This window comes from Cricetulus griseus, chromosome 7, assembly GCF_003668045.3.
Source record: "Cricetulus griseus strain 17A/GY chromosome 7, alternate assembly CriGri-PICRH-1.0, whole genome shotgun sequence".
Lineage (NCBI taxonomy): Eukaryota > Metazoa > Chordata > Mammalia > Rodentia > Cricetidae > Cricetulus > Cricetulus griseus.
The window spans coordinates 71,550,297-71,621,818 of record NC_048600.1 but is presented as its reverse complement, the minus strand read 5'-3'; the positions used below and the strand labels follow the sequence as shown (position 1 = coordinate 71,621,818).

The 71,522-nt window shown below is 42.7% G+C and overlaps 2 protein-coding genes across 8 annotated transcripts; one reads left to right on the top strand and one right to left on the bottom strand.

Moving 5' to 3' along the window:
• Positions 1-11,737: 11,737 nt before the first annotated feature.
• Mfap3 (microfibril associated protein 3) lies at positions 11,738-32,022 on the bottom strand. The gene is made up of 3 exons (XM_027427445.2): positions 31,906-32,022; positions 18,408-18,845; positions 11,738-16,123 (listed from the first exon to the last, which is right to left on the bottom strand). Exons 2-3 carry the CDS (start codon positions 18,679-18,681, stop codon positions 15,339-15,341), a joined length of 1,059 nt encoding a protein of 352 aa, XP_027283246.1. The 5' UTR covers positions 18,682-18,845; positions 31,906-32,022; the 3' UTR covers positions 11,738-15,338.
• Positions 31,979-68,522, top strand: Fam114a2 (family with sequence similarity 114 member A2). Of its 7 annotated transcripts, none has more exons than XM_027427439.2 (15): positions 32,129-32,351; positions 32,459-32,519; positions 36,415-36,608; positions 37,023-37,122; positions 37,415-37,507; positions 40,375-40,463; positions 41,908-42,039; positions 42,524-42,682; positions 43,926-44,049; positions 50,472-50,551; positions 57,438-57,560; positions 58,366-58,505; positions 61,701-61,773; positions 65,240-65,293; positions 67,257-68,522. In XM_027427439.2, the coding sequence occupies exons 2-15, from the start codon at positions 32,513-32,515 to the stop codon at positions 67,389-67,391; spliced, it is 1,503 nt and encodes a 500-aa protein (XP_027283240.1). In that variant the 5' UTR covers positions 32,129-32,351; positions 32,459-32,512; the 3' UTR covers positions 67,392-68,522. The 7 variants fall into 7 exon arrangements, with proteins under 7 accessions (XP_027283242.1, XP_027283241.1, XP_027283243.1 ...); XM_027427438.2 differs by having other exon boundaries at positions 36,412-36,608; XM_027427441.2 differs by lacking the exons at positions 32,129-32,351; positions 32,459-32,519 and adding an exon at positions 31,979-32,074.
• Positions 68,523-71,522: the final 3,000 nt, after the last annotated feature.

The following is a 71,522-nucleotide window of genomic DNA, read 5'->3' as shown; positions in this document are numbered from 1 at the left end:
GGCCAACCATGCTGGAAGGAATGACAAGGTCATCGAGTCAGACTGATAACAGGCAGAGTTGGGAATCAGGATGTGGGGTGCTAAGGCTGACTTGGCCAATGGGGGCCTCCTGATATACAGCCCATGACATCTGTGACACAATCTTCCAAGCATGAGGCTTTACTGAAATTAAATGCTCACTAAGGCATTTTGCAGCTGGCATACCCAAAAGCCATTTTACTGTGTCACTAAGTGAGTCTTGCTGTGCCCAAGTAGGTAGCTTAGAGCTAAGAGGCTCTTGATTGGAGAGTGGGTATCCCCAGCCCATGATTCTCTCTCTCTCTCTCTCTCTCTCTCTCTCCACATTTGCCTTCTCTTCACTTTCTTAAATCTGGGGGGTGGGAGTAGAAAAGATGAACAAGAAGGGATGGTGGCTGGACAATGGCTGTCTTGGGTCCTTCCTCTTCAGGATCCCTCAGCTGTGGGGAGTGTGGATACAACTTTACCAAGAAAGAGCTGGGGGAAATCTAATTCTTCAAACCACCAGTCATAAGAGGACATTTTTGTTTAGAGATGGTCTGTGGGCTGGCTGTAAAGCCTGAGGGAACCCAATGGGAAGAAGGCCAGGTGGTCACCTCTCAGAGCTTTGGGACTCTCCTCCTCTTTTCTGTATAGCCCTGGCTGTCCTGGAACTCACTCTGTAGACCAGGCTGTCCTGGAATTCACAGAGACCTGCCTGTCTCTGCCTCCTGAGTGCTGGGATGAAAGACATGTGCCATCATTGCCAGGTGGGACTCTCGCCTTTAATGGGTGCTCAGGATAAATTACAGGACTTTTTTTTTTTTTTCCGAGACAGGATTTTTCTGTGTAACTTTGGAGCCTATCCTGGCACTCGCTCTGGAGACCAGGCTGGCCTCGAACTCACAGAGATCCGCGTGCCTCTGCCTCCCGAGTGCTGGGATTAAAGGTGTGCACCACCAACACCCTGCTTACCAGGACTTTTTGTTTGCTATTTATTTATTTATTTATTTATTTATTTATGTGTATGTATGCCACATGTGTGCAGTGTTCACAGGGCCAGAAGAGGGCATCAGATCCCCTTGAACAGGAGTTACAGGTGGTTGTAATATGTCCAGTGTGGGTGCTGGGAACCAACTGTGATACTCAGCAAAAGCAGTGAGTGCCTCTAACCTCTGAGCTATCTCTCCAGTTCAGGCCAAGCTACTGTTTAATGAGTCCACCAGGCTGAGTGCTTCAGGGTTCACACACTTTCAAAGGAAATGCTGAATTCATTTTATGGCAGGAAAATCAATAGCCCACAGAAGACAAACACATGTGGTAAAGCCAGGTGGCATTCGCTTTACTTGTCCTTCTGGCTCACTCCACAGTCCTCTGTGGTACCGAGGATGGGAGAGTAGCTGACTGCCTGGGCTTAGAAATCGCTTAGCCTGGCTTTGGGGGCAAGCTACTTAACAGAAGTGAGTTTCATTTCTTTTGTTGAGATAATAGGAGAGTAGAATAGGCCTCACCTCATTGATTTTTCAGGTGGATTAAATGAAATTAAGTTTGCAATGGGTTTCTGAGCCCATGGTGAAGGTTTCAGGATGTTTAGCTAATAGTCTTAGACTGTATGCAAATTGTATGCAAATGAACAGGTGGCCCCTTGAATTCTGCAGCCAGAAAAAAATGGTTCTGATAAGATCTAGTCTGGCTTTCAAGTGCATAAGTGAAAGCTAAAAAGTCATCCCCTATATCAGGACACTTAGATGCCTCCCAGAATGTTATCAACATCCCAATCACTTGATTAGCATAATCCATGAAGAGAGGTAGGTGTGCCGATCACATTTCAAGTAGTCAAGTCTTGAGTCAAGCAGCCAGAAGTGGGACAAAAGCTCGTCTGCTTGTTTTAAATTCCTGAGCCCAGAAAGGTTGTGTGCCATGTTGTCATAAAGAACAAAGGTGGGTGAGTTTTAAGGAGAACGGGAGCTGCAGAAGTTGGCATGTATTTGTGTGTGTGGAATCTAGAAGACAGGGATGGAGCCTTCAAGCTGGGTGTTGTGCCTGCCTGTGCCCTCTGTAATTCTTGGGAATCTGGTTTCTGGATGTCATCTCCACATGTTCACTCTAACTCCAAGCCTGGACTGTGTCTTCCTGGATCTGGCCAAATTCACTCTTTCCCCCTCCACTTTCCCCAGGAGCTGGTGTCTGTCCATGCATTGTGGATTTGTTGAAATGTCCTACCATGGTACCTCCCATGCAAAAAGTTTACTGGATACAGGTTGCAGCTGATCTCCAGGAATCTCCCCCCCCACAAGCTCTTGGAGATGATAATAAACACACATCCAAAGCCCAGCTGGGCCTGACTGGTGGCTATGCCACTGCCTGCTGTTTCCCACCCAGGAATAGGAAAGCTGGATTACTCAGAGCCATGTACCCCATGTAAGATCAGTGACACCACAGCAGCCTCTGCTGGCTGCCCCCAGAACTACAGGAAGTCTGGTCTGGGTTCCCTTTATTCCACTTGCTGTTGAGACTTGTGGACCAGGCACGGTTTGGGCATGCTGTGGATATAGCAGTGAGAACAAAAGTCCTGGCTTTCTTAAGTTTATGATTTAGCATGTGTGGGGCTGGAAACCAGATACATGTACGGCTCAACATGTGATGGATGGCAGGATCAATGGAAAAGGTAAAGAGGAAATGAGGGGTGCAGAGGGGAGCAATTGTGTGTGTGTCCAGTGGATGACATCAGGTATCCTGCTCTATAACCCTCTGCTATATTCCCTTGAGGCATGGTCTTTCTCTGGACCCAGAACTAAAACTAGTCCGGGAGCCATGAAGCCCAAGCAGTCCTCCAACCTTTCACTTCTACAGCACTGGGATTGCATGTTTGAGCCAGAGCAAGCCCAGTTTCCTAAGTGGATGCTAAGAACCTAACTCAGGTCCTCATGTTTACAACAGCAAGTGTTCTTACCACTGAGCCATCTTGACAGGCTGGAGAGTAGTGATTTTAAACAAGTTAAGAGCCTCACCTGATAAGGTGACTTTAGAGGTGGCAGGTGGGGATTGTGAGGCAGAAGAAATAGCAAAGGAAAAGTGTGAGGGTATCTGTCTTGATTTAGAGGAAACATCAGTGTATCTGGCATAAATTGAGCCAATGGAAGGTAGAAAAAGATTCTGAGAAGTGGTCAGCTGGCTGTGCCAGGAAGTGGGCCCCTACTGTGGTCCCCAGCCCAGTAACATTAGTGTCCCCAGGGGACTTGACAGAACACAAATGATCAGGCCCAGTGCAGACTTAGTGAGTCAGACATGCAGCCGTGGGGCAGAGCTGACGTTGGAGAACAGCTAGTTAAAGGGAGGTACCAGCACCGTGGCTTTTGTTCCAAGACAAGAAACAAACCATCTGAAGTTTCTGGGCAGGAGGATGAAGTGATTTGACTTTCAGAAGCAGACACATCCATGCTGGATTTTGATTGGTCTGGATTCTGCAATTTCTACAGCTCCCCAAGGGGTTCGAATGTGTAGTCAATGATGAGGTCATGCTGGCTTCTGGGTGGGGTGACTGAGGGGGTCATGGGAAGAAGCAAGGAGCTGAGACAGAAGACAGTGGTTGTCAGACAGGACAGCGCTGAGGTGGCTCCGTGGCAGTAGTGAGGAGACAAGGAAGAGTCTGTGGGGTTCTGGCTCTAATTGAGGCTAAACGAAACTTTAACAGCAGATCTGCACACGAGAGACCGAATTCTGAATCACTCCTGTGTTTACCCAGAGCAACTGGAAGGGCTTTTCCCATTCTAAAAGACGGTGATATGGGAGGGCCAGGAGTTTGATTTTAAACAAATTAAGCTTGAGATATTTTCTTTTGTTTTGATTTTGAGACAAGGTCTCACTATGTAGCTCAACTGTCCTGGAAATTACTCTGTAGACTAGGCTGGCCTTGAACTCACAGAGATCTGCCTGCCTCTGTCTCCCCAGTGATGGGATTAAAGGCATGAGCCACCATGCCACAACTGAAATGTCTTTTTGAGACACAACTGGAGATGCTGACTAGGCCTACCACAGGGGAGGTGACCAGGCTGGATGTGGAGCCTTAGGTGACAGATTGTGTTAAATGACTTAAAGTCAGATGAAGTGAGTTAGAAGGGAAAAACAGAACAAACAGACAAACTCCTGACATTTCTGAGGCAGCCCTTGGGGAATTCCACTAGAGGAAGGAAGTAGTTGCCTCAGGCACCCAAGAGAAAACTGTTGCACAGAAGAAAAGGGGTCACTGGTCAAAACTTGGTTAACAGATAGAGAACATGCCTCAGGGACCAGTGGCATGGAAGCACAGGGGACCACAGTGACAGAATGTCAGCAGATTGATGATGCAAGTGACAGAGGTCCCTCTAGAGTGGGAGGAGGGAAACTGGAGATAATCAGGTCATTGTAAAGTTTAGTTTTTAAAAATTATTCATTTATTCTTATTTTATGAGCATCAGTGTTTTGCCTGCATGTATGTCTGTGTGAGGGTGTCGGATCCCTTAGAACTGGAGTTACAGGCAGTTGTGAGTTGCCATGTGGGTACTGGGAGTTGAACCCAGGTCCTCTAGAAGAGCAGCCGATGCTCTAACCCCTGCGCCATCTCTCCAGCTCAAAAGTGTAGTTTCTTAATAAGAAAGAACCTAAGCTTTTCTCTTTGTTGGAAGAGCCTGCCATACTGGGAAATGAGTTGGCATTTTAATAAGAACAAATGTTTATTAAGCATATTTTTATACTCTTTGCACTGCATTTAATGCTGCACATGAATTATGTTCCTCTAAACACTTGTTTGTCTCTACAGTGCTCTGGAAAGTTCTGCTATTGTCTGTAATTTACCGACAAAGGAGTCTGAGCTCTGGTGAATGTGTTTTCATTCCTACAGACACAGCCAGAGAGATGGGAGAGCGGAAGTCACACTAGAACCCAGGGCACCAAGAGCAGAGATCCCTCTTGCTACCCAAAGAGCCAGAACCATAGCCCTTGTGCCAGCCTGGGGGTGCTTATACACACTTGGACTTTGACAGTCCCCCAGAAGGAACACAATAGTAGTCAACAATAGTTAAAGCGATTATGACCATGGCATGGTGTATAGATCCCCATGACTCACATAAGCTTCCCAAGTTACCCCACTCTGCTGTGTTACCCTGGCACTGTGTGGCGGTATGCAGGCCTGCTTACTGTCTGCATCACCCCCAGTGTTTCCATACAGCACTGCAGGGGGCAGATGCTGATTCCATGAAAAGACCTGGATGCTCACATGTCCCTCTTCTACCCCTGCCCATGAGTTGTCCCAGGCTGCAGGTCTTTGCAGGGTCTGTGGACACACTGTTGTGACAGTGTGTATCCTCAGTAGAAGCAAATGGAAATAGTATCTATATTGAGTTGAATTGTGTTGGGGGCAACTCATGTCCACTTGGAGCTTCAGCAAGTGACATTTAGAAACAGGGACTTTGCTAGTGTGAATGTTAAGATGAGGTCATCCTGGATAAGGGCGGGCCATATTCCAAGAACTGGTCCCCTCCCTTCCTCCCTTCTTCTTTTCTTTCTCCTTTTAATTTGAGATGGGAACTTGTTCCCTATGTAGCCTAGGCTGTTCATCCTTCCCCCGTTGAGTGCTGGGATTACTGGTATGTGACATCATGCCTGGTTCCCTTTTTATGAGAAAATGAGGACAAGGCCACATGATGGGTGGAGGCAGAATTTACAGTGGTGCAGTTATAAGCTGGGAAACACAAAGGCTTGCTGGCAAATGTTGGAAGCTAGGGAGAGCAAGAAGGATCATTTCCCTGGACCACTTAGAGACAGCATGGCCTTGCCAAGGCCTGGATTTCATATGCCAAACTTCATATTTGTGAGAGAGGACATTTTTGTTGTATTAAGCCACCAAGTTCATGTTGATATTGTCCCCCAAACCCCGACAGGGTTTCTCTTTGTAGCTCTGGCTGTCCTGGAATTTCCTCTGTAGACCAGGCTAGTTAGTCTCAAACTCAGGTAGTGCTGTCTCTCCCTGAGTGCTGGAATTAAACGTACACACCACCACTGCCATCAACTAGCATTCCCCACATCCTGGCAGTAACCTGAGAAAGGTTTTGTGCCCCCCTTCGCCTCACCCCCCCATGTGAGTTAATCACTCCATTAAGGATACACCAAGGATGGGCCCTGCTGGGAGGCTCTCTGGAGATACGGTGATTCAGGGCTGATTTTATCTATCTATCTATCTATCTATCTATCTATCTATCTATCTATCTATCTATCTATTTTTTAAAGATTTTATTTATTATGTATACAATGTTCTGCTTGCATGTATGCTTGCAGGCAGGAAGAGGGCACTGGATCTCATAGATAGTTGTGAGCCACCATGTGGTTGCTGGGTATTGAACTCAGGACCTCTGGAAAAGCAGTCAGTGCTCTTAACCTCTGAGCCATCTCTCCAGCCCTAGTTATTTATTTTTTGAGACAGGGTTTCTCTGTGTCACAGCCCTAGCTGTCCTGGAACTAGCTTTGTAGGCCAGGCTGGCCTAGAACTCATAGAGATGCCCCTGTCTCTGCCCCCAAGTGCTAGGATTAAAGGCATGTGCCAGCACCACTACCAGCACCAGCACTGCCCAGCTTCGCAGCTGATTTTAAAGTCAAGCAAGAGCAAAGAGCCAATCAGAGGTCAGGAGGTGAAGTGGCCTTGAGGTAATTGCAGGCCTTGCACCTACTTTGGTTCACAGTCCTCTTGGTCTCCAGCATGTGATCAGCAAATATTTGTTCAGTGAATAACAATCACAATGCAAATGTTCAGCCTCTTTTCCAGAGTTCCTGGCTAGCAGGATAAAGGCCAGGGCTGCTTTGTTGATGTCAGAACCACTTTCCTTTAGAAGCTCTGGTTAACATCTCCTGGCCTAGTCAGCCCAGGGTTCCATGATTGTGTAGTCTGCACACAGGTACAAAGGACCCTTTAAAAGATAGACCCCTACCTACTTAAGATCCCTTTTCCAGCTCTCTTCCCGATGTTGCCCTGGGGCAGATAGGACTTTTTCTGTCTCCCTCTTCTCTTCCATCCTCTTTCTGTGTCTCTTTATCTCTTTTCTCTTTCCTTCCCCCCTTCTCTTTCTAATAAAACTTCTCACTTATGCTCTGTCTGCCTGGAATGTTTGTCCCCAACCTCAGTCACCCTTGCCTGCCATGGTGGACTTGCTTGGTGGCAAAGTCCCCCATAAGCTTTATCCTAACAGAGGGGAGCAGGGGGACAGGCAGGCAGGCAGGCAGGCAGGCATGGTGCTGGAGTAGAAGCTAAGAGTTATCCACAGGCAGCAGACAGAGAGACAAAGACTGGACCTGTCATGAGCTTTTGAAACTTTAAAGTCCACCCCCCAGTGACACCACACTTCCTCATCTTTCTCTAAGAGTTCCACCAACTAAGGTCCAAGCATTCAAATATATGCCTGGGAAGCCATTTTCAATTCAAACCTAGGCCCCAAGTGATTTTTTACTTTTTCAGGAAACTGTTTTCCTAATGCCAAAGAGCTCAGGCCCTTTGGTCAAGGTTCTCTCCATTTCCTTTCAGACATCTCCGTTTTTAACTTATTCACCCTCAGTGTGACTGTTTTTTTTTCTCTGTCTTCTCACAGCCTGGGAGAACAGAGGCGCTTCTGGTTTTGCTCATGGTCCTCCACCCAGTCAGTGTGTGTGCAAGCACCCATTGATAGAAGTGTTAGAAGCCACAACAGAGTGCTGCTCAGGTCACAACACTAGAAGCTGCCCCTGCTCTCTCCCTGGCCATATTGGCTCCATATTGAGAGAACTGTATGTGACCCTTTAGCTAACAGATCTCCAAGTGCCTTCATTTCCTCACTTGGGGAAGTACGTTTGCGGGCCCAGGTGTAACAGAGCCACTGCAGCTTCTAGTGTTCCTCTCTTTCCCTTCCCTGCTCCTTTCCCTGCCACCTGCTGGGGAATCAGAGAGCCTGGCTGCACGCTTGTGCAGAAAGCTCCTCTTTCCTCTGGGAGCTATGAGAAGGGACCCCAACTCTGCCATGTGGGCCTGATTCCTCTTCAGGGCTCCTGCCATGCTGTCTGCCTGTGGCACTGAGGCCTGAAATCTCAGAGCCCCTGACATGTTGTTCACTGTCTGTCCATTCATGGCCTTAGTTACCTTTACAGTAAGCTTATCTCCAACATTCTGTCTCAGGGTCCTTGAACATTTGAAAGACCACAAGTATAGCCCTAGATGTTCCAGATGTCAGGGGAGAGGAGCCTCGGGAATGGTTTGCTTGAGGTCTCTGAAAGAGTAATCGATTTCACACAGAAACCAACCACGCAGAGAGTTCTTCAGGTATTTCCAGTCTCTTAGGGACAAGCTGTTTCCCAGAGGGGACCCCCTAAAGGCTGATTCATTGGTACTTAGGACACTTAAGTGCTCCTTCCAGAACGGCTGAGCTGGAAGTGAAGCAGTGTGCCTAACTGTCAGAAATGATAAGCAGCCAGCAGCACCACAGGTTCTCTGGCATATGGGTGACATATGTGTATTTACATATATACATTGCCTGATAGTACCAGTGACAACATGAAAACTCAGAGACATGGCTGGAATTTAAGGGGCTCCGGTGGAGTTTCATTCTGTAAAGAAAATCAGTGAAAGTGTCTGTAAGCTGCAGAGGACTTCAAGAAAACCCAAACTAATAATACTATTGAATATCCACCCCCTTCTAGAAATGTGTAGGCCTCCTTTTCCAGATCAGCTGTTTTTAGCATCTCTTCTGGAAACAGATGAGCTGGAAGAGCTTGGGAATCTATTTGCATTCATGGCCCTTGCTCCCCTGTAACCTGATGACCCAAGGGCCTATTCCTTCTCAACCAGGGCCCCTTGATGTGCCTTTCTTCTTCCTTCATGCATATGTTCAGGAGGCATGGTGAGAGAACTTAGCCACCACCCCATATTTTCATTGATGGGAAGGTGATCTTGCTGCACACTACCTGTGGCCTATAGATTTCATTCTTCTATCCCTAAGAAGTTCACCAGGCTTTGGGTAATATAGCCAGCCAAAAGTACACTAATCTCAGGATTTATTTCTCCATTTATTTGGTGTGTGTGTGTGTGTGTGTGTGTGTGTGTGTGTGTGTGTACATGTGCACTTGTGCGCATGCACGTGGAGGTTGAAGGGCACCATGTGGGAGTCTTTTGTCTCCTCCCATGTGGGTTCCAGTGATTGAACTCAGGTTCTGCTTGGCAGCAAGCACACTCACCTGTTTAAATGCTAGGTTTTACCCACTGAGCAATCCTGCTGGCCTTCATCTCTGACTTACAAATGCAGTGGTAACCATTTGTGGTGGTTTACCTTGACTGCTTAGCTGGATTTAGAATCACTCAGATTGGTGCAGCAGACCTCTGTAATGGTGTCTCCAGAGAGGATTAACTGATTCTTAGTTAGACTCACCCTTGATGTGGGTGGCAGCATCTCATAGGCTGGGTGCTTGGATGGGATAAAAGAAGGAAATGGAGAAAGCTAGCTTGGAACTACCATCCATCTCTGTTTCCATGATCTGCTCAGGTGAGCAAGCTCCTGCCTCCACGCCTTCCCACCATGGACTGTACCTTCACAAGAGCCCAAACAACCCTTCCTCCCTTAGGTTGCTTTTGCCAGGTATTTGGTCACAGCAACAAGATAGGTGACACACCCTAACCCAGTTCTGGGTGCTGCTGGGTAGCACATGGATACAGGCTATTGCTTTCTTGATAAAAAAGAACAGACTCAGTTGCTGTCTTTTGCCCTTTGACTGTCTGCCCTTTTCTCTGCCCTGAGTGCAAAGCCACACTGGTAGCAGAAGGGTTGCACTATTAGCAGGTGCAAATATATACCCTGCCTATAAATCTCTGCCACTCACTATCCCTTCAATCACCAGACTTCCTACTGCCACACTTGAGTCTTCCAGAGCACTCATCTGCTAAAGGATGCTAGAGCCCCTGGGAACAGCTTGTAACTAATAACAGATTATTTGGTGAGCAAATATCCAAGCTTGCTGGCCTTGGGTCAGACAACTCTAGATGTGAGTGGTCCCCAAGAAGACCGAACACCAGGTGCCCTTAGCAGTAACCCACTCCGGAATGTTATTGTATTGGCTTCCCTCTCCTTCCTGTCTTAACTTCCCTGCATTTCTAGAATCATCTCCAAAATAAATTGCTTAAAAAAAAAAGTCTCAGGAGCTCCTTCTAGAACTCAACTATGACATCTTGTGACCATAAGAATGAAATCCGCATACATGAATGGAGAGATGTCTAGGAGCCAAGTCCTCAACAGCAGGCCTGAGCCCTTGTGTCATCCTTGGACTGTCTGCTTTTGGTAGGCCACCATGCTCAGGTTGCCTCAGCACACAGCTAGATGCAATTCTGAGTGGTGTGAGGAACTTGTGGCTGTCTTGTGTATCATTTGGACATGGCTAACAGTCTGATGCAGCCTTTTCACTATACACCATGCTAAGCAAACCACATTTTGTTATGCTGTTTCTGCGAATCCTCATGTGGATTCTACCACCATTAGGCATCATCAACTCATCACCTAGCCCAGTGAATAAATGCTGAAGTGTGTGGTGGATTTAAATGTACTCCTTGTTATTGTTTTGTTTAAAAAGAAGAAAAGAGAAATTGCTGAGACAGACATATTGACTATAAGTTTATTATAAGGCTCGGCAGAATAGGTAGACTAAGAGGAGGAACAGGGGTAAATGGCTGACCGCCATGGCCGGTCGCCATAGAGAGACAGAGAGGGGAAACAGAGATGGGAGAGCAGAGAGAGAGAGAGAGAGAGAGAGAGAGAGAGAGAGAGCGTAAAGGGGCAGGGGCCTATCTTTTAAAGGGGTCCTCTGCACCTGCGTGCAGACTTCTTTCCCATGGAACCTTGGGCTGACCAGGGTATTGCCTGAGTGGATTCCACCAGGTAACAGGGGCAGGCCAGCATAATGCCTGAACCTTTCACTCCTCTTTGAAATAATTAACATCAAATTCCACACATCCACCTTGGACTCCAAAAGCCAGTGGTGGCATCAGGATCATGTCTTTTGCCACTGAAAGTCACAGCTAGATCTTTACTCCCCAGAGCCTGTGGCACCTGAGTAATGACTGTATGTCCCACCCTTGCTTTTCTCCTTTCCTGCTGGGTTCTGTCAGTAGTGCTAACACCACACTTCTCCCAGAGCCAGCGCTTCCAGCTGTTGAAGCTCATGAACATGACACACTAGGAACACACACCAGTCCTCTGACCCCCAGGCCTTGGTTGGATCTGCTTCCTAGTCATGGAGAACTTCACTTCCCAAGTAGGAAGCTGTGTTGTTTGGGTCCAGAGTGACAGTTATCTGCTGGCTTGCTGTGGGAAGGGTACTCACCAAAGTGTGGCTCATGGCACCACACAGATTAGGAGAATGCTGTATTGAAACAATCACACTGCATTCAAATACACTCTTGTTTGCAATCATCAAGATCAAACTTCAGGGGCTGGACAGAGGGCTAAGCAGGTTAGGGCACTTGCTGCTCTTATAGGGACCTGGGTTTAGTTGCCAACCTCCTACATGGTAGCTTCCAACCGTCCACAGCTCCAGTTTCCAGGGGATCTAACACTCTCTTCTGACCTCCTCAGGCACCAGGCATGCCAGTGATGTACAGACATACATGCAAGCAAATAGTCTTACACATAAAATATGTTTGAAAAGAGATCAAACTGGGTCATATAAGAAACCTAATCTGTGGACTCAAATAAACACTCTATTTGATGTACAACAGTCTGCTCTGAGTTTTTAATTCAAGTTTTTATAAAAATAATGGTTGAGACACAAGTACTATCAAACAACACTCATTTCCTTTTTCAAGACAAATCCATAAGCACCCAGAAGTATTCATGAGGCTGAGTGTTGTTAACGATCCTGCCCAGGTGAGAAGACCGTGGCTCTGGAAATAGGATGCATTAGTTCCAATCCCTGGTGTGGGGATGAGGCCAGGGCTGTGCTGAGTTGGGCTCTAGACAGCAAGCATGCAGCCTCCCGGGATGGTCAGGGACCAGCTTAGTCTGCTGTAGGGTGAAACCACATACAGGGTATAGAAAGCATTGGCCCAAGGGCTCTTGAGTTTCGGAGAGTGAAGAGGAAGTGGCACTCGGGTGGGGATTTGACCTTAAGCTCGTGGAAGGGAGGCAAAGTAGCAGGAGGGGCTTTCTCACAATTATCCCAGGGTCAGCAGTTCTGATAATGTTTCTATCAATGTGTAGTGGACAGGAAACAGACAAGCTTACTGGGCCTGACTCAAGAATCAAGCCTAAAAGTCAGGAACAGTGGCATATACTTGTAACCCCAGTGTTTGAGAGGCAAAAGCAAGAAGATTGCTTCAAGTTCAAGGCCAGCCTAAGCTATATAGGCAGATGAAGGCCAGCATGGCAGTCATGCTGTAATCCTAGTATTCAGGAGGCTAACACTGGAGGATCACAAATTTGAAGCCAGGCTGGAAAATATGGCAAGATCTGCTTTATAAAAAGATATTTAAACCATAATAGACACGACTTTGAGGACTGGGGTTACCAAACTGCTATAAACACAACAGGGCATCAACTCAAAAAGTGCATGTGTGGAAGGAGTGCATGAAGATGCTAAAATCGCAGCTTTTGGTAGATTTATGAGCCACTATTTAATTCTGTAAGGACACTGAAGTACATTAAATGACAATACAAAATTTACAATATGGCGACAGACCTATTTTAGACACATTTTGTTGCTTAAAGGTATTAAAAAAAAAAAAAACTAACCTATAAAATTCAGCAAGACAGAAAGATAATGACACCAGGTGGTAACAACAACTAAGGTGAAGGTTTACAAATGGATGAGCCTCTGAAGTCTATTTGGTTTGATTAGACACAGACCATACTGACAACTGCGCTCTTCACTTGAAAACAAGTTTTGCAAGCCTGCCCCTCCTCCACCAAGGGTAGTTTGACCTACCCTTGGTGATAGAACTCCGAAGGCTCAAAGCAGGGTGGTTGCTTTGACCTCCAGGTAGGATACCACTGGTGGAGGGTTCAAATCCAGGCTTAGTGCATGCAGGAAAACTGACCCCATCCCCAGCTACATGCCCAGAGGCTGGGATTTGCTAGATAGATCAGGCTGGTTTAGAATTTACAATCTAAATTGGGATTACAGGTGTGTTCTACCACACCCCGTGCCTGTCTTATGTTTTTGTGCTGAATGACCCAGGCTACACTGGAGTGGCCCAACTGTTCTGGTAGTTTCTATTTTTTAAAGTACTATTTTCTGAAGCTCTGGTCATTAAATATGTCTACCTTAAAGTTCAAGACATTAATGTCCCTTCTAGGAACATGTGGTGTAAAACTAGTATTTAAGGCAACAAACTTCATTGTAAGAAGTGACCCCAACCTTGCTTTATCAGGTGAGGGACTGCAGATCTGAGGGACAATCAGGAGACTGACCCCACAGAAGAGATTCTTAATTCTTAATTTTAATATGTCCAGAGAACAGTATAAAGAGGGGAAAACGTGTTCTATAATTTAGGATATGTTCAAGAGCCCTTGTTCTATAGCCAAATGTATGAAAACAGCTTTCCTTAAAGAAATACACATCTGAGCCAAGGCAGGCTTTTTGGTTAAATGATTGGTAGCTTTTGTTTGGCTCTGGAGGTTTCCATGGAAACAGCCTGAGAGAGAGAAAAGGCAGCATTACCATATTATCCTTATGCCACCTGATAAAGCTGCACACCGATTCGTTCACGCTGTCCAGAGCAGAGGCGTCGTATCTGATAAGCCTGGACAAAGGCAGGCACTGAGTTCACTGGTTACACTATGAATTTCCCATTGTCCTCTGTTTGTTTGATACTTCAAATTAAATTCCAATGAACACCTCCTCTGCACAGTTCCCTCAGGACCTTCTAGTTCAAGAAATGCTTCCACAACCAGAAGCCAAATGAAGCGAAGCATCGAATTGAGCTCCACGGCCATGATGTTAAAATTCTACAAGAGCTTCCTGCAGCTGAGGAGATGACTGTGAAGATTATTTATAATCTGTCATGTCACTCTTGGCTAGGCGGGAAGTGGCAGCTTCAGTGCTTACTGTACTCGGATGAGCCAGGTGGCACTACCTGCCATTTCCCTCCTTATATCTGGATTGTCTGTTTTAATACAATAACTCACTGAACACAGTGATCATATCTGATTTCAGGCAAGTGCTTCAGAAAGGCTGCAAATGCAGCCCTCACTCAAAAGGATGCCTCTGAAGAACAAAACTACCAGCAATGAAGAGTCTCAACAAGACAAGAAGAGGTGTATCACCTTTAGCACCAGAATAAGGACCACAGAGGGCAGTATGTTGCTGGGCTTGCTCTCAAGTGGATTCTGCAGTTCTGGACCCAAACAGAGCCTACCTGGGAATTCAGTACTTTCAAGAAGAGGAAGCCTGAGACATTATTAAAAAGTATCAAAACTGATGATTTGAAAGAGATGACTTGACATCATTCTTGCTCACAAAACACAGAAAACATTCTTTGGGGGTGTCAAGGCCAGCCTTGCTGGACTAAAGGTCTTGGTAAGCTAAAAAGACAGGATGTACTCCCAAGGACGACACATTTCTCACGGAGACTGGTTTTTCTTTTCTTCTTCTTTTTTTTTCCCTTGAGTTTTTCAAGACAGGGTTTTTCTGTGTAGCCCTAGCTGTACTGGAACTTGTTCCATAGGTCAGGCTGCTCTCGAACTCAGGGATCTGCTCGTTTCTGTCTCCCCATGTGCTGAGATTAAAGGCGCATGCTATCACACCCAGTGAGAGTGGTTTTCTTATGGCAATTTACTCTTTTGATCTGTGTAACACAGTGGTGCCTCAATGAAAAGATCTGCCTGCCACAGCACTTGTAGTCACATGTTCACTGTTCATTCTCCAGGGCAGAGCATCTCCCTGTGTGGCACTGGTGAAGACAACTAGAGTGCAGAATAAAGTCTCAAAAGAGGGACCAAAGGTCTAGTGAAAGGCTGACTTAGAGGTGAGACAGGTAAGAAGTGCTGGGCCAGATACAACTCACTGAGAACAAATCCCTCATTTCACTGATGGGGAAACCGGGGCTTCAAGGTGTCACACATGAGCCAAAGAAAAAAACTGTGACCAGAAAAGAAGTCTCACAGCTTAGGTGCTTTTCAATCTTAGCACACATCACACCAGCAACCTTAAAGAAAATGACCAAATATCAGAAAAATGTTGTCTTGTCACAAGGACTTTGGCAAATCATGGCCTGATGTGCTTAAGGTTAAACAGAAGACCCTGGCCATCTTGTAATAATCTTATGTCCTCATAGCAGGCTCTTTTCCTGAGCACTGGGCAGGCTGTCAATTGTCACAGGCTCGGTCTCTGTGGTGAGTGCTGCCCTCAGCTGGCGCAGGGTCATCAGATGTGCTGAAGTGACTGCTGTCTTGAGAATCTGTCCCAATACTTTTAGTCTCTGACTGAAGGTGGACGGACACCTGGACTGCTATCTCCTGGCCTTGCTCACTTAGAGAGCCATCATCCGAATCTCCACCAGGTGAGTTACTGCGGCCCAGCTCTGGGTTAATCACATAGATGCTACCTTGAGCATCCAAGGCAGGTCTCTCCTTAATTCTCTCTCCCAAGTCATCAGGGTCATCTACTCGCACAGCCTCAAACATTTCCTCAACAAAGGCCCGGCAGTTCAGAATAAGGGGTGGGAGAGGGATACTTCTGGCCAGTTCTTCAATGTAGCGGGCGAACTCCATAGTCTTAAACTGGGTGACCTTGGCAAGCTCCAGGGTTTTGGCTGAGGTGATGATGGGGATGCGCTTTGCTATCTCAAAGGCCTTCTGGAGTTTTTCAGCCCCCTCAGTCCTAAAGAACTCATTGATGGCCTTCTCCGTCTTTCGGAGATGGGTGCTCATCAGGCATAGCCGAGTGACATTCAGGATGAGTGTGATTGTGAAGGCGATCAGGCAGACAACCATATAGTAGACACTCATGTCTCCAGAGGTGAAGATCACTCGGAGGGTGACTGAGTAGGAGGCACGAGTTGGAGAAGTGACGATACACGTATAGAGCCCACGGTCATCAAAGGCTACATTGGTGATATTTAGGTGGTTATCAGAAACCAACCATTTTTCACCTAACAAATTCAACAGAAATGAAAAAAAATTACAAAAGAGATCAACTGCCTTGCCACTATTTCCATTTTCATAAAACTATTGTAGCTGGTCTGTTAGGCTCTACTGTTTCAATCATGCTAAAAATCAGAAAGTACTGCCATGCTTTACTAGGATTCTATTAGCAAAAAACAAGTAATGGGAATAGATCTTCCTGACCATCCTAAGGCCAGCAATTCCTTCTCACAGCCAGACACCAAGCATCCACATAGACCCCAAGGACCAATCTTTCAAAGACATCCTCACCCATGTGTGTGAGACTACACCATGCTGCTACCTACGCATTTCCATACCTGAGATGGACATGTCTCAAAAGTATAGAGAGTTTGTTTATGGGGCGATGGGCTATGTGCTCTTATCTTTATTGAAATGTTGCTTACTTTTTTTTTAATCATAAACTCGTATAACAATCTACCGAGGTTATTTTTAAAAAGCTGGAGATAGTTTAGTGGGTAAAGGCACTCCTCACTAAGCCTGATGACCTGTAGCAGTTGAGCTGAGCAGCAGCATGCTTTCATGTCTCTCTGCTTCTTGACTGTGGATGTAATACAACCAGCTGTTTTGAGCTACTGCCACTGGCTTCCCTGCAACAACAGATGTAACCTGGAACTGTGAACTATAACAAATCTTTTCTTCCCAAGCGCCTTTTGTCAGGGTATCTTACTACAGCACCTGGAAAGAGATAACTATACTTTCAGTGTATGGTGCTGGAGAACCAACCTGGGTTTGCTAGGAGAGGACTTAGCACTGACACATACTCCACCGCTTAGCAAATGGGTATTTGAGAAGGAAAGATCACCTGACTTTTAGTTTTAGGAATAAATACATTCTGTTTTAAGTGTTTCCTTAAGTTTAGTTTATGGGGGATTCTGGGACAACTTCATCATTTTGGCTTTCATGGTAACTTCTCTTTGAGGTGTTTTGTAACTCAAGTATTTATCACAAAGATCTTCCTTCTCTCTGTCTCTCTGAGACAGGGTTTCTTTATATAGTCCTGGCTGTCCGGGAACTCACTCTGTAGACCAGACTGGCCTTGAACTCAAAGATCTGCCTCCTGAATGCTGTGATTAAGGGTGTGCCCCATTACTACCTGGCTTGATCTTTCTTTTTCGTTGTTGTTGTTTTAAAGATTTACTTTTATTTTATGTATAAACATGTTTTGCTTGCATATATGTCTATGTACCACATGCATACCTCACACCTATAGAGGTCAGAAAAGGATATCTGGTCCCCTGAAACTGGAGTTACAGACAGTTGTGTGCTGCCAAATGGATGCTGAGTTCTCTGGAAGAGCAGCCAGTGCTCTTAACCACAGAGGTACCTACCTCTTCAGTTCCTCAAAGATCGGACAGAATACTAGTACAAGAATTAGTCTAGATTAAGATATGCATCAAAAAATCCACACGAAGAACAACAAAATAAACACCCAATGAAAAGTAAACCTTGACTAGACTATCAGTGTTCAATCCTTTAAAAAATTATATATATGTAAAAAATATAAGAATATATATATATATATATATATATATATGTTTAAGTGTGTGTGTGTGTGTGTGTGTGGTGTATGTATGGGTCCACATACTAGTGTATGTATGGACATCAGAAGACAACTTGTCGAAGTTGGTTTACTATCTCTATGATATGGGTACAAAGTTGCCAGGCTTGATGGCAAGTGCCTTTACTTCCTGAGCTATCTTGATGACCCATCATTGTGCAATTCTTACAACAGAAATAAAGATTAAAAGAAAAACTTTGTTTTTAAGCAAATGAAGGTTCAATTAGGAAAAAAAAAAGTTGAAGTTGGGCATGGTGGGGCATGCCAATAATCCCAGCACTTTGGAGGCAGGATGATCTGGAGTTCAAAGTCATTCATGGCTAGAGTTCCTGGTGAACCTGAACTATAATATTTTGCTCAAAACAAAACAAATGAATAACAACAACAACAAAAAGTAGAAGAAAAATTCAACAGGAAGAAAGTAGCTTACCTATTTATACCTATCCTTTTTTTGTTAAATAATTATAATTATTTTGTTCTTTTTGATAGGTATAATACTTCAGACATTACTCCCTCAACCCCCCACCCGGATCAAACCCAGGGCTTTGTGCATTCTTGGAAAGTGCTCAACCACTGAACTGTATTTCTAACTCCCTTTGAAGCTAGCCCATCTTAGAGAATTCTTGCTCAGTATGTTATAACCCCCCAAAGCAGGATTGAGTCACTTGGCTGACTACACCGTATAGAATTACCTCTGCCATGTAGCCGCCGTCCTTTTGAGTTGTACCAGTAGACATCTCCATACTGATCCATTGTGAGAAGACACTCCAGGGAAACATTTGTTCCCTCTTTGGCTATGATGACATCATCACCAGAGTAGGAACCTGCTGAGAGTTCAAAGCTTGGGAGAAATGATGCATTGTAGGAACTCTGATTTGTTCCCAACGGGGCCACATCTTCCAAAACCAGAACAGCTGGCACAAGAGTGACCACCAGTAAGATGGACAGACAATGATGCAGCTTCATGGGAAAACCAAAACCAGTTCTCTTTAGACTTGGAAAACTCAAATGTGGCTATGCTGAACAGGATCACAGCGAATGACTTGCTGCTGGTCTAAAAGGTTTCCGAAGAAGTGGTCCAAGAGTGTGCTGAGGATTTCACAATTAAAAGGATGAGTGTGGAGGCCAGCCTACAAGAAAGCCACATAGTGTTAACCTAACTGAAATTCATCATGGGGTAAAGAAATGAATAGACATGAAACCAATTAAGTAACCAGTGCTGACATCAGGCATGATTGCACCATGTCACAGAGATGGAGAAGCAGTGCTGAGCATGGCACCACCAGACTGAGTCCAATCAGACCTTGCTGCCAGTGCCCACATCTTGGCACGCAGCTTTCTCTGGGCTTCTGCTTTCTCATCTGCCCATTGAAGGAAGGATGAGAGACTCTCAAAGGATGCTGGTTCTAAATGCTGAGATTCCATTTCACTTGGACAATTTCTATGCAACAGGGAGACAATGAGAGCTGAAATATAGTTTAACAATCTTTTATTTCAATCTGTACCACTACCATATGCTGTATCAGTATGTAAAGAAATTGATATGTCTTATTCATTACCATAGAGATCAGAATCCATGTAATCCAACTATGTATGCAGATTAAACAAATAATTCAGGGACATCCAAGGTAGAACCTGGCTTTGTCAGGAAAAAACAAAAACAAAAACAAAAACCAGTATGACCTACATGACTATGACCAGACAGAGTTCTAACTGTACATCTCTTTCTCAGAATGCTATACAAAAATTAGCATCTTCTTTACAACTAAGAGACAAAAAAATATATTTTTTAAAGATTTTATTTATTTTGTATACAATGTTCTTCCTGCATGTCTGCCTGCAGGCCGGAAGAGGGCACCAGATCTTATAATGGATGGTTATGAGCCACCATGTGGTTGCTGGGAATTGAACTCAGGACCTCTGGAAGAGCAGTCAGTGCTCTTAACCTCTGAGCCATCTCACCAGCTCCCCCCCCCCAAAAAAAAGAATATTTAATGGTATGTAAAATTAACAAATTTTGCGACTGAAGTCTAACAAAATTGACATCTTAAGGGTGTAGTTGGCAGAAACAATATATAATTACAAGAAAATACTATTAGACTTGGTAGAAGAAACTACTACTAAAAAACAAAATAAAAATCTAGGTAGAGTCCAGTTTTTTTTTTTTTTTTCTCTTCTTCTTCTTGTTTTTTCGAGACAGGGTTTCTCTGAGTAGCTTTGTAGACCAGGCTGGCCTTGAACTCACACAGATTTGCCTGCCTCTACCTCCCAAGTTCTGGGACTAAAGGCGTGGCTACCACCGCCTGGCTGAGTCCAGGTGTTTATTATTTTCTTCTTGCTAATTTGATTCCCCACTTAAACCCACCAGCTTGCAAGGTAAATGTCAATTTACACTTCTATAAATATGTCGAGAGACTCTGCTTTATTTCTTGTCAAAGTCCAAGGTAATTAGCTTTGGAGATGATGCTTATCTACTTTTATACTCACAGGAAGGCTGCTTGATCACAGAACATAAAAACCAATGGGTCATTGTATTTTGTCATTACACCCTCAAAGTCTGAATTACAAGTTTTAAAATGTCATTTAATTTTCATTAAGCTCTTGAAGGACTGGATGAATAGTGACAATAAAAAAATCTCAAACTTTAAAATTTAAGGATAGACTATTTAGAATAAAACAAACTTCAGACTTTGTCTCTACAGGATAGATTAAATGTGTTCACATCCATTTCTTCTTAAAAACCCAGTAAAATGGCAAAGAAGGAAACAGCCTTGGGCACTAAATAAATGATTTAGCTTACTTTATAGACTCCACAGTGGTAACTTGTTAGTTAGGATTATGCCAGAAGTTAATGGGACAGTCTGATCTAATAACTGAGGTAACAGGCACAAACACTGATGAGGACCAGGAGCCAGGCTCTGTGCTAGTATAAGCTTCAAGCTCTTGGTCACTGAAGATGAGCTATATGTGACAGACATGACTTTGTCTTCTTTCTGTAATAGCAGTTCTCGTGATGAGTGTTCCAAGTTTTCCCTGGGACTTGGACAGGGAGTTCCCAGGTTCATCTGAATTAAACTTCGAAATGTTATTCACATCACTGCCATACTTTTTACTATTGACTAAAGCAAAACCTTTAAATCCACTCATTTTCTTTTTATGTATTTATTTTAAAAGGAAACTGCATACCACTTCTGTGTATAAAATCACCTACATGGTTGAATGTAAAAACTACTCACTCCAGAGTTTCTGCCACCTGCTTCAGGCTTAGCGATGGATACCCACTATCTTTGTAGCCTTGTGGTGTGAGGACTGCTGCCAGTCATTGCCTAATGTGTGTGTCAGAGGAAGGTCTGTCCCCATGCTGTGTTCTTCTCTCATTGCCTTGACCCTACAGTCATGCCCATTCCACAAGTGAGCCATGCCTCTTGACTCCTCCATTCTTTGACCTCGTGGATTCTTGTTGTTGGACAAGTATATCCCTTATGTACCCAGCATTACAATTCCTGAGGCTATCCCTGATTTCATGTCAGAACCAAGAATCCAACTCAGTATCTTTGCTTTCCGAATCAGAATCCAGCATTGTCTGCTTCCTGAGTTTTTTTTTTTTTTTTTTTTCCCGAGATGTACTTGTTATTACAGCTTGTGGCTCTTTCCTGTACACCTCTTGACCAGTAACCCCTCTGTCCTTTGCTTGTGCCTGGCCTTCTAAATGAGCAGTTCCATTCTTGATCTGTCCATCCCTTGTATCTACTGCATTGTTTACTTCTTGGGGAGGCTTTCTGCAGTGAGCATAGCTCCACATTCTGAGTCCTCCTGCATCTCCCCCTCGGGTAGCATCTGGTACAATGTATGTCCTCTGACAGGTTGGCACCTAGAATGTGCTCAGTAGAAACGTGAATAGATGAGAATGTGGGTCTCCACGCTAAAAACCAGGATTTTGCTTTCCCTATAAACATAATGGGTGTTTATTTCTGAGCTTGAACCAGGTGGCAGTACCTCTAGAGTAATACTGAATTGCTGCTTTTATTTTCAAGTGTACAGGCATTTTTCAAAGGGACTTGCAACTTCTTCATTACTTGGTACTAAAGGAAAAATGTGGAAGTAAACAAAACAAAACAAAACAAAACAAAACAAAAAACAACCACCAAATCCAGGAATTCAAACCCATCTACATATTACCATCATCCAGAGAGCTCTTAAAAATATGGATCTGGCCAGGTGGTGGTGGCATACACTTTTAATTCCAACACTTGGGAGGCAGAGGCAGGCGGATCTCTGTGAGTTTGAGGACAGCCTGGTCTTCAGAGCTAGTTCCAGAACAGTCAGAGCTGTTGCACAGAGAAACCCTGTATTGAAAAACAAAAACAAACAAACAAAGATCTGATTTGGGCTTAGATTAGCATCCTGGGTAATTCTGAGGCAAGGGTCCCTGGACTGACATCAGGCAGCTCCAAAAGCTCTTCTCCTCTCTGCTAGCCTTGCTAATGGTTCTCTAGACTGCTAAACACTTCCTTCCACAGAGCTGAGCTGTCACATTCCGTCTTGGCTCTGGCCTCCTCTGCACTGGTTCAACTGAATGCCTGCAATCTGATAAAGTCAGGGTGGCAGAGGTGCAGAGTGCAGACTTGAGCCTGGTTTCCTAGATGACCATTCAGGCCTGGATTCTAGCCAGCCCTGTGGTTTTTTACAAAGGACTTAAAATCTGTGTCTTGTTCCCTCATCTTTAAAGTAGGAAAAACAACAGTACCTATTCTTCCAGGAGAGTGGTAACTAGAGGTAATTCATGCAACAACACTCCCTAAGTGCACTCCAGTTGTTTCTGTTGATGGTTTTTTAGATGTGCTTACACGAACACCATCTGACAGTTACACCATTGAGCACTTTTACTCAGAATGCCACACAACTATGTAATACTCTGGGATGGGGAGGCACTGCTGGAATCTCAACTTTCAATTCAAAACATCACTTTTCTTACGGTCTCGCCACAAATCAGTATTTTGCAATAACATGAGTCATAAGGGGCACTATATGTCACATTACCTGTGCCCTGTATTTGTGGCAGACAAGCTTCCTTAGGATCCACTTATCCCGTGGGTCCCTTTTCAAGCCCCACCTCTGTTTGGGTCAACCCTGTAGTTAAGTAAGCTAACTGAAACCTTTGTTTTTGGGATTTAGGATGGAGACATTTAGGGTCATTTGAGAGGAACAGGCATTCAGGGGGTTGAGACAGTTTGGTTCAGCCTACCTACAATGGAAAGCTGAGGGACAGGACAAGAGGTATGAGGAGAAGAGAAAGCCATGAGAAGACAGAGCAGGAGGTGGTGAAAGAGGCCACCATACATGCTGCTTTGGCTTCTATAGAATTCAAGTGCCTGGGACCAATGACTTTTTCTTCCCCTTAAAGAAATAAACATCTTTATCTGATTTATTCAAAATTAAAACCAAAAATCATTAAGGCTTACCTTGCAAATAAGGAAGTAAATGGAGGGAAATGGTTAGGTAGGAGAATCATCCATCTCCAGTTATTCTCTTTACACTCTGGCAGCAGTTCTCAACTTGTGATCTCCATCCCTTTGGGCATCTGATGCCACTTTCACAGGGGTTGCATAACTGATATCCTGCATATCAGTTACATTATAATTCATAACAGTAGCAAAATTACCATTATGAAGTAGCAACAAAATTTTATGGATGGGATCACCCACAACTGTATTAAGTGTCAACGCATTAGGAAGTTTGAGAACCACTGCACTGTGGGGTGTTTTGAGCTAAGTGCCCTGTGGCCAACATGTGGTCAGTCTTTGTTTTATACTGACTCAGGCATTTGTGTGGGCTAGGGGTTCACAAACCCCTTCAAAACAGGGTCTAGAGAGACACTACAGCTGCCCTGAAGCTGGTCCTATGCCAAAGGGAGCAGAGCAGGCTGAACCTGACTTCATGCCAGGAGAAAACCAGATCTGACAACAGTCTCCAGTGGCCAGTCAGCACCAGCCACTTCAGAGCAGTAAGGCCTTGTGATGTCAGCCATAGAACCCACTTGCAGGTGGGAGGTGTTGAGCAGTTGGAGACAACAGTGACAAAGTCCAAGGTGACAGCAGAAGGGGAGTGAGGCTTCAGATACTCATGGTTTATTCCTCATATGAAATCTTAAGATAGCTTTGGTAGTTTCTGTAACCAAAACCTCATCCAGTGACCATTTCCTTTTCATCAGCAGTGATGATGGAGGTTAGCAACTGTCACTGCTCAATCATTGCCTGACTTTACATCAATTAATCAGGAACCCATCAAAGACAGAGTGAAGTACCAATGCTTCAAGTGCTGGTCATGTGGGTCAGACTCTGGTTCCATACACTCAGGAATTTACAAACTGGTTTAGAATCTGGGGGTAAAAACAGCTAACTACACACACACACACACACACACACACACACACACACACACACACACACACACACACACACGATGGCATGAGCAGTGCTGAAGGAAGTGCAACTGTGCTGTGAAAGCAAGAAAAAAGAAGGAGTCATGAATTTTAGGAGTGCGGCCCACTTTCAAACTTGGCACTTCCAACATCAAGCCTGTTATTCTCAGTGTAGCAGCTAACATGTTAGGATCACAAATAAGCAGAAATGTAGATGATTTACCCAAGAAAACCATTATGAATAATGACTATTAATTTAAAAGTCATGAAGAGAACAGCCTTCACTGTCATAGCAGACTGCTTGGCTGCTGTTCCTGCCAACTCTGAGTGAAGAAATATTTCCATTCGGCTCTGATTCTCAACAGAAGCAAACAAGGAAGCAGTGTGGCTGACTTCCTTCCGGGGGCTCAGTATTAAGTTGGCTGAGGAAACTGCCGCTTGTGGAAATCACTCTGGGATAAGTCAAGGGGGAGAACACTGGCGCCCAGATGGCAATGTTTTTCACTCCAATTACAGCAGGATACTAATGTCTTATTCTCCATAATTAACTGCTCCTTGCTGTATTTACAGCGCAGCCGCTCTGCTTTGCCTTCAGTCACATGTGCAAAGTAGAGGCGCTCGACAAACTGCCACACAGATGACAAAGTGGCATTCTGAGCTGGCAAGGAGGGAAGCAAATGGAGAGCAGCTTGTGTGTACCCTCCATCCACTGCAAAGAGCAAACACAGTTGTGCTGCTTACTGCCAGTGTTGCCATGGGGACCTGTGACATTACAAAGTTCTGGGGCCAAAGAGATGGCCTAGTGGGTATAGACACCAGTTGAGCAAGCCTGGGACCCACACAAAGATGGAAGGGGAGAACTGACCACAACGTTGTCCTCTGACCTCCACATATGCACCATGGCACACACACTGCTTGTTCCCATACACACACACTTACCTACCTACCTACACACACACACACACATTTAAAATTACTATTATTTGAATAATAATAATAATAATATAATTTGAATAATAATAATAATAATGAAGACATCATTTTGAGGGCTATTTACTTAAACATTTCTAGTCTATATTTCCAGTCATATTCTGGAGTCCACTAGACATATGGGCAATCTCAACTCAAATGTCAACATATTTTCTGGCACAATAAAAAACATTTTCTGTATTCATCCTTTTTGGAGATTTGTTTAAATCCCAGGATCATTCTAACTTTTATCCTTTTGCCCTAACAGTGACTGTGAGTGGATGTTAAGATATCTGTGAAACAGGCTTAGATTCAGGACTTCTCCATCCCCTTTTCTCCCCGCTGTAGTCTGAAACTGAGAAAGATCTCACTGTATTTTTTTTCTTTTTTTTCCATTCATTTATTTAGCTCATAAATAAAGTCATGCACAATTATGATACATAATACAGTATGTTCACAATGGCATGGCTAAATTAAACCAATTAACATGTTATATCACACATATTCATCATTTTTGTTTTGAGAACACTTAAAGTATACTATCTCACAACTTTTAAAGTATAGCATATTGTTATCAACCATATTTATCATGCTCTCAGTAGACCTCAAGACATCACAGAGTCCATGCCTCTTGTCCAACTGCAGTTTTATATCCTTAAACCAATCATTTCCCCATTGTTAAAAAGACCCACATTGAAGCCTAATAGCCACAATTCTGCTCTCTGCTCTCATAAGTTCATCATTTCTAGGTTACACATAAATTTGAAATTGTGTGCCATTTGTCTTCCAGTGTGTCACTTATTACTATTAGTATTTTTTTTGGCAAGCATGTAACTTTACTACTTACTAAAGATGAAATCAAATTTGCATGCACAGGTGAGCACTCACTGAAACACCTTGGATTCATCACATATTTGAGTTTCAAATATATATATATATATATATATATATATATATTATATATATATATTTATACTTATATAAAAAGACCAATAATGGCAATATGTTATGCATCAATAGCAGCAACAGCTTTTCCAGGTTCTGCAGTTATTTGAACAAAATTGTAGAGACATCCAGCACACTCCATTTAAAAAAAGAACAAAAAAACAAAGAAACAAAAACAAGAAAACAAACAACAACAACAAAAAAGTAAAAAACAAAATCCCAGAAAACAGCACAGTTCTGTTACTCTTGTGATACTTGGCACCATTTTTTTTTTTTTTTTAAATTAGCTTCTCAGTCATCATCTGGGAGGAAACCATTCTGAGCAACATCATTAAAAACAGCTCTGATAAAGCATGGTCACTACTATGTATCATAAAGCAGGTCCACATACAAGTGAGTACATATCATGTTTGTCTTTTTGTGATTGGGTTACCTCACTCAGAATGGTTTCTTTGAGTTCCATCCATTTTCCTGCAAATTTCAAGATTCCATTGTTTTTTTCTGCTGAGTAGTACTCCATTGTGTAAATGTACCACAATTTCTCTATCGATTCTTCGGTTGAGGGGCATCTAGGCTGCTTCCAGTTTCTGGCTATTACAAATAATGCTATGAACATGGTTGAACATATGTCCTTGTTATATGAATGTGCTTCATTTGGGTATATGCCTAGGAGTGGAATTGCTAGATCTTGTGGTAGACTCATTCCCATTTTCTTGAGGAGTTGCCATACTGATTTCCACAGTGGCTGTACAAGTTGGCACTTCCACCAGCAGTGGAGGAGTGTTCCTCTTTCTCCGTATCCTCTCCAGCATAAACTGTCATTGGTATTTTTGATTTTAGCCATTCTGACAGGAGTAAGATGGTATCTCAGAGTTGTTTTGATTTGCATTTCCCTAATGACTAAGGATGTTGAGCACTTTCTTATGTGCCTTTCAGCCATTTTAGATTCCTCTATTGAGAATTGTCTATTTAGTTCTGTACCCCATTTTTAATTGGATTGTTTGGTGTTTTCGAGAATAGCTTCTTGAGTTCTTTGTATATTTTGGAGATCAGCCCTCTGTCAGATGTGGGGTTGGTAAATATCTTTTCCCAGTCTGTGGGCTGTTGTTTTGTCTTGCTGACTATGTCCTTTGCCTTACAGAAGCTTCTCAGTTTCAGGAGGTCCCATTTATTAATTGTTGATCTCAGTGCCTGTGCTACTGGTGTTATGTTCAGGAAGCGGTCTCCTGTACCGATTAATTCAAAGGTATTTCCCACTTTATCTTCTAGTAGGTTCAGTGTGGCTGGGTTTATGTTGAGGTCTTTAATCCATTAGGACTTAAGTTTTGTGCAGGGTGAAAGGCTTGGGTCTATCTATAGTCTTCTACATGTTTGCATCCAGTTATGCCAGCACCATTTGTTGAAGATGTTCTCTTTGTTCCAGCATATATATTTGGATTGTTTGTCAAAAATCAGGTGTTCACAGGTGTGTGGGTTAATATCAGGGTTTTCAATTCTATTCCATTGGTCTACCTGTCTATTTTTGTGTCAATACCATGCTGTTTTCAGGACTATAGCTCTGTAATAGAGCTTAAAGTTAGGGATGGTGATGCCTCCAGAAGTTCCTCTATTGTACAGGTTGTTTGGCTTTTGTTTCTCCATATAAAGTTGAGAATTGTTTTTTCAAGGTCAGTGAAGAATTGTGTTGGGATTTTGATGGGGATTGCATTGAATCTGTAGATGGCTTTTGGTAAGATTGCCATTTTTACTATGTTGATCCTGCCTATCCAAGAGCATGGGAGATCTTTCCATTTTCGGGTATCTTCTTTAATTTCTTTCTTTAGAGACTCAAAATTCTGTCGGTACAGGTCTTTCACTTTTTTGGTTAGTGTTACTCCAAGGTATTTTATGTTGTTTGTGACAATTGTAAAGGGTGATGCTTCTCTGATTTCTTTCTCCACCAATGTGTCATCTGTATATAGTAGGGCTACAGATTTTTTTGAGTTAATCTTGTATGCTGCCACTTTGCTGAAGGTGTTTATCAGCTGTAGGAGTTCCCTTGTTGAGTTTTTCAGGTCACTTATGTAGACTATCATATCATCTGCAAATAGTGAGAGTTTGACTTCTTCCTTTCCGATTTGTATTCCCTTAATCTCCTTTTGTTGTCTTATTGCTCTAGCTAGAACTTCAAGGACAATATTGAAGAGGTATGGAGAGAGTGGACAGCCTTGCCTTGTTCCTGATTTTAGAGGAATTGCATTGAGTTTCTCACCATTTAATTTGATGTTGGCTGTTGGCTTGTTGTATATTGCTTTTATTATGTTGAGGTATGTTCCTGTTATCCCTGATTTCTCCAGGACCTTTATCATGAAGGGGTGTTGGATTTTGTTAAAGGCTTTTTTGGCATCTAGTGAGATAATCATGTGATTTTTTTCCTCAGTCTATTTATATGGTGGATTACATTGATGGATTTTCATATGTTGAACCATCCTTGCATCCCTGGGATGAAGCCTACTTGATCGGGATGGATGATTTTGCTGATGTGTTCTTGGATTCGATTTGCCAATATTTTATTGAGAATTTTTGCATCAATGTTCATGGACCTCACTGTATTTTTAACTCAGTGGATACAACCCCTCATGGTAATTCCAGACCTACCTGTCTACACAGCTTAGAGGGTATCCACATAATCTTTCCAGTTTTGTAATGCTAAAATGATAGGATTATGTAGGTTAGAGGCTAGGAGAATGGGTTCTGGAGTTGTAAGTACTCAGTCCTTGCTCTGGGTGAAGCCCAGGCTGGAAAAGCCTTTAAATGAGGTTATTAGCAGTAATGATCTTGGAATGTCTGAAAGTATGAATGTGGGGACATTATAAATACATGCTGTTGTCATTATTACACTTTTTAGATATTTTCCAGTTAGGTCAACTGTATCTACCCAAATCACAGTCCTTTTATCATCTGGGTACCACACTCTAAATTCAATCCAACTTCTTTGTGATATATCCAAATACTGTCTTTCAGAGAAAGACAAAATCTATTAGGGGACATTTCACTATCCAAGAGATAAGCTTAAAACTCTAGTTAGCAGCTGGAACTCTCCAGAAACTGCATATGTAGGCAGCAGTGCACACATGCATAAACTGCTTGAAGTAGGCACGCTTTATTTTTGGCACAATCTTTAGCTGCACCTCTATCACTTGCTGAGATGTGCTCTGGAAGTTTTAGTTTCCATATCTGGAGGCTGATTCCACCACCATACCTTTCTTTGACTAAAATCATACAATGTTTCCAGCCCGTAAGCTTCAATTATCTGTGTCTTAGTCTCTACTGTCTCTAAATAACTTTCAACTTAATGTTCTGGTTCTAGTTGCTCTTTTTGCTTATCATTTCCCTTCCCCAGCAATATCTTCCCATGAAGATTCTATTACTTGCAATTCTCATCTCCTGTTATTCAGGAAACCTACTTACCCAAATTCTCCCCCTGCCCTCTGTATTCAGGGGTTTCTTTGCTTGGTCAGGTCAGTAAGACCATTTCCTTCCAGCTATCTCTATTTAGAAGCCCGTTAGGGTAAGCATGTCAGCCTGAAAAACCTCAGCCTTTGACAGGGGCCACTTTCTGAGGAAGGGTGCAACATTTGGAATTTGGATGAGTATCAGTCTGAGAGGAGGAAAGGTGTTGGGTCAAAAACTTCAAACTAGTTTTTCATTTTTAGACTCTGGAAACTGTTTATAAGGAGATCAGAAGAGAAGGAAACAGCCTTTTGTTGTTGTTGACTTTTCTTCTTTAGAAATGGCACTCCAGAGAATTTGATCTATAAATGGCTTTGCAAACTCAACTTGGAGAAAATACCAATTAATCTATGGTGCTTACATTAAAGATGTTGAGTTCTGGCCTCTCTCAAATTATAGCTGTACTGATTTACAAATCAAGCTTACATTTCTGTTAACTGTCATGATAATACTGCAATTCAGCAATTCCCACATGTGGAACACGGAGTCCTAGGTGTCCCTGAAACAGTTTCACGTCCCTGCTCACATGTGACAACAAAATTTTTCTAAAGGTTACACAAGGATATTCATACTTCCAGAGAACACAGGAGAAACCAGAACCTAACTATTTTAGGAAGCCAAGCATTAGAGAAATTACACTTTTGTTGTTTTTGAGAAAATGTCTCATGTAGTTCAGACTGGCCCAAGATAAATTTGAACTCCTGCCTGTATTTCCATCTCCCAAGAGCTGGGATTACAGACACTCGACAGTACTTCCAACTGGAAAATATTCTTTATAGAAATCTCAGTTACCATTTAATGAACTTACTATTTTAAATTAAGCTAATTTTTTGAGTGATTTTGATTTCTTTCTTCTTATTTTTTTTTTTCCTTCAAGACAGGGTTTCTCTGTGTAGCCTTGGCTGTTCTGGAGCTCACTTTGTAGACCAGGCTGGCCTCTAACTCAGAGATCCTCCAGCCTCTACCTCCCGGGTGCTGGATTAAAGGCATGCACTACCACTGCCCAGCCGATTTTGATTTCTTACATGGAAATTATTGGTAGTTACAATCTATTTAAACACAACCATTTGAAATTCTTGGTAAATTTAAGTGCAATGGATTCCCAAGACCAAAATACCACAATTGTTGCTATATTAATAATGGCAATGTGTAAAAGATGGTTAGTAGCTGACCAAGATACACTCTTATTCTATACATTTTCCTTTACAAAAGAAAACCAGAAGAAATCCATTTTATACTTTTAGCTTATTTGTTGACTAGACACTTTTGTTTGAGATAGGATGTGATTATTTAGCTCTGGCTGGCCTAGAATTCACAATTTAGCCAAGGCTAGCCTTGCAATCCTACTTCAAAGAAACAGGCATTAGTAAGGAACCAGATAACATCAGTGTGCCAAAATTTAAGGAATTATCATCAAAAAATAAAGGAAAATAGTCAAAGGGTTTTAGAAAGTGGTAATTACATCCGGACACTGATATAAGGAGACTGAATAGGAGGAGGAAGCCTGGATCCTTTTTGTTTGTTTGTTTGTTTGTTCGTTTGATTGGTTTTAGGTGCTAGAGATTAAACCCAGGGCATTGTACACAACAGGCAAACGCACTATCACTGAGCTATACACCACACACGATCTGTACACTTGAAAGCAAATCTTTGCCTCTTTGGGCTTCAGGTGTTTCCCCCCTCCTTTTTTTTTTATTAACCAAATTGTGTTTAATGCCTTCTTGGCATTAAATGTCTGTTGGCGTTTTGTGCATTCAAACTGCTCAGGGGCAAATGGAGCGACACACTCAGTGAGCATCAGAGAACCCTAAAATTACAAATCAAAAGCACGTCACCTTCTTGCTTAGAAACCTTTAATTACTTTCCGACAAGTTCCAGATTAAAAGTCAAACTTCTTGGCACTGACCCGACAAAGACTAGTGCCCAGGTCTCTGTTCTCATCTCCCTCCTTGCGTGTGGTCTCCCTTTGCGATTCTCTCTCTTCTTGCAAAGCTCTACTCCTATTCCAGATAGGCAGAAGGCTTCCTCTTTTTCACTTCCTCACTCAGTTCCTTTTCCATCACCTCATTTAAACTTCGATAAAGCACTTAATTACCATCTCAGATACCGCTGTTTTGACCTATTTGTGGTCTCCCTTCCCCACCGCCTTAGCAGTGAGCTGAGAGCAGGGTCTTCAGTGGTTTCCCGGTGTGACCCGGGGCGTCGCTGGCCCTCTCTAGTATTCTGTAAACACTTCTCGGCGGGACCCCCACACCCACACCCACACCAGGCTTTCCCGAAGGGCGGACATCCCCGCACCCTCCGCGCCCAGCCCCAAGCAGCCGTATCTCTCAGGGAGCTACCTGAGCAGAGTATTTACTCACCGCACGGGAGTCAGGTCCTTCCGCCCCAGCTGATGGTTGACCCGGAAGCACTGCTTGAAGGAGACCCCGCCTCCGTACGGAGGTCAGGAGTACTTCCGTGACCGTCGGAGTGGCGAGCTGGCGGCCGTAGCCGCGGTGAGGGGCGGTGTCTGGACTGCGGGGCTTCCTGGTGAGGGCGGCGAGGGCTGGGGTTGCTGGGGTCACGGGTTGAAGGGCTGCTGCGCTTCCCGCTGTGTTTGGGGTTTTCGTCCCCCTAAGGGGCTGGGGAGCTTGTTTACCTCAGGCCTAGGGGTGGGACCTGCGTGTGGAGGTGCGGAGACCGGAGACTGGCCTCGTTAGCCCGGGAGCCGCAGCTGCCCGCTGTCCCGACTCCTTGTCGTGCGGAAGGGCTGCAGCGCTGACCCCGGGCCCGGCTCTGAGCTGGTCAGAGACGCCAGCCACGCTGGGTAATGCGGTGGGGACGCGTGTGCACTGAGTGTGTTTATGTCGCGACTGTGCTGTGAGGCACCTCGTTCGACTTCTCCAGTCATCTGGATCTTTCTCTTCCAATCAGGAAAACACAGTGACCACAGAATACCCCGGCAAACATTAAATAGTCCAATTCTGTATGTCTGGTATGTGTTTGATTTGGTTTACAGGGACGGTGGGAGTCGGTCATAAACTACACACAAAATCTCGTCGTCCTAAACTCCTGGCACGTCCTCGATGCTTATTAAAATCTTTGTTGTGCAAGTGAAAGAGTAGGGGCAACCAGAGTTTACTAATTTGGAATGTTCTAGTTTCATAAAATTAAGTGAGTTTTTGCAACATGTGTGTTTGCTTACATATAGCACAGCTATGGACTGTTACCATATGTTGAAACTTGGAGAAAGAAGAAAAAAGTAGTTTTAAAAGGTACATTTTTTATACTGCTCAAGAATATCTTCTGAACTTTGTCCAAGTGTGTTGGTGTCTTTTTATTAGATCAGCCTTTGGACTGAATGGGTCAAAAATCGCCTTACATTTCTTCTCTGTCCCCAGAGCTGGGTACATAGTGGGAATGCAAAAGATGTTTGCCATTAATGAGGGTTTTTTGTTTTTTGTTTTTGTTTGTTTTGTGTGTGGCGATTGTTACTTTTATATGGATTTTTTTCTTCATGAACTTTGGGTTATTAAATATATGCATATCATGTACCCACAAAGTTTAGGTCACAGTCTAATCCACCTTTCTAGCCTTGTGCCTCCCTTTGCTTCTTCCCTAATACAGTCATTACTCGAGGTGACCGTATCACGGATCACTGACCTTTCTCCTGTGTTGTTTCCATACCCTTTGTTTTAGTTACTTTCCTGTCACTGTGACAAAATACCCAGACAAAAACAAGGAAGGCTGGGCTTACCCTGAGTCACAGTTCACTTGGCCATAATGGCAGGAAGGCCACATAGGAAGCTGGTCATATTGCATCCATGGTCAAGAATGCTCTTGATCAGCCCCCTCTCTCTCCTGTTTATACAGTTCAGGATCCCAGCCCGTGAAATCATGCCACCCATAGTAGGTGGTCTTTCCACATCTGTTAACCCCCACAGGTGTGCCCATGGACTCTGGTGGTTTCAAAGCTTGTCAATTTGAGATTGACCACCACACCCTTGAATTCATTCTTTAATTGGCATTTTCATTTGTTAAAATCCCAGGTGTCTCGAAGGCAGGTGTTGTGAACACAAATGTGTACAGGGTCTGATCAGATTGCTATAAATGACTAATATACACCTGGGGATAGCAGAGAATGAGAGAATACCCTTCATTCAAAAGGGCTCAACAGCCATTTGGCACCAATTAGTTATTACCTGGTCAGATGGCCCCAGTTGCCTTATCTGTCACTTTCACAAGGGGTATTCTATTTTTTTTTCCTATGGAAGATGAAACTTTAAATGGTAGTAACTAATTGAAAAAAATCGTTTAGACAGTGTAGGCCAATTAAAAATATCTGTAGGCTATAGTTAGCTGACAAATTTCCAGTTTGTGACCACTGCTTTAGTTTTATTTTAGGTGCACTTTAAGAATCATTCTCTGCTTATAATGTCTTTTCTGTTCTTTAAGTTTTGTGGTGTGTGTGTGTGTGTGTTTGAGACAGGTTCTCACAATGTAGCTCTGTCTATCCTAAAACTCACTGTGTAGACCACTCTGACCTAGAACTCTCAGAAGTCTGCCTGCCTCTGCTTACCAAGTGCTGGGATTAAAGGCATGCACCACTGAGTTTTGTTTTGTTTTTGTTTTTTGTTTTTGTATATGCTTCAATTATTGTGCTATATCTTTCCTTGTTAATTTCTTTTTGTGCTTCATGGCTTCCATGTTTATTTCTTTTTTAGTGCATTAAAAGCATGATAGCATGAGTTGGATTTATCTTGAACTTAGTACATACCTGAATAAAACGTTTGTCAGCATACCTGGTGTGTGTGTTGTATGTGTGTATTCCTAGGTGATAACTGGTTATTCTGGGAACTAGTATTTCTCTTAGTTGAAGAACCAGTAACATGTTGGCTTTAATTGCCAAAGGGCTGTACTTTTGGAAGGAATTGAATTGGGTAACATTGCTATTCCAAAGCTGACCTGAGAGGCCAGTGGATGTATTTAGGGAGTAGAGGTCTTACTTAGCATGCATGAGGTCCTGGGTTTGATCCAAGCACAGCAGAATAAATGAAATAAAAAAGTGGAATTCAATTATACTTTGGTTACATCAGATGGTCTAACTATAAAAATGGTGTTTGGAATATTTATAAAGAATACTAAAAAATAGAAAGCTGATCCGGCATAGTGTTACTTGATGGTTTAAACAGTTTCTGAAAAAAAAAAAAAAACTGACGAATGCTTAATAAAAAAAAATTGAAGGACAAGGTAGTAAAAAGGAAGACCGATAATGACCTTTATCAAAATGAAAAAAAAATTCTTGGTGAAAGACCCTATGAAGATAATGAGGTATGGTGCCTCATGTCTGTTCCAGCACTTGGAAGTTTGAGGCAGGAGGATTGCCATAAGCTAGTGGCCAGCAAAGAGGGAGATCTGTCTGAAAAGGCAAAACAATGAAATGAAAATAAGCTTTAGAGTAGGATGATATTGAACCTAGATATTAAGTGCTTCAAAACGCAACAGAAAATGACAAAGCAACCTAACTAAAAATGTGCCAAAGATGTAACTAGATGTTTCTCTGAAGAGAATATTTAAATGGCAAATAAGCACCTGAAAAGATGCGTAGTATCTCGCCACTGGGGTAATGCAACATAGAAGCCACAGTGAGCTACCACTACATACTTATAAAAGTGGCTCACATTAGGGGAAAACATCTGATCAGAATGCAGAAATTTTTGGTTATTTGTACTACTCTGGAAAAGATGGCAGTTACATATAAAATGAAGCATGGTCTTACCATATAACCCATGTTTCATATAAAACGAAGCATGGACTTGCCATATGACCCATATTATTAATAAAGTAGTTGTCTTTTATTCCAGAGAAAAAGCTTATGTTCACATAAAATCCTGCATGTGAACTTTGAAAATTACTTGTGCAGTAATCTCATGTTGGAAACTGCAGATTACCTGGAATGGGCAAATTCATTTATATATATATATATATATATATATATATATTATATATATAGTGTACTAGAAAAAAATTATATATATATATATATATATATATATATAGAGAGAGAGAGAGAGAGAGAGAGGAGAGAGAGAGAGATACAACCACAGTGGGATGTAGGGACTTAGGCTGAGTGAAAAAATCACTGCAAAGTTAGTCTGAATGCTTCAATGTATATGACTTGAAAATTTCAGTGTCAGAACAGCAGTAGTTGGTTGCTATGGGTTGAAATAAATGTGGGAGGAGTCTGGCTACAGAAAGGATGGCACAGGGATTCTTAGGATTGAATTGTGCCTTACCTGGAGAGTTAAGCAGTTGGCCTGCTGTATCTGGGACTCAGCATTCATAGACTTAATGAATCATAAGTGGAAACAGTTGGAAAAGTTTCATCTGCACTAAACCTATATGGACTTATTATTGTTCTTAAGACAGTTTAAAGTCATTTACATAGCATTATATATGGTATTAGACATTACAAGTGAAGTAGAGGTGACGAAAGTATGAGGCTATGCCTTGGTCATCTGCAATTACTGTCCATTTTATGGAAGGGTTGTGATCATTGCAGATTTTGTTGTCTGTAGGGTTCTTGCAGACAGTTCCCTGCAGATACTGAGGGACAGGTGTGTATGTGGTAACATTTTATATAACCAATGTATACATATATGGGCATATGTAAAAAGTGTAAAATTGGTGAATTGTAACAATGTCAGTTTCTAATGGGGGAAGTGGGTGAGGGTATATAGGATCTCTTTGTAGTGTACTAGTATACTAATCTGAAAGTCTCAACATTAAGCAGATAGTTTATACTAAAGAAGTCAATATCAGTAGAAGCAGATAGTTCGTACAAAAGAAATCAATATCAGTAGATTCTCATTGGGCTTTTGTTTTAGCAGGTGATGTTCTAGTCATGTCCGATAAGGATGCTACAGAGACCTCAGTGGTAACCGAAGCAGCCCAGATTCTTAAAGATGGGAACTGTGAACCAGCTGAGAAGCCAGAGAATAAGTCTCAGCCTGTAGTATCCACTCGGAAAAGACCAGAGACCAATCCTTCCAGGGACTGTGAGGCTTCCCAGCTTCCTGCTCAGGTGTGACAGACTTTGTAGCCAAAGTAACAATCTATTAAAATTTTGGGATTTAAAAATGCAAGGTTTAAAAGGGACATGGTAGCAGTACTAATTTACAGTGGCGCGTCCTTCTTCTTCTTCTTCTTCTTTTTTTTTTTTTCAAGACAGGTTTCTTTGTGTGGCCATGTCCTTCTTTTTATAGCCATAAAGTAACAGCTTTTTGAGTTCTAGAAATACCTTCATCAGTAATTGCATTTGCTGTAGGGTATTTATGTGCTGATGGCATTCACCTGTTGGTCGGGCAGTATTTACTGAGGTCACAGATTTGCCCACCTGTGCTTGTCTAATGATTTGATACCTTGTTTGGGACTTCTGAGTCTCCTCTAATTTTCCTGTTTTCTTTTGTCTTGTTTTCTCTCTCACTGGAATAAATAGGAGACTGTTTCTAAAGATGCACCCCAGACTGGATGGGGTTACTGGGGCAGCTGGGGCAAGTCCCTGCTCTCCTCAGCCTCAGCTACGGTAGCCACAGTAGGTAAGACCATTGGTCATGTCCTTATTTTTTTGTGTACACTGGTGCTCATGCTATGTTCTACTAGGAAGTTGAAGTCTAGGGATTAGTTTAAGCCTACATTTTAGTGATGTTAAGTCAGTGGGATTTTTGTTTTTTGGTAAGGAGATAATGACAAGAATATAAATATCATTAAAATGTGCCTTTGGGAACCATGGTTTTAGAAATATTATAGATTTGGGTTTTTGTTTGTTTGATTGATTCTTCAGTTTTTGTAACAACACAGAGTACACAATGTTAATTATTTTTTCATTAGGACAAGGTATTTCAAATGTCATTGAGAAGGCAGAGACTTCTCTTGGAATTCCTAGCCCCACTGAAATTTCGACTGAAGTCAAGCAAGCAGCAGGTCAGTACATGTGCTTGGGGTTTTGGTAGATGTGGGCAGTTCAGTTCATTTTCAGCACTAACACTTAGTAATAATACTAATTCAGTACCTGACACCCAGGGTCTCTTGAGACTGTGAGGAAGAGGGTTTGGAATCTTGAACGACAGGTGTGTCTTCCAAAACCATTCATGTGTCTCTTTACTACACTTCTGCATGGATGGAGTTGTTATATTTTGTTTGTGATATAACAGATAAAGCTTCCCTGAAGATCAGAGTGCAGAGTTAATCTACTAGCTATCTATAGAGGCCAGGCAGTGGAAGCACATATCTTTAATCCCAGCACTTGGGAGGCAGATGCAGACGGATCTCTGTGAGTTCAAGGCCACCGTAGGCTACATGAGATTGATCCAGTCTAAAAGAGAAACAGCCAGGTTAGTGGTGGCTCACATCTTTAATCCCAGTACTTGGGAGTCGTATGACTTTAATCCCAGCATTAGGAAGATGGAGACAGGAGTGATATGGCTGGATGGAGAGAGGAATGTAAGGCAGGAGGAGACAGGAGCTCATTGCATCAGTCTGAAGATTCCTAGACAGGATCTCTCTTTGGCTAAGGATCCAGTAGAGGTAAGAACTAGTGGCTGGCTACTCTGCTTCTCTGATCTTTCAGCATTTACCTCTGTATCTGACTCAGGTTTTTATTATTAAGACCAATTAGAATTCTCACTATATCAAGTGATTCAGAGGATTGGTAAACATTCAACAGTAAGACATAGACTGAGTAAGTACTCTGTGTTTTGCTTGCCATAATTAGGTTTATCATTACTGAGAATTAGCTAAGTTTAAGTCATGGCAAGACAAAAAGATTTTGGTGTGTTAGCTTTTTTGTTCTTACTTGGATTTTTTATGAAGGTGAGGCTTTATTCTGGTTTGTCTGGTTCAAAGGGAAACCTTGGGTCACTCAGACCCAAGGAACACAATTATCACTAGGGAGTAGGAGGGTCATCGTTTTAAGACCAGGTTTACTTCTGTCTCTCAGGGGTCTTATTGTTTCTCACTGTTACTTTGCTTATTTCTTTCATTTTTCCCTTGAGGCCACCTGGCTCTCTTTGTTTTCTCCAGCTCCACCTTCTGGCATATATGACTAGCTGGCACCAGTTATTCCTTGAAGTAAGAATTAGATTGGCACTAAAATTAGGTCACTTGACTGCAGTTTAGTTATGGCCAGAAGACAAGTTCATGATACATATACACGGCCCCGCAGGCTTCTACGTGTGAATTTGAGGTGCTGTTCATAGTTAGCATGCTTGTTTTAACTGAGTCTGGAGTAGCCTCTACTTGAAGTTTTTGTTTCAGGCCTAGCTCTTCTGGGCCTCTATCACTTCCCAGGTGCTTAATGAGTCTGCGTGGTAGTCAGGTTTCTTAGCCTAGTGTGAACTATGGGGATTGTTTAGCTTACTGCTCCAAGGCAGGTTCTTTTTCCAGCCTTGGGGACTCTCCTTGTGCCTATATACTGAATGCTGAGCAGTGCAGTCTTCATGGAAAGGCACTCAGGCATGTGTGTGTAGGGGCTCAGAATTCTGGGATGTCTCTATACTCTCCAATCTTGCAGATTCCCCCCAATTCTTGCTGTCTCTTGTCTCTGCCTTTGCCTCCCTATGTGGTAGTTGGAAAGTTCTCCTGGATAGCAAGCCAATTCAGTCACAAGCATCACTTTATCTCTCTTTTCTGTTGGTTCAAAGTCTCCTTGTATGACTGAAGATTGTTTCTAATCTCTTGTGCAGTTTTGTAGCTGCCATGGTAGGAGGACAGGCCCAACAGCAGTTAATACATTGTAACTGGAAGCAAAAGCCCACAGATTACCTGGTAACCCAGTCTGTAAACTGCTTGCTATAGCATGAGGACCTGAGTTCCACTCCCAGAGCCTGTGTGAAAAAAGTTGTACTGCTACTGTTAAGAAGGCAGAGACAGGAAGCCATTTGGAGCTTGATGGCCAGCTAGCTTAATCAGTGAGCCCTGGATCCCAGTGAGAGGTACTGTCTCAGAAAAAATGCCTTCATAAAGAACAGTTAGGGCTTCCACATATATGCATACACACGTGTACTACACATTCATGAACACAAAATCAATAGCTCCCAAAGCTGATCTCTTACAGGAGTCTGTTACCCCCCCCCCCCCAAGGTTTCTCTATATAATAATCCTGGCTGTCCTGGAACTCGCTCTGTAGACCAGGCTGGCACAGAGATCCTCCTGCCTCTGCTTCTGGAGTACTGGGATTAATGGCGTGTGCCACTACTACCTGGCCTCTTACAGGATTTTGAAAGTTAATAAAACGGAACAGATTGTTTTTGAGACATGGCCACCTTTGTAATTCAGGCTACTAATGAGCATTGTTTCTAGGACAAAGTGAGTTGTAGTTTACTTTTAGTTGCATAGTTTTATGTTTGGATGTTTGGAGAGGCAGATATGTTATGTAATCAATAGAACACTGATGGGTACTTCCCTGAATCTGTATACTTGAAATATAAGAATATTTTATTACCAAAAAGATTCATGTAACTCTTTTCCCTGGTCAATCACATGTCTGTTTTCAAGTGCTGAATAGTTGTCCCTTGTCCAGAAGTTTGTGTCTCTGAGATCATTCAGTATGTAGTCTGATTTCATAATAACCTTTAGTTTCAAGACTTGACTTTATTTTTGAAATGAAATAAATGAAAAAAAGCTGCCTACTTTAGCTTTCATTTTAACATAGACAGATGTTTTAAAATAAATACAGAAAGGCCTGGAAGCTTTGTGTGGAGAAACAGGGTCTAATTAAAAAAACAACAACACATATTTGCTAGTAAAGCAATTAATGATTCTTTCATGTTTGCAAACCTTCCCTGTTTCAGGAGAAACAAATGCCAGTGAGAATGAAAGCTCACCAGTGGCTGGGCCTTTCGGGATGCTCTCGACCATCTCAACAGCAGTGCAGAGCACGGTGAGCAAGAAGTGCACGAGCCTGCCCTGTGTCAGTATGATGGACTGTATGCCTATCTCCCTGTCTCGGGATGCGTGAGTACTGTTGCTCCTAAGGAAGTCCAGATCACCGAGAGTCACTTACTTCTCAGGGCTAGAGTAAGAGCTGGAAAAGTGGAGTGTGAGTTGATTATTTTAGGGACTGGCAAGTCTTGATTTAGTGTCCTTAGGGAGTGTTTCTGCTTTGCAAAGATAGTTCTCTTATAACTTCATCTTTCTAAGTAGAAGAGACATTTGATCTTTTTGATGGACATTTGCTAAACTATAGATGATATGAATGTTTAAAAAAGGATAGCATGAGGCCTTTAATGTCTTTCCTACTTGAGGGTAGGTGGATAGTATTTTTTATTTTGTTTTTTACTTTAAACTTTTTTTTTTTGGAGACAGGGTCTTGCTTTGTAGCCCACACAACCTCCAGTATGCAGTCGCCCTGCTTTTGTTTTCCAGTATAGGGATTGCAGGCATGCCTTACCATGCTTAACCCCTCTGTAATTTTTTGAAATATGGCAGCACATAGATTGTGACATCATATGTGTCCAGTTTGAATTTTCATAGCATACTACTTTCAACCATACTAAGAAACCTGTAAGTCCGTTGCTTTTCCTTCTTGAGGCATGTGTTCTTCCCCCAACTCAGATAGCCACTGCCGGGACTTCCACTATGGTGAGTTAGTTTTGACCTGCTCTTCTGCTTTGTTTAAATGGAGCCATGGGTGTGCATCCAGTGTCTTTCATACATTGTGTTTGTAATACATCTGCGTTGCAGCTTTGTTGTATTTGTAGTATGACTCGGTCACATTTTATTGCTCCTACCTTTGGTAGACACCAAGCCAGGCTCCAGTAAGCTGTTACAGAGTGTTGCATTGCACACCCTTATACATATCTTCTAGTACATCTCTGCACACATTTCTCTTGGGTGTGTAACTATGAGTGGGTTGCTGGGTAATGAAGCTGCAGTAGATACTGACCCACAGTTTCCCAAAGTGGTTCTACCTGTGTGCATTTGTGTGAGTGGGGATGATTGCTTCAGCTGCTTCTCAGGCTGCCCAGTGCTTGATAGTGTTGGCTGCTGCTGCTGCTGCTTCTTTTTTTTTTTTTTTTTTCTCCTGGTACTGGGATTAAGCCTAGGGCCTCACACATGACAAATACTCCACCACTAAACTTGGTAATACATCCCTGGTTGCCTTTTTCTTTTTATTCTGAGGAGGGTTCTCATCATTTGTCCAGACTGGCCAGAGTTTACTGGATGTTCCTTTGCTGTATCTGAACATTCTGATCTTCTTCAGCCTCCTGAGTAGCTGGGACTGTGGGCCTGCATTGCCAGCTCCACACTGTTCAGCTATTACTGAATAGTCAAATCGTAAACATTCTCAGTGTTGTTGTAATGGAGTTTTACTGCCTTCTTAGGGCAAGAGTGTTATCAGTGGGGGTTTGGATGCCTTGGAATTCATTGGAAAGAAGACAATGGATGTCATAGCAGAAGGGGACCCTGGATTTAAAAGAACCAAGGGCCTGATGAACCGATCTACACTGTCACAGGTACTGTTTCCTTCACCTGTGTAATTCCTGTTTGTGTTTTGATTTGATTTTAGCTGATGCTAATGTGGGAACCTTGTTAGTTTTTTTTTTTTTTTCTTTTGAATCCCTTGAGGTTGGGTGGGCAGTGAGAGCTCCAGTACATAGAGGAGTTCCAGCTGTTTGTCCCTCCATTTCCCTTTTGCAGCAGCCTCCTGTCAGCAGAGTGGAATGCTAAACCCTGTCAGAGCTGTTAGATTAATTTTTAAACCACCTGCAGAACAGCACCTGGTATCTTGGGTGTTATTTAACTGTCTAGCATAAATAAGATTCTGTGTGATAACTTTATTCCTGCTGTTCCCCAGTGTCTTGGATTTGAACTGCAAAGCCAGGATTGAAGGGGCCGTGCTCTGAATGAAGGCCGAGCAGCTGTGCGCTCTTCTGGTCTGTAATCTCACTCTTGAGCTCTCATTACTTGGTGCAGTACAATGCTTCCATCTCTTTTTAGGTTTTACGAGAGGTGAAGGACAAAGAAGAGCAGTGGCCCTCCAATGAGGTAACCATGGAAACAGACAAGAAAACTCATTATGGGCTACTCTTTGATGAGTTTCAAGGCCTTTCACATCTAGAAGCTCTGGAGATGCTTTCCCGAGAAAGTGAAATAAAGGTAATTCCCAACCCTAAACCCCTCCTCACACAAGGGGATGCTGCAGATGCGTTTGTGTTGTACGTTTGGAAGGAGAGATGTTTTTGGTGGAGGCTTGAGACTTTGGGAGTGCCCACACAGCAAGCAGAAACTGTGTATGAACTAAGTGCTGGAAAGAATCAAGGGTGATTGCCCTACTTACACAGAAAGGACAGGGTTAAAAAAGAGCTCTTAACATATTTGTCATTTTCCATCATCTGTCTGTCTGTTTGTATTTATCTATTTTCTGCAGTCTCTTTGGCTTTAACTGCTAAAAAACTTATTGACTTAAGCCGCCAGTTTGTATATAGTTAACTATTGGATTTTAGTTTGTTCAAGGCTTTGTGTGTGTGTGTGTGTATGTGTGTGTTCGTAAACAGGACTTCACTGTGTAGCCCTAACCATCCTGAATTTGCTGTAGATTAGGCTGGCCTCAAACTCACTGAGATCTGATTGATTGTGCTTCCTGAGTGTTGGGATTAAAGGTGGACATCATCGTACCTAGATCAATATTTATTTTGTATTATTTGTGTATGTGTATGCCCTGTGTGGCATGGTGTGGGTGTTGGGATCTAAACTCAGGACCTCTGGAAGAGAAGCAAGCACTCTTAACTGCGGAGCCATCTCTCCAGCCCAGCTGAAGACCTTTATTTCTAAGCCCCTGTTAAACACTAATAGTTTTCAGATATCTCTAGCCCATGTTACTTTGGAAAGTACAGATTCTTCCAACCTTCCTTTCTACAGGAATTAGCTTTTTGAATTAAAATTCTTGCTTTTTTAAATGATTTATTTATTCTTATTTTATGTACTTTGGTGTTTTGCCTGCATGGGTGTCTGTGTGAGGGTGTCAGATTCCCTGGGACCAGAGTTACAGAAAATTGTGAACTGCCATGTGGGTGCTAGGAATTGAATCTGGGTCCTCTGGAAGAGCAGCTGGTGAACCACTGAGCCATCTCTCCAGCTCCGAGTTAAAATTGTTAAGGGATAGGAGTTTGCCACAGTAACACAAGCCTATAGTCCCAATTCTCAGGAGGCTGAGGCAGGAGACTTGAGAGTTCAGGACTAATCTGGGCTACATGGTGAGATGTTGTTCCCCCTTCCTCTCCAGAACAGCTTGCACTGACTGGTTAGTTTATAATTTAGATTTCATTTGGCCTGTGAACTCATCTCTATTTGAGATTCTTTTAGTTTTCCTACACATTTTCATTGTCTCATATCTATTTAGGTGAAATCTATCCTTAGTTCTCTTAGTGGAGAAGAATTACAGACCACAAGACTTGAGCTAGAGCAGCTCAAAGAAGCGTTTTCCCTGGCGGAGTTCTGTGAGGATGAGGAGGAGGAGAGACAAGGTAATTAGACTTCTGCACCCAAGTGGGTGGCTCCCTCTTGCCCCTGAAGTCAAAGTCAGTCCCTGGCTGGATCATACTTTTCTTTTTTTTTTTTTTTTGGATCATACTTTTCTTACAGAATCTCCGTGCCTTCCCCTCATCAGGGCTTGCCTACCCTCTGCTGCAGGGCCCTGCCGCTTCCCTGAGTCTCATCTGCCACACAGCTCTGTCTGTGCTCCTGTTGGAGAGATGCTCCTGTCAGATTCTTTTCCTGTTTTGACTGGTCACCACTGTGACACTTCATCCATGCCTTTCCCACTTCTCTAACCCCTGACCCCATCTTGAAGCAGGCAAGGCAGTTGTCACCCAGACTGTGGGTGATCTTTTGTCTTTTTCATGTTTGCAATTTAATATCTGTGTGCATTAGGGAATGTAAATGTTGAAACTACTCAGTTTTGCAAAATTAGAAGGAAATACTGTTTATTTATAGTTTAGTTTCTGGGCAAGTGCTTCTTAATCTCTGATCAGGACGGTTTTACTTGGATATTTCAGTTGAAAATATTTCCAAGATTAAGAAAGTAGAGTTTAATGGCTATTTTTGCCTTTTTTTTGATGAAGCAAGCAGATAGAAACATTGAAGTTGAATGTGAAGATCCCTTCAGGCACCATCCTTGCATACTGAGCCTGCTGCCTGTGTGGCAGGTTAAACTGGTTGTTTATGAAGTGTGGTGTGGAGATCCTATGTCCCTGTCACCCCTCAGGAAGTCAGTCCTGCATAGTACTGTCAAAATGGAATAGAACTTCCCTCTAAAGAGTATTAGTTTAGCTTTTCCTGTCTTAACACCTGGATGATGAAGAATAGCAACAGGCGAAACTGGTGCTGGCACAATGTGGCTCTGCAAAGTGGCAGCACTGGCTTGCACGGCTGTGTTGTATCTTTACTGCTGTTCATTCAGAGTTACAAGGAAAGGGCCCATTTCACTGACCCTTGAGTTGGGGGAGATGGTATAAATTATCAGTGTTGTCAGACTTTAAAGTGCGCTCCTGTATTCTGTGAAGGATGATTGTTGTCTCAGAAGAACATGTTGTGTTGAGTTTGAGCTGAACCCTCTTCTGACTGTTGTGAAAACAGAAGACTGTTTTCACTTAGAAGTATGAACAGCTGCATAGGCCATTCAGCATTGGAGTAGTTGGTGGAACATGCCTGTAACCCCAGTACTTGGGAGGCAAAGGCAAGAGGAATGCAATGAGTTCCAGGCCAGCCTGTCTCAAAAACCAACCTATCAAATAAAAAACAAAAAGTGTAATAACATGGCTGGAGAGATGGCTCAGTGATTAAGAGCTGCTCTTACAGAGGACCCAGATTTGCTTCCCAGCATCCATATCAGGTGACCTACAAGTTGCCTATAACTCCATTTCCAGGGGGCCCAGAGCCCTCTTTTTAGCCTCTATGCACATACCTCATCTTAGTCAGTGTTCTATTACTGTGAAGAGACACCATGACCACAGCAGCTCTTATAAGAGAAATCATTTAATTGGGGCTGGTTTACAGTTTCAGAGGTTTAGTTTATTTCATCATGACAGAGAGCATAGCAGCACCCAGGCAGACATGGTGCTGGGGAGGTAGCTAGAGTTCTACATCCAGATCCTCAGGCAGCAGGAAGAAAGCCACTGGGCCTGGCATGGGCTTTTGAAACCTCAAAGCTTACCTGCAGTGATACACTTCCTCCAAAAAAGCCACACTTACCCCAGTAAGGCTATACCCACTCCAACAAGCACATACCCCTACTCCTTTCAAATAGTGACACTCCTTAATCTAATTATTCAAATATATGAGCCCATGGGGCCATTCTTATTCAAACTATTAAACACACCCTGCAACACAAGTATAATTAAAATAAAATTAATCTTTAAAAAGCAAAACACAGTGAGTGAAATGGCCCTTGACTTGTTTAAGGCACTGATGATAGAAATTCAGAATAAGTGAAAGTTAGGATTTTGTGAAATATATTTATTGTTTTGATGAACTTGGCAGTTTCCAGTGCTATTTGCACACTCTTTTGAGGAATCCTGTGGTGATAGTAACAGTAACATTCACTTTGTGTGTTTTACAGTCAAACGTGTCAGCATTTTGGATATCTTCATAACAGAAATGAACTCTTTTCACTGACTGATGTGTGATATATAATATTACACTTGAGCAAAAGATAGCTTAGTAGGTTTTAAGACAACCATGTGTGTATTCAGGTTCATCGTAATATAGGTTATTGCAACTAACCTTTAAGAAATAACCACCTGTTGACTATTTCTGTAGTATTAAAGATTATTATGAGGGGGTTGGAGAGATGGCTCTGTGGGCAAAATCGCTTGCCATGTAAGTGTAGGAACTGACTTTGAATCTCCAGAACTCATGTGAAAGTTGGGCATGGTAGAGGGCTTCTGTAATCTTATCATTGTTACAGAGATTACAGGCATGGGCCACCATATCCCATTTTATGTGGTTATGGGATTGAACCTAGAGTTTCATGTATGCAGACAAACATTCTACCTACCCACTGAGCTACATTGCCAGCCCCAATAAAACACACTTTCAAAGAAAAATATATCTTCCAAAAAGGGAAAATTAATGAAAATAATGTCATTGTTTCATATCTTTGTTACATGTCTAACAGCTAACTTAATGAAAGAGAGCTAGACTCTCTTAAGCAGTTTTACACTTAGACTGTTAAGACAGGGCATTTTTTTTTTAGATTTTTTTTTATTTGAATTAGAAACAAGATTGTTTTACATGACAATCCCAGTTCCCTTCTCCCTCCCCTACCACTCCCCCCCCAACTAAAACCCTACCTATCACATATCCTTTCTGCTCCCCCTGGATGGTGAGGCCTTCCATAGGGGGTCATCAGAGTCTATCATATCCTTTGGGATAGGGCCTAGGCCCACCCCCGTGTAAGACAGGACATTTTAAGTATGTGGACGATATCCAACCTTACAAGATGCACTGTAGCAAAGGGAAGATGCATTTTAATGACTTTTCAGATACCAGTAACAGTTACTCTTGAATAATCTTGTGTGTGTATATGCCGAAGAGGAAAAAGGAGGGGAAGAAGTAGAGAGGAGATGAAGAGAGGAACAGGGGGATAAGGACAACCTTGGGTGTGAGTCCTTGCCTTTCTTTGTTTAAGACAGGGTCTCTTTGATGTTCACTGCAGTGTCTTCCAGGCTAACTGGCCTGCAAGCTCCTAGGGATTCTGCAGTCTCTTCTGCCTACCTCCCTGTAACAATGATAAGATCTCTCAATGAGTCTGGAGCTCCAGTTTCTGCTAGGCTGGCCGGCTAGTGAGCTCCCAGTGCCCTGGCTTCCAGCACTGGTATTACAGACATGAGCTGTCATGCCTGGCTTTTTATGTGCATGCTGCAGTTCTGAATGCAAGTCATCATCCTTGCACAGCAAGGTGGAGCCATCTTCCTAGTCTGTGTTTATTATTATTAATTTTTGCATTTTTATTGAAAATATATTCTTTTTTATACAATATATCCCAATTATAGTGTTTATTAATTAATGAATAAATACTTTAGACATTAGTTTTAATTTTTAGCATATTTAAATATGTATAATTTGCATTTAAAATAAAAGCTCCTAGGAGGCCATTGGGTTTTAATGTTTGAGAATTCTGGATTAATTATGCCTGACTGCAGCACTTTAAAAACCCTCTGCAATTGCTTTTTAGTACTGTGTGTCACTGTTAACCTTCTGTTGAGTATGGGAAGCTTGCCTTGGACAGCCCTCAGTCTCACTTTATTTTTTCATTTCTAATCTACTATGAGTGGGAAATCAAATAACTTATTCAGTTTATTGAGAGCAAAGCAGAGCTCCTCTGAGACAGAACTTTAGGCCTTTTCTGTGAGAGAACAGAGGCTGAGTGTGGACTTGACTTAAGACAGGGATGTTTTCTGTTCTCTTTGTGTACTGAGAAGTCAAGCTCCCTGTGTATGTAACGTCTTACTAAGTGACAACTTACGTAAAGTTTCAGCTATTGATTAGAAATGGCATTTGAATGTGTGTCTTAGAAATTCTCCAGAGATCTTGAGATGGCAGTTTAGTAACTCAAATTATACAATTGGAAGTTCAGCTTGGGTTCCAAATGAAGACCTGCCTCTCACAAAGCCATGTTCCCTCTACAAGTGTCTCAGCACAGAGCCTTCGTTTCATCTTGGTTAGAAGATGATCTTATTCCTCTCATGGTATCATGAGGAATAAATTAAATATATTTGTAGTCAGACACATAATAGGTATTTGCTACTATTTTCATAATTTAGAAAAACATAAGTAAATAGGTAAAAAATTTGCATTTTAAAACTCACAGGAAACCAATAAAGAAGTTTGGTTTAAGTTGTCCATTGTTCCTAACCAGATGAAGGAATGACAGTTCCCATTTATTTGTCAACCTAATTATTTGTACATAAGTTATTTGTAAATGGACCAGTTAGCAGTATTTGTTCAATTTAGTAAACATCTGGGCTTTGCACAGAAGTTAGAAATCTTAATTTTTCTTTCCTGTTCAAAGGGCCCCACGTTTTCTGAACAGAAGGAAGAGTCTGTGACATTTCTTCTTACCTTTGCTAGGAATGAATGAAATCTTTGAAAACACAGCAGTGGCTTCCAGCACAGTCCTCCTGCCTGTCCTGCCTCAGCTTTCCTCTGTGATTCTCCTGCCTGCCCTGTCCCAGTTCTCTGATTTCGGTGGAAAATGCTCAGTGACTTGGGAGTTAAGTGTATGCCACTGTTGCTGTTAATACAAAAATGTAGGGATAACAGGAGGAGACAGCTCTGGATGTTGGTTGCTTTTGTTCCCATGAGCCCTTATGTTTTCTAGACCTCATATCAGAGTCTTTCTGTATGGGCAACTCCAGCCTCTTCCTACTGTCCCTCTTAAGTAGTAGTACCCTGCTTCCTTCCCATCCACGCATCTAACCAAACACTCGGCCATTGATCCACATGCCCAGTCCAACAACTACTTCTCTTCTAATGCAGCAACTGCTTGTATACTCAGTTTTGTGCAGCAGGACTTGACAGCAATTACCACACATTTTTTTCATCACTGCTTTTTATAGTAACAGCTTTTTGATAACTCAGATAGTTTATTTGAATGCTTGTAAATTTAATATGTGCACCCTCGTAATGTTCTGTTACAAACAACCTAAAATATACCTCAGGATAGTATTGTTATGTGGGGCAAACATAGATTCCTGTTCTTTCTTCTGTGTAGTTGTTATCTTGTGAATTCCCTGGACCACGTGTGTTCAGAGTCCCTCTTATACCCAGTCACACTTGAAAACCAAATGACGATGGAAGCCAGGTTTTGTTTCCTTTCATGGTAGGATCTGACTTGGAATTGTTGACACGAGTTATATGTGAGTGAGGGCTGTATCAGTGACTAGCTTTTCCCAAAGCCTGTCATACTGGGGATTAGTAGATCATTTTTATTCTCTGCTTCAACTATCAAGAGAGAGGGCAAAAGTACAGTTGAGAGAAAAGAACCAAGATGACCCCTTGAAAATTTTCAGGGGGTTGTTTTTGGTGAAATATTAGGTATAAAGGAGAACTACGTTGTTCTTATGCACCATGAACTTATGATTAAGAAATACTCTTACATATGTCCGTGCAGAAAGATTTCTGTGTTTTAAGAGTTCTGTTCTGCACTGCATGAACTGGGCCTTAGCAGGGGCCAATGGACAGGGTTTAGATGAGAAGAGAGGAGAGTATTATTCTATAGTTGTCTCTTGTGTGCTGTGATCATGACCCCCATTTGCTTGCATGTTTTGTGTCTCCTTATCCTAGTGAGGGTCTTTATTGCTGTGATAAACACTATGACCAGAGCAACCAGGTAACAGTTCATTACTGGGAGAAGTCAGGGAAAGAACTTGAACAGGGAAGAAACCTGGAGTCAGGAGCTGATGCAGAGGTTATGGAGGGTGTTGCGTACCGGCTTGCTCATCATGGCTTGCTCAACCTGATTTTTTTTTTTATTAACTTATTTTTTACATTCCAATCGCAGTTCCCCCTCCCTCCTCTCCTCCGGCTCCCCCTGCTCCTCTATCCTTTCTGCTGTCTGATCCTCAGAGAGGGTAAGATCTCCCCTAGGAAGTCTGCTAAATCTGTCCCATCATCTCGTTGGGGCATCAACCCTGATTTCTTACAGAACCCAGGAGCACCAGCCCAGGTGTGATTCTGCCCACAATCAGCTGTGACCTCCCTGACCAGTCACTAATGAAGACAGCACTCTACAGGCTTTCCCACAGTCTGATCTTAGAGGGACATTTTCTCAGTCAAGGTTCCCTCCTCCCAGATGACTCCGCTTGTATCAAGTTGACTTAAATCTAGACAGCACAGCATCCTTAGCAGTCTTTCTCAAATATTTTATGTGGGTCTTGGTTTTTAGGGGATGAAGAGTTTACCAAGGAGATAACAGAACTGTTTGCTCAGCTTCATGTCTCATCCAGACCAGAGAAACTTGCAATGGTAAGTTACTTCATTTTGGGGATTTTCATTAGAGTAAGTTACTCTGTTTTGGGAATTTTCATTATCTTGTTCATAAGATTTCAATGGGTAGTCAGGTGTGGTGGCACATGCCTATATAGGATCCCACCACTTGGGAGGCTGAGACAGGGGGATTGTAAGTTCAAAGCCAACTTGGGCTACTTATCAAGCCCTTGTCTCAATGTCCTCAACACATACAGTATAGTGGATAATGAACATAAGATTGTAATTTCCTGGCAGTGAGATTGCCAGCATGGAGGATATATTCTTGTTTGTTGTTTTTTTTTTTTTTTTTTTTTTTTTTTTTTTTTTTAAGACAGTGTTTCTCTGTGTAACAGCCCTGGCTGTCCTGGAACTCACTCTGTAGACCAGTCTGGCTTCAAACTCATAGAGAACTGCCTACCTCTGCCTCTTGAGTGCTGGGATTAAAGGCATGTGCCACCAATGCCCAGCTGAGGATATATTCTTGATAGTTCTAGAAAAGGATTCTATGCATTTTCCCTGCCTTCCTATTCTCTAGATTCAGAGCCCATACCTACCTCCCTAGCACATGTTCCATCTAGACCTGTTTATATGGAATACTTCATTTGTTTGAATGTTTTATTGAGCCTGTAGAGTTGGTCATTTAAAGTTGACAGTGCTGACCAAACTTCATGGAACCAAATGTCAATTGTGTCCATCGAATGAGGTCTCTGATGAGAGATGATGAGGTGTGTGCCCTGCCTTTTGGATCTGGAACTCAACATTGCTGTGGCCACACAATGACTGACAGTGACTCTGCTAATGACCATTTAGAATGTAGGAATGAGGCTCATGTCTGAGCCTGGTCTTTGGTGGAGACTATGAACTTCCCTCTCGTGTTTGGGACCGAGTCTTATCAGAGCTTAGAGTAGGGAGCTCCCATGTATTTCACTGTCTACTTATGAGATACTGTTTGTTGTCATGTGCTGCTTCCTGCCTTTGCGTCCACCTCTCCCAACCCTGAACAATTCCAGCAGCAGTTAGCAACAGGCATGCATTGTTGCTTGGCTGCAGAGCTGCTGACTGTGTGGAGTCAACACAGCCATCTTTTATCCCTTCCCAGCAGGTGAGGAGAGGCTTTGTGTTGTGTCCCATGTGCTGGCCTGGGAAGATGACGCATTTCCCAGCATGTGCTCAGCAGCTACTTCTAGCATTTAAGCCTCTGACAGTTGTTATATCACTGCCACTGAAATTCCTGATGTCAACGGCTCAAGGGTGGAAAGACTTAGTCTATCTAGCTCATGTTTTCAGAGGATCTTAGTCTACCATAGTGAGGACGGCATGGCTGTTCAGCTCTGACCTGGTGCTGCCAGTTATGTGAGGTGATGGCTGTTCCTATGGCAGTAGAGAGTGGCCTGGACCATACCCTTCAGAGTCTTGACCCTAGGAACCTTCTAGGCCCCACCTCTGAAAGGCTTCACAGCCCTCCATTATAGTTCCACCAGCTGGGAACTGTGTTCCAAATATGAGCCCTTAGGGGACATTTCAGATTCTAAGCATGGCATTGCTTATAGCCTAGTGGAAACAATATCAAACTGAGAAAAAAGTTGCAAAACAGTACAGAAGCATTCCTGTGCATTCACTGTGTTGACACACTACTTCTGTGCTTAACCACATGTGCTTGCACATGAACTTTCTCTGTATTCACATGCACCTTATTGTTCTTGTAGCTGTTTGAGAATAGGTAGGAAGATGTGGCTGTCCCTTTGCATAACCATAGTACAGTTGTCACTTCAGCACATTTAACATTAACAACAGACTTTGATTTTTATCTCTTCTCCATATTTTTCAGCTGACTGTCTTAGTCACGTTCTATTGCTGTGAGGAGACACCATGACCATGTCAAATCTTATAAAAGAAAGCATTTAATTGGGGGCCTGCTTACTGTTTCAGAGACCATTATCATCATGGCAGGGAGCATGGTGGCACACATGGTGCTTCAGCAGTAGCTGAGAGCTACATCCTGACCCAAAGGCAGCAGACAGAGAAATTGGGCTTAGCATGGACTTTTGAATAATCAAAACCCACCCCAGTGACACCCTTTCTCCAACAAGGCCATACCTCCTAATTCTTCTAATCCCAGTGACTAAGCATTTAAATATATGAGCCTATGAGGGCCATTCTTCTTCTTTTTTTTTTTTTTTCTTGAGACTGGGTTTCAAGAAACCTAGTATAGTCCTGGCTGCCCTGGAACTTGCACTGAAGACTAGGCTGCTTTTGGACTCACAAAGATCCACCTGCCTTTGCCTCCTGAGTGCTGGGATTTAAGGTGTGTGCTGCCACCAGCCCCCAGGCTTTGTGGGGACCATTCTTATTCAAGCCATCACACTGACTTAATGGTGTTCTTCCTAGCTGGTGTTTTCTTCTCACCTGGAGCCAACCTGTGACTGAACTAGATTTAGTTGTCCTGTGTTTAAGACTCCTTTAGTATGTAGTAGTTCCTCAGCCGTTGTCTTTCATGATGCATATTATTTTTGAAAAACAGAACTTCCCCTCCCCATTCTAAAAGTAGAACATTTCCTGTCTGCTACCTGCCTTGAATGCTTGTCTGATGTTTTCTCTCTTTTGTTAGGCTGTACAGTTCTAGGGCCAAAATCCTGTGTAAGTGATGACTTGTTACATCTGCAGGAGGCACATGTTGGTTTGTTCCTTATTGGGGATATGTTGTGTAATTCTCTGTAGAGTTATGATTTATTTCCCTTTGCTGCTGGTAGGTTTCTGTGAAGAGACAGGCAAATACCCTACAACCATCTTACTCCTACTCATATTTTCCTTCATATTGTTTTTGTATGTGTGGTGCTGGGAATTCTTCCCTGAATTTAGCTTCTGTTATAATTCTCTTGAGACATATAGCCCAGGCTGACCTTGAACTCATCCTGTAGCTGTGGAAGACCTTGAACTTCTGATCCCCTTGCCTCCACTTCCCCAGTGTTAAGAATAGGGGCATATGTTACTATCCCTGGTTTGTGCAGTGCTAGAGATTGAACCCAGGGCCTCTTGCATACTAGTATTCCTGCCAACTGAACCCAATCTCAGCTGTTATGGTCTTGATTCTTGTACACTGGTCCTTACTGTGAAAATGATAAAACAGTGTTCTCTAACTTGTCTGTATTCTGTACTCTGGTCTTGATATATATTGCAGTTTGCTTAACATACTGAATATTCCTGCTTCTGTGCTTTGATATAATCCATTCTATTTGTTTTTGTGTGTGTACATATGCTTGTGCTCATGTGTTTGTACACGTGGAGGCCAGAGGCCAGTATCAGATGTCTTCCTCAGTCATTTCTCCATTTTACTTTTTGAGATAAGGTCTTTCACTGGACCCGAGGCTTACTGATTTGCCTAGCCTAGCTGGATAGAAGGCACTATGGGTCCTGTAGTCTCTGGCACACCAATGCTGGGATTACAGGCATAGATCATTGTGCCTGGCTTTTGTCAATTTAACCATCTCCCTAGTGTGTGCCCCCTCCCCATTCTTTTTTCTTCAGGAACAGAGAAGTTAATATATAAGTAATGGGAAGGGAAAGCTTATTTAGATCTAGATTGTATTATTCCTGCAAGTTCTTTGGGAGTAGTCCTCTTCTGAAGAGGAGGGAAAGAGCCCTGAAACAAATTGACACCAGGTTCTCTTCAGCTTGTTCATGTTGTAGCCTTGGTTGCAGCTCTATCCAGGACCCTTACAGGCCCAAGTCCAGTGACATATCTGTAGTTTAGTTGGAATGACCAAGGTCATTTGTGATCTTTCCTGCCTGGTGCAGCTTTCAGTGCATTCTTTATGTCTGTATAAAATTAATTAAGTGGATGCCTTTATTTAAAGGAAGTAACTTTTCTGTCACTGTGATAAACACCATGACCAAAAGCAACTCAGGAAATAAAGGGTATATTTCTTCTTACAACTGTTACTTTCCATCACTGAGGGAAGTCATGGCAGGAACCTGGAGGCAGACAGGTTTGGACTCCATGAAGGAATTTTGCTTACTGACTTATTCCCCCTCACCTGCTCAGCCTGCTTTATTACAGAACCTGGGACCACTGGCCCAAGGGGTGGTACCACCTACAGTGAGTTGGGCTCTTCCACATTAATTATTAATCAAGACAATACCTCAGACTACCATCGGTCAGTCTTACGGAGGCAATTTCTTAGTTAAGATTCCTTCTTTCCAGATATGTCTAGGTTTGTGTCTATCAATGTGCTTCCTCTCCAAATGATGAAAACCCAAGTTGGGTGGTATAAAAAGAGAGGACACAATGGCCAAGAAGCTAGACCATTGAGGAGCAGCAGTGCTTCAGATGTGGCTCTGGGAGGAGCCTGTCCCTCTGGGCTCTGCTCTGTTTCTCCTTGGCTTTGTTTTTAGGACACTTTTGTACATGGTATTAAGGGACCGTTAGTAGCTTTGGGTTGGTGGCTTTGCTTTCTTAGTAATTTTACTGATACTATTTGTTTTTTGTTTTTAAGATAGAGTTTCTCTGTGTAACAGCCCCGCTGACCTGGAACTCACTGTAGATTAGGCTGGTTTTGAACTCACAGAGATCTGCCTCTCCTCCTGAGTGCTGGGAATAAAGGCATGGACCACCACACCTGGCAATTTTACTGATACTGTATGAGTCCATTGACCCCACTGGATTATTTTCTTGTCCTCAAACCAGTCATTGAGGGGACAGAGAAATTAATGTTTCTTGTAGTTAATTAGAATTATTTGCTAACCCTTGGTGCTTGAGGATATAGGCAAGACTCATCCAGAATACATATCCGGGAAGAATCTACAACCGAAACCAGTATGCTACAAAAATAAAGGAGATACAGTGGTTCAGAAACATACTGCATATCAGGGACTAGATATGCAAACCAAATAGACATTCTACCACTGTCCTTTAGTATACATTCTAGTTAGGAGACTAATATAGTTGATTTCAGTGTCAGAAGACCAGAAGGTAAGCACTGGATTTAAGTGGTTTCCTGGGAGTGTGGAAATTCAGAGAAAGATTGCTTTTGTTCATTGTCTCCTGGAAAGTCTTTGGAAATTATGTGGAGGAGATGATGTTTGGGTGAAGGGCTGGGAGAAAACAGATGTAGTTTCAGGTCATCTTACTGGAAACACATTGAGAAATGAGATTGAAAAGCAGTTAGATCATGTGAAGGAATATCTAGTTGATGGGAGACCACTGACCAAAAGAGGTATGTTAGTTACTTTTCTGGTGTTGTGACAAAACACTACAACCAAGGCAACTATTCAAAGAAAGCATTTAATTAGGGGCTGGCTCACTCACAGTTGCAGAGGGTTAGTCCATGACCGTCATGGAGGAGAGCATGGTGGTAGGCAGGCAGGTATGGCACTGGAGTATAGTGGGAAATTACCAATACGGAGTCAGGTAGAAATATAAGGGTATTTAATAGGGAAAAGCCTTACTTACAGAGCGAACCAGCCAGCCGGTGGTAGCAGTCTGTACAGCAAGAAGCAAAGAGAAACCAAAACCGAAACACAGTCCCACTACGTCACTCTGACCACGCCCTCACAAGCCTGGTCAGGCACACCTGTAGCCAGCCCCTAAGAAGATGTGGCTACAGCTTCCCCTACACTGGAGGAACACACCCACCCACCCACCCACCATGGGCCTGGCGTGGGCTTTCGAAAGTCCACCCCTGGTGACATACCTCCAGCAAGGCTGGATCTCTTAATCTTCCCAAACAGTTCCACTAACTACTGACTAAGCGTTCAAACACATGCACCTATGGGGTTCATTCTCCTTCAAGCCACTACAAGGGAAATGGTCAGCTCTGTATGGTCGGCAGATCACCGACAACATTATGGCAGTGAAAATAAATTTAAGATGAGCTGCAGCAGAAGTAACAGACTAGTCATGTTGTGGCTCTGAGTGCAAATGATGGTAATAGAGGAGGAAGGTGGGAGCAGATTGAAGAAAATTCTTGTGCATATCAGACCATCGGAAAAATCCTAGTTGATTCTCACACTTTCGCTTGAGTCATTAGTATAGAACAGTACCTCTAAAGTTTGGCTAATGAAAGGGTAGAATAATTATAAAAATATTCCATTTCCTTTACAAGCTGTGGAGTAGTTGCAGAACATCAGTTAGTGTCCAGCAGGCATTTGGGACACTTTAATTTTCCAGAGAAAGACGTTAAGGTTGGAAATAATGATGTATGCAGAAGCAGTAGCAGGGTGAGTGGGGGGTGAGATCTGTAGAGTATAGGCAGGCCAGCAAGATCAGTTTTACACTGATCTTGCAGACTGAGAAGCAGTGATTGTAAGGGTGGGTGAAGAACCAGAAGATCATGTTAAAAACAAAACAGAGAAACTTGAGACAGGTTCATTATTGGAAGGAAAATGATGGAGTTTTATGGTGTGACCATCTTCACATGGTAAACCAGTGAATTAGTACATGTGATGTGCGTGTCTGATGTTGGCTGTGCTTTAAACATGCAGGCCAAATGAAAATGAACATAGGGCCCATTTTTGTAACTTTAAAGAATGGTTGAGGTTGTAGATGGTGAGCCGAAGTCTGGTGTGAGCAGGATTGAGCAAGGGACGTGGAGAACTCTGGCTGGGGGAGTGCTCTGGCTTCCAGCCTCAGAAGCACATGTACACATCTGATATGTGCTCCAGATGCATGCATTTTACCTGACAGAAAGCTCAGTTTTAGAGAAGCCATAGAACTACGGGGCCTCAAGGAGCAATTGGACAGGGTTCAGTGTAAGAGTTTATATCTACTAAGACAAGGACTTACAAGTCATATAGTCTGTTATGATAAAAAGAGTTTGTCCTCTAGGGTGCTGATGTATTCTTAGCAAGAGCTACATTGAATTGTTGAATTATCTTCTTTATTTAGGCAAGAAATACAGCCTACGAATGGATCAGGACATCTCTGGCTAAGCCAGTAACAGAGAAAGAAGAAGGGGAAAAACAGTCGGAGACAGAGAATATTGAGGAAGTCAAAAGAAGTTCAATAGAGGTAACCAAAGCAACTAAGCTATTTTTAACAGAAGATAAAATTGAGGGGGTATTGGATGGCTCACTGCTAAAGTGCCTGCTGACCAAACATTAGGACCTGAACTTGGGTTCCCAGCATCCACGTAAAAGGCTGGGTGTGGTATTACATAGTTGTAACCCCAATGCTTGAGGGTATGGGAGTGTGAAGGCAGGAGGATTCTCCCAGGTCTCACTGGCCAGCCAGTCTACCTGTATCAGTAAGCTCTAAGTTCAGTGAGGGACCCTGTCACAAACAATAAAGGGAAGAGTGATATAGGAAGGCATTGGACATGGCCCTCTGAACTCTACACACACACACACACAAGTGAGTGCACCCCCCTCCCCCACTAAAATAGAGGCAGACATTATGGTTGAGATGAGGATTTTTCCTTTTATTTTGTTATGTTGGTATCAATAATTTCAACATTATGATTCAGGATGGTATCATCTTAGTTTCAGGCTGTAGGAGAGGAATGAAGAAAAACAGTGAAGTGAAGGAGGGAGAGAGAGAGGAAGGAAGGAAGGGAGGGAGGGATGGAAAGTTATTTTTAACTCAAAGTAAGTTGTCAGACACTTATCTCAGTCCTTTGGCCAGGTTTAGTTACATGGTCACAGCCAGCTATTCAGGAGCCTTCTGCTATTATGAACCAAGCTGTGAAAGGTGCCTTACTGTGGAAGAGGAGCCTTTCGCTTTTCTGCTTGGAAGCAGTGTAAGAAGCCAGGTGCTGTCAGCTCCACTTACGGCAATAAACAACAATAATATTCTGTTTCTTTGTTTGATTTTTTAGGATATCCATGCATTTGCAATCCGGAGCTTAGCAGAGTTGACTGCATGCTCAATTGAACTGTTCCACAAAACAGCGGCATTGGTTCTGCATGGCCAGAAGCAGGGGGTGACAGCCTTAGAGAGGAGCCAGATGCTCTCCCAGTAAGTATGATGGTCTGCATCTCTCAAAGGGAAACTGCGGAGAGGGTTTTCTCGCTGCTTCCAGGTTTTAGAAACTTGCTTTTTAACAAGGTTCTGTTCCCATTGCACATGGGTTGTTATTGAGCAGTGACAATAAACCTGCATATAAACCTGCCCATCTCATTAACAGATTTGTTCTCTGAAAACTATTTCTTTGCCTATTATTAGTGTCAGTAGGAGGGGAACTTGGCACAAGTAACAACAGAAAGTAGTCCTAAGTACTTCAGCTCTTAATTACAGTTATTAGTTACCAATGTTCATTATATGCCAGGCGCCATGCTAAGGGATTAATGTGTATTAGTTCTAATTTTTACAGCAGCACAAAAGGTAAATGATTAGCACAGCTTTACAAATGGAGGAGCTGTGGACCCTGGGCAGTTAAGGGAGGCTGCCCAAGCCTGACACATAATTTTTTTTTTTTTTAATAAAAAAAATTTTTTTTAAATAAATAAACTTTATTTAATAATCATATAGAAAATTTCATTTGAAATGGCAAATACAATACATATACAAAGAATCTGATCTTCATTACACAGATAAACCCCAGTTTCAAAATCTTTCTAAAATCAATCATATGCAAAATACTTGGTTTTTGGAGGAGTGTACAGGAAAGTATATACAATTTCTTAAACTGTGATATGGCTTATTTAATCACATATTTATTTAGAGAGGCAGACACTTTCCAAATACAAGGTATCTTTTAGGCAGAAAAGGGACACACTGGCACATTTCAACTTTGTGCTGAATTTTTTCAGCAGATTCTTTTTTTTTTTTTTTTCTGGTTTTTTGAGACAGGGTTTCTCTGTGTAGCTTTGGAGCCTATCCTGGCACTTGCTCTGGAGACCAGGCTGGCCTCGAACTCACAGAGATCTGCCTGCCTCTGCCTCCCGAGTGCTGGGATTAAAGGCGTGCATCACCAACACCCGGCTTCAGGAAATTCTTGATGGCACTATTTTAATTGACACTGTCATGGATTTAGCTGTCAAAGTCTCCAAACACATTTACCAATCTTAACAAAAATCAGAAAATGACTGTTGGTTCCCAACAAACCTTTTGTAACCAAGAACTCAATGACTGGCTTGCCTAAATGGAGACATATAATACTGAGGAATTCCCACAATTTCTTCTTTCCAGTTTGCGTGCTCCCACTAACATCATAAACAATATAATAACTGTAAAATCAAATCTGAAACCCTGGCCTGAAGGATCTATCTGACAGTCCTGGAATTGGAGTTAGTTTGCAAATGTTGCTCTCACTACTGAGACTGACACATAATTAAATTTTTTTTTCTGATTTTGAACAACATATTTTAAAGTAGTAAAATGTGAATAATTACAGTAGGAAGGATAAACCTAAGCCTAGTAGTTTCTAAATCTAAATAGACATCCTTTTTTATGTTTGTATGTGTGTGTGTGAAAGAGACAGACAGATGCCTCTCTTAACTGCCCAGGGTTCATAGCTCCTCAGTTTGTAAAGTTGTGCTAATCATTTGCCTTTGATGGCAGTCTGAGAACCTAGTGTTGTTCTCCAGCTCTCTCCATCTGCAGCATCCTTGCTGCCCTACAAGGTTTCTAGTGTTGTCTTGAGCATCCTTAAGGATGAAAGACACAGAGACCCAAAGCAGCCTATTGTGTGGAAGAGTGGCCATGCCTGCAGCTTGGAATACCCTTCCATGCCTGCCTCATTCCTTAACCACCTGCTTCTTGCCACCTCAGGCACCTCCTTACCACACAGTCTAAAAACAGCTTCTTGCACTATTCTCTAATACTCTGTTCAGCTTTTTTGTGGCTCATCTCACCTTCTGTAGTGTGTGTTTGTATGTTTATGTTTCTATATACAAATGGTGTGTGTGTGTGTGTGTGTGTGTGTGTGTGTGTGTGTGTGTGTGTGTGTGATCTCACCCTTCATTGGCCAGTAGGCTACAGCCTGTGAGAGCTGGAGCTCTGCTCAATGTTGTGGCCCATAGATGATTTTCCACAGGTATTTTCTGAGTGAGTGCATGCTGAGCTGTATTTCTTTTCTTCTGGTGGGAATTAAGGTTGGTGTTTGGTGCTAAACTCAGCTGCACTGCTGCCTTTTCTCATAGGTTTCTGATGGGGAAGTGAGCAGGCTTCTTTGGGAAAACTCTCCTAGTCAGTGTGGCCTTCCTTAGGAAGAAATTTCAGTATTTACTTTCTGAAACATACTCCTGAGAGCCAAAAACGGACACCCTGTGAACAGTCAGTTAGGATAAGACTGATAGACCCCCAAAAATATGAGGGTTCTAAGCAGACTTTTAGTACTAGGAGGTCCTGTAACTAATCTTTTGAAGCTGGGTTATTATTTATAAGCTGAGTTATAGTGGCCAGGCTGCTTAACTTCCTTTAGTTTCATGTTTTTCCAGCATTTTTGGGACAGATGGATCTCTGAGTTTGAGACCAGCCTGGTTTCATAGTTCTAGGATATCCAGAGTTATATAGAGAGAACCTATCTAAAAAACAGAACAAAACAAAAGCAAAACCCCAAGCCAATAATGTCAGTGCCTGTCTAGCTTATAGTGGTGTTAAGCGAATATAGAAGTCACACATGATAAGGAGAATATGCCAGTGTTTGAGCATTGGGGAATTGTCACACTAGGCGTGGAAGAGCTGAGGAAAGGAATGGAGGTGAGAGATGAGCAAGGGCAGGGAGCTGTTTTCACAGCTCAGGCTGGAGGGATTTGGGCAAGAAGGAAGGGAGCCAGAAAATGGAGGGGCTGCCCCTCAGGGCCTGGACCTGGGAGAGGATGGTTGGCTCACAAGTCATGATGAGGAAGAACAGCATGGCTTCCAGTGCAGTCAGAGAGCTTTTCACCCAAGAAGCATCCCTGGTAGGAAAAGGCAGGTAAGGGTCTGTCTGTAGCAGGAAGAAATGGGCACTTACCATCACTTGACACCCTCCAAGTACTGATGAAGGCCACTGGAACCTAGGACGGAGTACAGAGCAAGAGGCAGGGTCACTCTGACTCCTAAGTGTGCCATTTTAGAATTGTGTATTTCATCCTGTAACAGGAGGAGAGAAAACTGTTTTTTTACTTAAGATTTCCTTCTCCATTGTTATTAGGAGTGATGTGTTTAGTTTATTAGAGGAGTAGAAAGAAAAAGAACAGAACTCTTCTGATGTGTTCTTCTCCCCAGGTTGACAGTCATGCTGTGTAAAGACCTGGGCTCTCTGTCTAAAGAGTTCACCACCTGCCTCACTACTGCTGGGGTAAGAGGTCCTGCCTCATGGGGCTAATGGCTGAATGCTTTGGATATGATTTACATACCATAAAGTTCACATTTCAGGGTACAAGTTGATGGTTGTTAGTGCATCTATTTACAGAGATGTACATTGTTATTAGAATTGGATTTTAGGACATTTCATCACTGCCCCCTAAGTTTTCCACACAGTAGCACTCCCCATTTCCTTCTCCACACTCCCCTAATCTTAGGCAATGATGGTGCATTTTCTGTCTCCATAATGCTTTCCTATTCTAGATTTTATTTCAGTGAGATCACATGTGCATGTTTTGCTAGTGTAGTTTTGAAGTTGGTCCCCTTTTACAATGTGTTAGTACTTCCTGTTTTTTTTATTTATTCTTTATTTTATGCTGAGTATACCATGTTTTATCTTTTTCAGTTGATAGACATTTGGACTGTTCCTATTTGTGATTGTTGTGAATGGTGTTGTTATGAACATGGTGTGAGCTATTATGTGAACATGTTTTCACTTTTCCTGGGTAGAATATGAGATGCAGAACTCCTGGGCTTTATAGGTGAGATAGTAAATGTCAGATTGCTTCTAAGTGGCTCCATGGTTTTACATTCTTAACAGTGATGTATGAAATGCTGGTTTTCCTGCATCTTTACCAGGATTAGCTGTGGTTTGTTTGTGGTTTTGATGTCTTGGTGAGTATGAAGTGGTGCCTCACTGCTGAGAAGATTTGCATTTCTCTAGTGTCCAATGATACTGAGTGTCTTTCCACACACTTCTTGGCCACTTGTGTGGTTTTGGAGAGTTGTCTGATGCAGTAACTTTAATCAGGTTGTTTGGTTTTTACTACAGACATGTAAGAACTTCTTGTGTCTTATGGATATCAGTTTTTTGTCAGGTATATGGTAATACTCAGTACTTGGGTTGTTTTTAGTCTTTGCTTGTTTGCTTTTGCAGTGCTGGGATCAAATCCAGGGACTTATACATGTATGGCAAATACTCTTACCACTGAGTTATAGACCTATTTTTTGGGTTTTTAGACAGGGTCTGTGTAGCTCAGGCTGGCCTTGAACTTGCTATCCTCCTGCCTTTGCTTCCTGACTGTTGGAATTATAGGTGTGCATAACCATACCTGGGTTCCTGTTTTATTTTCTTGATAGTGTTTATGTATAGTTTAAAAATTTCAACAAAATTCTACATTCAGTGGTCTTCATCATCACATACAACTTCGGTGTATTAACTGAGAAGGCATCAACTAACCGAAGATCAACTGTGAGTTTTCTTTGATGAGTGCTGAGCTCTTATGTGATGAATGCTGAGTTAAATTGTATGTCTGGTGTGAGAAGCAGTGTACACCTTCATGGGTTTGCATTCTTCTGTTTCATGCTCCACTGTAAAAGTCACCCCCCCCCCCCACTGAAGTCTCTGTTCTCTTTGCCAGAGGTCATGAGACCAGAGACACGTCTTATGTCTTTATTTTAGTACCATGTTTTGTACCATGGCGGTTTGCATGAGGAATGCCCACCGTAGACTCATATGTTTGACCACTTGGTCCCCAGTGCTGTTTTGGAAGGTCATGGAATTTATAGGATGATGAGCCTTGATGAAGGAAGTAGGTCACTGGAACTGGACTTTGAGAGTTTGTCGTTTTGCTGTTCACTTTCTGTTCTTTGTATGGCTGAGGTGTTTTCAACCAGTTTCCTGCTCTGGCTGCCTGCTACTCTGCCTGCCCTACCTTTATGGTCTAAGATTGCGAGTGATGTGGAAGGTGATTGGGAAACCAGTGATCACAGAGTGAGGTAAACCAAGGGCACGGAAGTAGATGAAAATGACTCTACAGTGTGCATATGAGTGTTGTGGTGGCAGAGTTGCTGTGGGGCCCTAAATTTAGCATATCTGTGGCCAGATGAAATTCTAAAGCTGGAGTTTGGACTTTATCTCTTTGGAGTAATCCTAGGCTGTAGCTTCTCTTCCCTCCTATTATTTTCTGTAAACGAGCTCCTGCGTTTCCTGAGTGGAGTCATTTTCTGTGTTCTGTGAAGGCACTTTAAGGTGGCTAGTCAACTACAGAGTGTTGACATGTTCAGTTGAAATCCATGCTGTGGGGGCTGGAGAGATGGCTCAGTGGTTAAGAACACTAACTGCTCTTCCAGAGGTCCCGAGTTCGATTCCCAGCAACTGTTTATAATGAGATCTGGTGCCCTTTTTTGGCCTGCAGGGATACATGCAGAGACAGAACACTGTATGTATAATAAAACAAGTAAATCTTGAAAAAAAAGAAATCCATGCTGTGTTTGCATGAAATGAAACTCATAAGAGGCCTCCCTTCAGAAGAATTTGGGGGTTGACTGTGCATGTTTTAGAATTGTTCTGAGGTTTTTAGTCAGGTTTCCAACTGCCCTTCTAAAACAAAGATTACTTTTCCTCTTATGGTTTGTCTGCATGTGTGTTTCATTGTTTTAATTTCTTTGAGCGCACTGTCTTGGTTTCTTTTCCTGCTGCTGTGATAGAATATTGTGACCAACACTGTCTAAGTGGGAAAGTTACAGATTGAAGTCCACCATGGTGGGAGTCAAGCAGCAGGAGCTTAAGGCAGCTGGTCACATTGTCTGCAGTCAGGAGAAGAGCACAGCGAATGCATGTGTGCTGGTCTTCAGTCTGCGATCCACTCCAGCAGCGCAGGAGCCCCTGCTCAGGGAGTGTTCCCACCAGCAGTCACTTAAGCCACTCAGATAACCCCTCAAAGGCTGCTCAGAGGCCCGTCTACCCTCTGGTTCTGGGGGCTGTCAAGTTGACAACACTGACTGTCATGTGTACAGACTCACCCCCAGTTTCCTCTCTTGTCCCTCCTAGTGCTGGCTAATCACCTGTCTCTCAAGTAGCCCTGCTTATCCTGCCCTACCTCTCCCACCCTGTTCTCCACAGGCACAGAAACATCCCACTCCTGATTCCATCTCTTCTACTCAACATGAGGATGGTGCTAAAGGCTATCATCTCTTCTGCTAGTGACATTCCTTCACTTCTCTGTTTGCCTGAATAAAACTCCATTTTCTGTTTACACCATACAGAATGAAGATTTTTTTTTTTTTTTTAAAAAAAGATAAATGACTACAGGGTTGGTGAGATGACTCAGCAAATCTGATGACCTGAGTTCAGAAACCATGGTAGAAGGAGGGAACTGACTCCTGAAACATTGTCCTCTGTCCTCCACATTCATGCTGTGGCTCATGTGTACCTTGAGAACATGTATGCACATACACACCAAGGAACATTAACAGCAGCACCCCCCCCCCAACTACAAAGCAGTGGTATAAAAAGGAGTTTGTAGCACTTAAAGTTTCTTTCCAAAGATGACACTTTGCCCTTCCTTGGTAGAGATGTTCTGTGCCTTTGTTTATCCATGTGTGTTTCAAGGTGGGAATCCATTCTGCCTGTTGTTTTCTTAAGGTGCACTGTGACAAAACTCTCTCCTTTATTCCAGGTCAGAGAAAAGGCGGATGTTCTTAATCCATTAATCACTGCAGTGTTTCTAGAGGTTAGTAGTAATGGTTTTTACATGCCTGACTCTGAAGGCATTATGCTTTAATTTATTACATCCTTAGTTTTTGCTTTCCAAAATCCAGATTGCAGTTTAGCCCCGCTGATACAGAGATATGATGTTCGTTCCCTACTCAGTATTTGGAAGGTGTAACAAAGCTGCAGGGTAAACTTGGATGGAAAAAACCATAGGCTGTCATTACTCAGTCCCTACCCCTTGACAGCTGAGGCACAATTCTCAGTAACGAAACACCTGGAGACCAGCTGCTGAACACAAAGGACTGACACTCAGACAAGCACTGCTTCCTGAAGGTCTGGGCTTCATGCAGAGGTGTTAGAAAACAAGGCTTGTGGCCATTTCCAAGGAAAAATCCTCTGTTTAACAGAGTGGCACCGGAGCTTGCCATATCCTTGTCAATGTGTGAGAGTTAGGACCAGAGGGTTTAAGTCTCCAGAAGAGGGGCTCAGCAGTAAAGATCTCTGGTTACTCTTCCAGAGGACCTGGGGTTTAATCCCCAGCACCTACATGACAGCTCACAACTGTCTGCAACTCCAGTTCCATGGATCTGACACCCTCACACAGACATACACGAAGGCAGAACACCAGTGCACATAATGTCTCCAGAGGAAGTGTGAGAGATGCCATAGTTGATCAGATTGTCACCAGGGTGGGGTGGTTTCTGGAGTCTGTGCATTCACAATTCTGACAAGGGAGACCTGTGATGGCCTGTTTAGAACACACGTAAAGCTAGTGAGAGAAATATGTTGATAATCGGCTAGGTTTTAAGTATGAATTGAGGGTCAGTGAGATGGCTCAGTAGGTAAGGGTGCTTGTTACCAAGTTTGACAACATGAGTGTGACCTCCAGATGGAAGGAGAGAATGAACTCATGAAAGTTGTTCTCTGACCTCCACATGTGTATTATAGCGTGCATACTCCCACATGTGCACATACAAGTAAATAACCAAGAACCAACTCAACTGTTAAGTTCAAAATTATTTTAAGTTACTGGTAAGGAAATGCTCTTAACCTCCAGCCACACAGCTTTGAGTAGCTCAGAGCTCTTGTGATCAGTTAAGCTATTTTTAAACACAAGTCTGTGGTTTAGTTGTTGGTGGAGTTGAAAGCACTTTGCAGCCAGGAAGCCTCCCTGGGCCTCCCTCAAGTGCTCTGTAGACCTTGGTTGGAGATGCCCTTCCTGGCAATCTTGTTTTAAGTGCAGGGAGCCGTAGCTAGATGATTTATAAGGTCTCTTTTGGCTGGAAAGTGTGTTATCAAGTGTCCCACTGAAGTTCTGATAGGACTGCCAGCCACTGATAAGTGCACAAAAGGCAGGCTAGCCTGTCTTGGCGTGAGCTCCCCGTTGCCATTTTGAACAGGCTATTCATACACACAAATTTGAAACACTCTTGTCCTTGAAAATGTCCATTTCTGTTAGTGTAATGAACTACCTGTTGTAATTCTGGAAGCAGGGAGCTGGTCAGATAGAGATCAGATCTGCACACTGGGCGTGATGGTTCTCTAAGGCTTCTCCTCTCATGTCTGCTAACCAGGCAGACCTGTCTGTAACTGTTCTTACCTGAGTGCAGTGCTTTGTCATTGCACTGAACCATGGGAGAGCCGTGGTGGTTCAGCTCCTCCTGAGAGCATGTCAGTACTTGACTCCAGTGTGGAATAGAGTGTACCCATGTAGTCATGGGCTTGACAATCCTTGAATGTGAGGTTTGAGCAGCCATTAGAGCTGCCTTGTTTATTGGGCAAGTTGGGGTGCTGCCATTCTTTTTGGTGTTACCTCCCGGGTCTGTCTTGGCCCATATCAAACGAGAGCAGTAGTCCAGCCTGTCCTTTATTTACTTCACACGCTGTGGCTTCTGTTGGATTGCAGACACAGGTCTGTTGTGTCTTCTCTTTCAGGTGATTGTAACCTTGTTTTCTTTTTGATGATTTTTCAATCCTGTCAGGCCTCAAACAGTGCCTCCTACATTCAAGATGCCTTCCAGCTTCTCCTGCCTGTGCTGCAGATCTCTCTAGTTGAGAGCAAGTCAGAGTCACCCAGGGGTGAGCCACCAGCCCAGAGCCCTCTCACAGAGCACTAAAGAAACAATAAAAGTTTGCCTGAGATCACAGAGAGCAAGACAGAGTCACCCAGGGGTGAGCTGCCAGCCCAGAGCCTTCTGACAGCACTGAAGAACCAAGAAGAGTTTGCCTGACATCATGAAGGCCAAGAAACCCAATTTTCCTCAGGGAGCCCTGCAGCCAGAGCAAGACATTACTGAGTGTGTGAAACCCAGACGGGTGCAGGCTCATAGGGGTGCCGGGGCGTCTGCTTGTCTATGTGGCTGAGGCACTCAGGTCCCACACTGCTCTTCCCAGTCTTAGAAGTAATAAATTATTTGAAAAGACATATTTCAGGGAAGTCAGTGGGACATTCTGGCAAAAACGCTGGACTTTCTTAGAAATACCAGAAAACACTAACTTGTTTGCCATGGATGTAATTTGTAGCCAGTGGGTTGTTAAACAGGAGAGAACAAAACCTTAATTTGGTATCCTGGGTTTTACAACATTCTTTTCACTATGGGCTTCCTTTTTGCTGGATTAAGTCTGTGACTTTTACAGGACTGAGACTACATAAGCCCCAAGTGAGATGGTCAGACAGCGTCTTCTGCCCTTTCATCTTGTAGATGTTTGGTGTGGAGGAGAAACTTGTAGCTACATGTATGAACCACAGCAAAGTGCCCTTTGCTTCAAATGATTCCTTTCCCAGTGAGACCCCTGCTCAACTCCTTTCAAGACCATGCAGTTGCATGTCTACAGATGCTCAAGTCTCTTTGGGCTGCATTGTGCACACCCTGCTTGAGGCTGCATTCAGGTAGGGTGCATTCTTGATTTGCCCAGTCCAGAGGTGGAGGAGGCTCTTTTGGTGATGGAGTTTTTGTTGAGTCCTGTGAAAAAGTTTATTACAACAGGATTTAGCCTCAAACATAATACAATTCCCCTTCATTATTCCTTTGTTTTAATGTATTTGTTTGTGCACTTTGAAGAAAGTTCAACAGCTATCCTATACTCTTAAGCCTTCTTTGCAGTTTTCAACAATTAAAAGCTATTTTGGTATCTAGGCTTTTTAAAAATGTTTGTTAACTTTGTGGTTTTTAGTGGCTCTGCTAACTTGAGAGCCCTGCCCTTCATCTTTGAACACCTTTACAATAAAATATGATCATACCTATTTATATAAGTGTGGTATTTAAAAAACATTAAGAATTAAAATATTTTACTTTAATGTTGTCCATTTTCATAAAGGCTTAAAAATGAAGCATTGAAAAACAAGGATATTCTGAGAAAGACAGACAGGCCTTGTAGGTAACATATCTTTAAGGCCCTTGTTGACTCTGTGTGGGGACTTTGACAATGCACACCCTGGTGACTCCAGCTGCGGTCTGCTTCTCACACACCAGTCTGCTCATTTCTGCTCAGAACCCTTCCTGGTTATTGTCTGGAGAAATCCCATGTCCCTAAGTGTTTTGTGTCTGTCTCTTTCCCAGAGCGTTAGAGGGACATCCACTTGCTCTCTCTCTCAGCACTTGTTGAGCTGAAGGTGAAGAAGAGTGATGGGTGCTTCATTCGCAGATCAGTGCTGCACTTGGCACACACTACGTTTCTGAGTGGCCTAACCTTGTGTGAAGACCTGAACAGAAGGTCTTCTGTAGTGGGCCCTGCACTTGTGTTTTCTGTACACGTTGCTGCTGCTGTGTACTCCAGCTGGTTCTAAAGTGGAAGTCAAGTGGCTATGTATGCATTGGTATTCTTGAAGCATTTTTGTTACTGTTTGAGAATTTCATACGTGTAAACATTTGGATTCTGTATACTCCCAGACCCATTTCTAATTCTCTTAGACCACCACCACAGCATCCCCTCACAAGTTCATGTCCTTTACAAAGATTATCTTAAATAACCCACTGAGTCCCATTAGTGCTGCCCACTTGTGCATATGTGAGGGCCATTCACTGACGCATGGGCAATCTACCAGGGGCCTCCCCTGAAGAAAACAGACTCACTCTTTCCACAGCCGCCATCACGGACCCCTTCCCATCCATGTCAGGAAGTTGACTGACTTGATCAAAAAGGTTGTGTGCAGGTAGGTCACCACTGCTGCTGTGAGTGCAATCTCATGAGTGCAATGCTCCTGCCATGTCTGGAAAACACTATCAACAGTCTTCCTCAAACTGCGCAGTCTGCCTACTCGTCCATGCTGTTTGTCCTCTGAGCCTTGTGGGGACAGGGTGTGATACAAGTGTCACATTTGTAGCTGAACATTCCATTATCACTTATTTTCTACCCATTGATCTAGATAGGCTTAATTTTATTTTTTTGAGACAGAGTCTCATTCTATATCTCTGGCTTATCTGGAGCTTGTTATATAGACCATGCTGGCCTTGAACTCACAGAGACCCACTTGTTTCTGCTCCCAAGTGATGGAATTAAAGACATTCACCACCATGTCTAGCTTGTATTACTTTTGAAGGCACATTTATGAGCTAGAATGAGGAGGTTTACCTGAGTAACTTACAGTGACTGTGGGAATTTCAACTGAGATTTTTAAACCCAAAGGACTTAAGTTTTTCAAGCATCTGGAACCTCTTTTACCTCTCATGTGGCACTGAATAATTCAGGCTTCATATCTGTGGGTTAGAGGAGAAGTTTCAGAAATTGAACATTCTGAGTATACTGTCCTCAGTAAATCAGATGTACTTAGTAAGGGTGTTAGTAAGGGTTCTAGAACTTACTAAGAGTACTAGTAATAGTAAGGGTAATAGAACTTATAGAATGAACCTCTTTATAGAAAGGGGATTTATTAGGATGACTTACAGGCTACGGTCCAGCTAATCCAACAAAGGCTGGCTAGGAATGGAAAGTTCAAGAATGGAGTAGATGCTTAGTCTGTGAGGTTGGATGTCCCAGCTGGTCTTCAGTGTACACTGGAATCCCAAAGAAGTAGGCCCTAATGCCAGTGAAGAAATTGACTTGTTAGGAAAGCAGGAGTGAGTGGGCAAAAGAGCAAAAGCTTCCTTCTTTCATGTGTGCTGGGAGTGGTCCCCGGCTGTTGACAAGTTCCAGACAGGAGGTAAGGAGTAGGCGAGGGAAGAAGTGAGCCAGGTCATGGTGGTGGCAAGAATCTTGCAACCTGATTGACCAGCAGTCAGAATGCTTTTTTATTTATACAGAATTCAGTAAGCAGGGGTAGATTAATGTTCCAAAATGTAGATCACATTTTTGTTTCTGGACACGTGTTTAGCTTTTTCTCTTACACATCTGGGGTCATAAGTTTAGTCCTCACTGATGAACTGTGACAGAAAAGTTATTTTTTAAAAGACTTTATTTATTGATTATGTATACAACATTCTGCTTCCATGTATATCTGCACACCAGAAGAGGGCACCAGATCTCATAACGGATGGTTGTGAGCCACCATGTGGTTGCTGGGAATTGAACTCAGGACCTCTGGAAGAGCAGTCAGTGCTCTTACCCTCTGAGCCATCTCTCCAGACCCCAGAAAAGTTACCTTTTACAATAATTTTTTCTTAACTTTAGTCATCATTGATAAACAGAGTTATCTTTTATAATCATTTTTACTCATCAACCCCATAACCCACTTTTTTAAGAATCTAGGGACATATGACAGCCTGTTTCTCAGGCTGGTAGCTCTTATGTCTTCAAGGACGCTAGACAGAAAACCTCCAAGCCAGCCTGGGGAAGATTGCCATGTCCAGAGCAGTGTTTTATTAACTCTTGATGGTCAGAGTGTCCAAGAAAAATCTTTAGGCCAAAGCTGCTGTGGTTTTTATTCAAATTCTGGCATGATACAATGTTTACATTTTATATCTTTATAGGATTTATGTATCGAATTTCTTTACAGGTCTAATCCTGATATTCTGTTGTTCCTTAGTCATATGACACCACAGTGGCTCTGTACAAGTTAACTTTTCTAAGAAAGGGAGGTCCTGACACCTCATTCTTTTAACATCTTTCCATACCATTCTTTGTCCATCAATATAAGTCCCTGTGTAGGACAGAGGTAACTTCGGCTAATCTAACTTTGTTGCTGTATATGCCATGTAAGAGTCTGAGTGTATAGTGGGAAGAGGCTTGCAGTCTGATCTGCAGTCAACTCCTCTAGCCCACCAAATCGTGTTGACCTTTTAAAATTTACTTTGATTATCTTGTTCCTGAGT

Excerpts from the sequence above, each read along its gene's own strand:
- Mfap3 (XM_027427445.2), bottom strand. The coding sequence starts at position 18,681 with ATGAAGCTGCATCATTGTCTGTCCATCTTACTGGTGGTCACTCTTGTG. Across the intron at positions 16,124-18,407 it reads ACGGCGGCTACATGGCAGAG|GTGAAAAATGGTTGGTTTCT; the intron begins GTAATTCTATAC and ends TGAATTTGTTAG.
- Fam114a2 (XM_027427438.2), top strand. Across the intron at positions 36,609-37,022 it reads CTTCCCAGCTTCCTGCTCAG|GAGACTGTTTCTAAAGATGC; the intron begins GTGTGACAGACT and ends TGGAATAAATAG. Across the intron at positions 37,508-40,374 it reads TGAAGTCAAGCAAGCAGCAG|GAGAAACAAATGCCAGTGAG; the intron begins GTCAGTACATGT and ends TCCCTGTTTCAG.